Source organism: Peromyscus californicus, unplaced genomic scaffold (genome assembly GCF_007827085.1).
Source record: "Peromyscus californicus insignis strain IS unplaced genomic scaffold, ASM782708v3 Scaffold_8__1_contigs__length_139910024, whole genome shotgun sequence".
Taxonomy (NCBI): domain Eukaryota; kingdom Metazoa; phylum Chordata; class Mammalia; order Rodentia; family Cricetidae; genus Peromyscus; species Peromyscus californicus.
The window spans coordinates 86,894,382-86,957,172 of record NW_026294606.1 but is presented as its reverse complement, the minus strand read 5'-3'; the positions used below and the strand labels follow the sequence as shown (position 1 = coordinate 86,957,172).

The window sequence follows — 62,791 nt, the reverse complement described above, 5'->3', positions numbered from 1 at the left end:
GGCTTGTTGCCAAGAGATGGAAAAAATCCTTTCTCAAACCCTTGTTATTGACATGGTGCTTTTTTTTTTTTATGAAACTCTGAGGCCTCCAGCACATTTTCTATCAATAGTTGAGCAATTTCATCATTATCTTGTGCTAGAGGACCTGGCAGACCCATATGGGATCAGATGTGTATTATATATAAGGGATGATGCCTATTCCTGATTATTCTTGTAACTTTGTAATAAATAACAAAATTATTTGTGACTCATCAGGAATAAATTCAGCAGTTTTAATATATAAAATAACTTTTTCTGCACATTGAGAGTCAGTAACTATGTTAAGAGGTTCTGTAAAATCCACTAGTACCATCAGAATAGCATATAATTCTGATTTTTGGACAGAATCAGAAGGGCTTCGAGCCACTTTGCTTAAATTTCCTGATTTATAACCTACCTTTCCTGGTTTGTTTACATCAGTATAAAATGTCGGGGCTCCAGAAATTGGTGTTCCCCATGCAATATAGGAAAAAATCCAGTTAGTTCTCTTTATAAATTGAATTCTCTTGCTTTTAGGTTATTTGTTGTTAAACTCTCCAGAAAATTACTGCAAGCTCATTGTCAAGGTTCACTTTCTGCTCATAGTTTGTCTCTTTCATCACTAGTAAAAGGTACTACAAATTCTGCTGTGCCTATTCCTCCTAATTGATGAAGTCTCAGTTTAAAATCAAATCGGAAATCTTTCCCACATATGTCTTTAATTTCTTACTCTATGTGGTAGAAATATCCATTTAATATAATATCTTCTCTCTGCATTAAAATCACTGTAGGGGAATGCATAGAGGATAATATAATCAGAATGCAGTTAAGCTCTGGATCCACATGATCCACATGTGCATCCTGTAATTTCTTTTCCATCAAAGTCAATACTCTCTCAGTTTCAGCTGATAATTCTCTTGGTCACCATTTAAGGTTCGAAACAAATTACTCAGTTCATGATTTTCTACCCCAATACTGGGCTGTAGATTGGAGGAAAGTCACAGTCTTTAAGAGTCCACAATTGATCTTTCCTAATTTGCACTTTTTGGGATCTAATTTTTTGTAGACCTATTTTGTATCCTAAATAATTAATAGAATCTCCTCTTTGTATTTTTTCAGGAGCAATATATGATCCCCAACAAGGCAAAATTTTCTTTACTTCTTCAAACATTCTTCTAAAGTATCTACATTTGAATTAGCTAGTAAGATGTCATCTATGTAATGGTAAACTATAGATTGAGAAAATTGTTTATGAATCATTTCCAATGGCTGACTTACAAAATATTGACACAGAGTGGAGCTATTTAACATTCCCTGTGAGAGAACCTTCCTTAATATCTCTCTTAACAGGCCAAGAATTATTATAAGTAGAAACCATGAAGGCAAATTTTTCTCTGTGTTTTCCTTGGAAAGGTATAGTGAAGAAATAGTCTTTTAAATCAATAGCTGTTAAGAGTCCACGCTTTAGATAACAGAAAAGGCAAAGGAATTCCAGACTGTAGAGACCCCATTGGCTGAATTCTTTGTTAACAACTCTTAGATCTGTTATTATTCTCCATTTTCCAAATTTCTTTTTAATAACAAATATAGGAGAATTTTGAAGGCTGGTTGATTCTTCAGTATGCTGAGAATTTAGCTGGTCCTGGCCCAGCTGTTCTGAGACCTGCAGTTTCTCTGATGTTAAAGGCCATTGCTGAACCCATACCAGCTTGTCTGTTAACCATTTTAAAGGCAGGGCTGTTGGTGCCTTTGAAACGTCAGCAGCTGTTGTGCCCTGTTCTTGTACAACCTGAATGGTCGGTGACTGTTCTTTATAAGAACTTCTAATATTTTTTAGAAACATACATTAGTTTATTGGAGGATTGTTAATCTGAGTATTTTGTTGCTGTAACAAATTATGTCTCCATAAATTCATTGCAATGTTAGCCACATATGGCTTTAATTTATCTCTCTGTCCTTCTTGCCCTATACATTCAACCCATCTCATGCTCTGTTTTATCTGAGATAATGTTCCAATTCCTTAAAACTTAACATTTACTTCCTGAAGAGGCCAATTTGGATGCCAAGATTCTGGTGCAATTATTGTTACACTGCACTTATGTCTACAAGACCTACAATGACAACATCATTTATTCATATTTTTAATTTTGGTCTTTGTTTCTTTATAGAAGTCTGTCAAAATATTGCTTTATGGTTTCTTCTGAATTTTTTGTTCTCTGTTCTATGGCTATCACATCTACTCTATAAAAGAGTTTCCTAGTGCTGTAGTGTGCGATATTCCAAGCTTGAAACTTACATACTTTTGGGTCACATTGTTGAACAAGTTTAGAAATATGGAAGGTCCTTATCATCTACCTAATATATATCATAGTTATGATTGTACTTGCATACGTGTGGTTACTTATGGATGGGACACTAGGATTTGGATGTATTAATCTGTTTTTTTTTGTGTGTGTGTGTCATAGAAAAATTTTACCATCAGTCATTTTTAATTTAATGCTTATGATTAGAAGTTAATGTTGGGGGTGGGGTGGGGATATAGCTCAGTAAATAAAGTGCTTCCCTAATCTACAAAAAGTTCAGGGTTTAATATCCAATTTCATATAAACCTGATTAGATCATGCATACTTGCAGTCCCAGTAACTCAGAATGTAGAGACAGTAGATCAGTTCTCAGTTATATAACAAGCTTGAGGCAAGCCTAGGATACTTGATATTTTGTCTCAAAATCAAAAACAAACTGTCAACCAAAATGAATTCAGTATTATGTCATCACTAAAATTATTTGTACCAAAATAATTTATTACAGAGAACAGTTGGTCAAGGAAGTGAGTTAAGAGATCACTATTATATTATTTTTAGAACACTATGAACAATCTACATAATTCTTGAAGAAAACATATATCTAACTTTCTCTGTATTTATATATGTTTATAAAATTTTATTTTATTTTATTTTTGGCTTTTTGAGACAGGGCTTCTCTGCGTAGCTTTGGTGCCTGTCCTGGATCTCACTCTGTAGCCCAGGCTGGCCTCGAACTCACAGAGATCCGCCTGGCTCTGCCTCCAGAGTTCTGAGATTAAAGGGTGCACCACTGCTGGGCGGTGGTGGCACACGCCTTTAATCCCAGCACTCGGGAGGCAGAAGCAGGCGGATCTCTGCGAGTTCAAGGCCAGCCTGGGCTACAGAGTGAGTTCCAGGAAAGGCGCAAAGCTACACAGAGAAACCCTGTCTCAAAAAACCTAAAAAAAAAAGGGTGCACCACTACCACCTGACTGTTTATAAAATTTTATGTATCATAAATTTCTTGATGATGTATGTAAAACTATTTTTCTTATTAAAAAAAAGAAAAAAAAACCAGTCACAGGGTGAGAAATCAGTAAAGCACTTGCCTTATAATCTTGGGCTCCTGGGATTGATTGCTGATTCCCTGACAAACCTGGGCATGGTGATGTGCACTGGTAACACCAGCACCAGGGGCATGGAGAACAGAGGATTGCTTTTGGCTCACTAACCAGCCAGCCTAGCTTGATTGATGAGGCCACTGGCAAATGTGAGGCATAGCACATGTCCTTCGGTACCACCCACTAAGATCCTGAAGGAATGATACTTTATTTTTCTGGCCAGAGACCAGTATGGAAGAAGCTTACCATAGTATTTTTAGTGATTTGCATTAGCTCTCCTGTTCTCTGTGCAAGGAGGAAAAGCCAATTGTGTGAATGTGATTGAAATCTAGACCATGGCACAGATAAGAGTGGAAACTATACATCACAATGAAAATGAATTGTCTAATAATTTAGTAAAATACAATTGAAGAACATATTTTTAAAATTGGGAAATTATATAGTTTGTTCCAGCAAATAAAGACTTCATTTGTAAATAGGGTACATTGAAGCTACGAGATGAAATGTTTGGAGACTTGTGAAGTATGAATCATTTTGACACCAATACTCTTGTTAAAGTTGGAAAAGGGATAAATTTATGAGATGCATTGATTGTTTTGTTTGCAATGTAACTGTTGTATTCTTTTTTAAATTTTTTATTATTTTATTTTATTTATTTTGGTCTTTTGAAACAGGGCAGCTAGTGCTGTCCTGGAACTCACTTTGTAGACCAAACTGTCCTTGAACTCACAGAGATCCACCTGCTTCTACCTCCCATCATATTCTTTTGAAAGATATTTTTCTTTTATAGAAGCCTGTGTAATAGTTACAAATAAAGCAAAATAAGTGCTGAGACGATAAATACTGCAGGGAGCATCAAAAGACAGTGATGAATCAAAGGCGTTGATAGGAAAAACGTTTTTTGAAAATATCTCTATCCATAAGACTGGCCTTTTAGGTTCACAAATAGATATGTTCTGATTTATTTTGCCTCTGCCTCTTGAGTGCTGGGATTAAAGGTGTGATGTAATTATATTTTAGTTAAAAATTCATTTGATGAAGATGCTGTCTTTTCTCCAGTATATATTTTTGGCATCTTTGTCAAATATCAAGTGGCTTGCTGCAGGCCACAGAAATATGAAGTAGGAATTCAGCTGACTATGACAAAGCTAATACCTGGAAGAAGCCAAGGGCCCTTTCCACTTGGTGATATTGGCATTTGAATATTAGCTGTTTCCTGCTATGAATTTCATGTGTGATATTATAGCTTTCCCATTTGCTTCTAAGAACTTCTAGCTGTGTGGTTGATCATTCATCAGGCACAGTTTTTCCCTATACAGTTAAGGTATTTGGATAACTTGCCCCAACTGTGTTGACAACAGTCACACAGGCAAGACTTCTTTTTTCTAGGCTTTTGTTTCCCCTTTTTAGTATTAGACTCAGATGCCTGCCTTCTGTAATCATCTTGCTTAGCAAGTATCCAGGGCCAGGGCCATCTCCAGACAAAAGCATTTTTTCCGAGATAGCTCTCAAACATCCAAGGACAAACTGCAGATAGGTAAGCATCCAGACCCGCTGCTAGTCTCCTTAAAATAAGGTAAATATCCATAAGGAGACAACTGCCAAGGCCAGGTGGATGTTAGGTACAAAGCCTTGTTTCTTGTGCAAATTAAGCTTAAACCTTCCTTTCTCCTATAGCCCAAGTGGTATCTCTAGACGTCCCCTTTAACAGTGATCTCAGAACAAAAGGGCTTTTACATACCAGGTACATCAAGCTGTGACACAGGCTGCCTAGTTATTGCCCACCCCCAACACCAGGAAATGGTACAACTGAGATTAGGCTGAGACAGATATGGCTCCAAAGGAAAAAAAAAGCAGTTTTATTTTACCCATGACTTAGTGACATAAAACTCCTAACATTTTACCTAACCACTTCTAAGAATATAGTTTGAGCACATACATTTCCCTTTTTGATCTATTAACTGATTTTAGCCCTTAGTTGACCCCACCTCCTTTAATCACTCCCCTTTTGGGGTTACAAATGATAGTTGACAATTACTGCTTTTTGTGTAGACCTTATCACCTCCTTTTTGACCCTGTAAGAATTCAAGCCTGTGTCACCTTGTCTTGGGCAGAGAATTGCTGCTTGTATGGGTATATAACTGGAAACCTCAGAGGCTTGAGGAGGGACTAGATTAAGAACTAGAAGAATGAGATGGAAGATGAGGAAGAGCTTGATGGAAAAGAATGAGATGGGAAAGAACTAGATGGGAGGATTAAGGCAGAACTTAGATCAGCAGAAAAGAGGAGAGAGAAATCAGACAAAGGCGCTAAGCATGAAGAACAGAGAAGAAGCAATGTAGAGAGAGAACTGACTCAGAAGAATAGAGTGAATAGACTAAAGAGTTTCGTATACATAGATTTATTTGAGTATCCCTCAGATTAATTTGCTGCTGATAGCTTTTCTTTTGGAACTCTGGGAAAAGACTATATATAGAGGGGCTGGACCCCAGTAGTCTTTCTTAGTGGCTGAAGTACAACTACTCATGTTTGGCTTTCTATTTTATTCCATTAGTCTCCATGTCTGTTTTTGTGCCACTACCTCATAACAGAGCATTTCATGGGTGTCCCAGCTGTATCCCTCCTTGGACTTCTGGTTTTTGCACTCTGTTGCTCAGGCCTGCCTCCTACTTCTGTATATATGATAATTACAGTTCATGTGCAAAGGTGGTAGACTCCTGAGATAGCCTTTGAAGTTGCCCAGAAGTGGCTGTCATATGTCCTGAGAGAAAAACCTCATCATGGTGACTTTCCCCTTTTCATTACTTGTATCTGTTTTTGAAGGTGGAAGTTTGTCAAAGATCTGTTTCCAGAAGTGTTTCTAAAGAGGCACAGAAGACAGATAAGATTTCCTCAAAGGGATGTGAGTATATCAGACCTGGGGTTATTAAACTCTGGACTAAAGAAATGCTGGACAGATTGCTACTCCTTACTTACACTCTGTATACCTGGCATACCTGGCAGCTACGGTGCTTCTCTGGTCTAAACATTAAAGAGTGTATCTTGATCTACAAGGAAGAGCATAGCATAAGGTTGACATTCAACCTAGGGTTGTGATTTCAGTTCTGTTGCTCTGTAACTCAACATTATAATGGCCACAAAATCCATAGAAAAATACATTCCAATCATGAAGTGAGCTTGTTTTATTTAAAAGATTAGCACTTGATATAGCAAGACACTATCTGGAGCTGTTTGTTGACAGGGTTACATGTTGTGGGAGTCAACGGGTGTGTGTTTGTCTTTACAAAACTGTGATGGGAAAACACAGGGTTGGGTTCAAGGGGAAGCAGAATCTCCTGCTCTGGGATGAATATGCTGATGTTGAACATGCAACGAATTACTTTCACATCTCTCTGAGTGGTGCCAACACCTGTGTCACAGAGTGGCATCTCAGCATCATAAATATATTAAGTTCCCAGGCACAGCAACTTAGTGGGGGAAGAACTGATTTTAGTTCACAGGCCCAGGTTATAGTCCATTTTGCAGAAGTCAAGTAGGAACTCAGCTAGTCACACTGCAAACACAGTTAAGGGCAGAGAGAAACAAATGTACCCATGCTGCCTACTTGCCTCTTCCTATACTCTATTCTTCACTTACACAGTTAAGGCCCCAATGAAATGATTCTGCCCATTTTAGGATGAGTCTTTGCATCTCAATTAACAGACTATAAAATCCTACTCAGACATATTCAAAGTCAATCTGACCTAAGTAATTCCTCATTGAGGGCCCTTCTTTCCAGGTGACTCTAGTTTGTGTCAGTCTGATAACAAAAACTAACAAGCACACTTCCTCAGCATCATTGCCAGGCTTTGAACATATTTGTGTCTTGCATCTACAGCCTTGGTTCTCAGCCTGTGGTTCACCACTCTTTTTTATTGGGGGGGGGGTGTTGCACATCAGATATCCTACATATCATATATTTACATTATGATTCATAACAGTAGCAAAATTACAGTCATGAAATAGCAACAAAACAACATTATGGTTAGGGGGTCACCACAACACGAGGAACTGTATTAAAGTGTAGTAATAGCATTAGGAAGGTTCTGAACCACTGATCCAGGATCTCTAGTGGGGTCCTAGGCTGAACGCTCCTAAACATGAAAGGACTTGCAAAGGAATTTCCTGAATGTCTTTGTCAATAAGGAAACTCATTTTGTGTGTGGCAGAAATCCAGCTTTCTGTCCATCTTTACTACCCAGTAAGAACAGACAACTCTGAAGTACTCAGTACAACAGACTTCACACAGGCTGATAACAGAGATTTTAGTCACACTGTGAACTCCTCTGACCACATCACTCCCCTATGGGTACTTGTTTCTAGGCTGTGCAGTCTTCTTCCTCTGGCACAAACACTTCCTGGATGATTGCTCTTTCCTTTCTAACCCCAACAGAATCCATGTATTAATTTTTAAGAGCAGTAATGAGGAGTCTTTTCTTTATTGTATCATATCCTCCTCTTTTCTTCATCTTCTAGGGCGCATGCAGATGGGGCCAGGCTCTGAGAGGACTTGAGTGCACTTGTGCAAAGAAATTTGGTGAGCCGGACAATGAAGACTTCCCAGTTTTCATTCGAGACTCCATGAGAAAACTCTGGGTACAAGAGGCAGAAGTAAAGTCCAAAGGGAAAATTTAGAGCAAAAAGCCTGGTGAATAGTAATAAGAGATTCCCTTGAAAAAAATTCCTGGAGGAAAAACTCAGGAACAAAAGGCTGGCATAAACACCAGGAGAAAAGTCCTTGTGAAATATCCACAAAGTGTGAAAAGCTGAGTGCAATGGTTAAAGGACAGGATAATGATTTACCCAGAGGAAATTGTCAGAATAGTAAAATCTCTTTCTCCACATAATCAACCCACATGTAAAATGAATCAGATTTAAAAAGAAATTAAAAGACATTGAGCATGAAGATAAGTAGCAATAATGGGGAAATGGCCTCAGTGCCTTCACAGGGCTGGAACTTAAGGCAAGAATGTCTCCCATGCTTTCCTGGATGGTGCATGAATGAGGATGCCCTGGTTTACAGAACAATTCCCAACACACCAATAGTTACACTGGGGAACCTTGGCAAGAAACCTTAAGGAAGAAAAGCATTTCCAATGGGGTTTTTGATCTGGTTCAGCTGTTCCCATACATCGTTGGAGGTGCTGTCCTTGGAGGCAGATTGAGTGTGGCTGTTGAGCTTCCATGGCTTCTGTACACACCAGTACAAGGCTGTCACCAAGCAATAGACCCAAGCCACTGTTACAACAGAGCTCAGCAGTGGAACCAGGAAATCTGTAAGATAGGCAAAAGACCAATGAACTAAAAAAGAAGAGCTATCACCATGGGAACAGAAGAATGCCAACAGTGGTTCACCTATATTCAGTGCCTAAGAGGGGCACTGTGGGGACAAGTCCCTTTTCACAACTGCAGCTACATTTTGTCATTTTACAGCTTGGTAAGCTATGGCTGAGATGCTGGACTTTTACGACAGTTGTCTCCCGAGGCACCAGGCAGACATGGTCTCTCCCAACTCCACATGATAGGGGTTGTTTCTGGTCCCAGAGAGTCTGGCTCAGGATCAGGGGCAATTTCAGAGTCTCTATCTTAAGCAAAGTTAAAGAACACAGCTATACAAGTTTAAAGTTATACTACCCAATATAGTAGCCATAGGCCAATGTACTTTTTTTTTTAAATGAACTACACACACACACACACACATACACACACACACACACACACATGTCAAGCACTAGTGACATGCTAAATGCTAGTGGTCAACACCCAGCTGTGGCTACCATAACTCATGCAAACCCCAAACTTCCCCACTGCTACAGAGTGCCACTGACAGTGCCCCTCAGAGCAATTCTTTTTGTCACAAACTTGGCCACCTCTGAAATAGAATGACAAATGAACTTTACATTCTCTCCCTTGGGCTACTCATACATGTGGGTCTCCCAACTGGAAGCCTGACAGGTTAGTGCTGTGAGCCACAAAAATATGAAGAAGGAATTCAGCTGATGATGGCAAAGCTAATACCTGGAAGAGCCAAGGGCCCCTCCAGAGGATAAAGCCAAAACTCAAGGAGCATTGGTGATACTGGCTTTTGAATATATTAGCTGTTTCCTGCAGTGAATCTCTTTTGCGCTATTGTAGCTTTCCCATTTGATTCTTTTCTAAGAACTTCTAACGGTGTGGTTGATCATTCACTGGGCAAACTTCCCCTATACAATTGGACCATTTGGATAACTTCCCCCAACTGTGTTGACAATAGTCACATAGTCAAGACCCCTTTTTTCAGGCTTTTGTTCTCTTTTTTAGACTTAGACTCAGAAGCTTGCTTTTCTGTAATTATCTTCATTAGCAAGTATCTGGCCAGGGTTATCTCTGGACAAAAGTATTTTATCTGAGATACTTCTCAAACATCCAAGGACAGACTGAAGATATATAAGCATTCAAACCACTTGCTAGTCTCCTGAAATAAGGTAAATATCTTTACTGAGACAACTACCAAGGCCAGGTGGATGTTAGATACATAGCTTTTTATCTTGTGCAAATTAAACTTAAACTTTCTTTCTCCCATAGCCCAAGTAGTATTCCTAAGTTCTAAAGGTTATCCCTTTAGAACTCATGAAATTTAGATCAATAGATGTGGAGCCTGCATGGGACTGGACTAGACCCTCTGCATAGTGAGACAGTTGTGTTCCTTGATGTGCTTAAAGGGCCCCTGGCAGTAGGATCAGAATCCATCTCTGGTGCATGAGCTGGCTTTTTGGAGCCCATTACCTATGATGGGACAACTTGCATAGCCTTGAGGCAGGGGGAGGGGCTTGGACCTGCCTCTACTAAATGTACCTCCCCAATGGAGGCCTTACCATCTTATAGGAGGGAATTAGGGGTAGGTTGGGAGGGGGAGGCTGGAGGGGTAGGAGGAAGGAAGAGGGGGATCTTTGGTATGTAAAATGAATAAAAAATTTTTTCTTAATAAAAAAATTGTATTAAACTCTTAAAAAAAAGATTCCCCCTTTAACTATTAACTCAGAACAAAAGGGATTTTTATATACCAGGTATATCAAGCTGTGTGAAGGCTATCTAGCTACTGAGTACACTTTCCCCAACCTGCTAGCACAGCAGAGATAAGCTGAGACAGATACAGCTCCACAGGAAAAAAAGGCAGTTTTACTTTACTCATGACTTATAGTAACAGGAAACTCCTAACATTTTGCCTAACCACTTCTAAGAATATTGTTTGAACACATAAATTCCCTTTTTTGATCTCTTAACTGATTTTACTCTTTAGCTGACTTCACCTCCTTTAATTACTCCCCTTTTGGGTTGTAAATGAAGCTGACAATCACTGCTCTTTGTGTGGCTCTTATCACCTCTCTTTATGACACTGAAAGTCTTGCATTGCATTGTCAAAGTATTACTGCTTGTAAGTGTGTACATGCCGGTACCCCCACAGCACTGGTACAATTTGACTTAGAAGAATAAAGTGAGAGCCGGGCAGTGGTGGCGCACGCCTTTAATCCCAGCACTCGGGAGGCAGAGCCAGGCGGATCTCTGTGAGTTCGAGGCCAGCCTGGTCTCCAAAGCGAGTTCCAGGAAAGGCGCAAAGCTACACAGAGAAACCCTGTCTCGAAAAACAAACAAAAAAAAAAAAAAAAAAAAGAATAAAGTGAATGGACTAAAGAGCTCAGTTTACTTAGATTCATTCGACATCCCTCAGATTAATTCTTCACCACTGGTAGCATCTCTTCTGGAACTCTGGGAAAAGGCTATAAGGGGCTGGATCTCTATAGTCTTCATTATGTTCCATATGTTCTTGCTTTCCTAAGTGATCAGATAAAGCAAGTCTTCCTCCTCCCCATAACCACTATTCAAGGGGAGGTGGCGGGGGATGGTCTAGAGACAGACAGGTCCAGGGGAAGGGAGATACCTTCACGGGGTCGTGCGAGAATGGTCTTTCAGGTGTGAGCAGTTCTTGCCCTCATAGTCCTCAGGGCACTTGCAGAAGTAGTCACTGGCATGATTATAGCATTGGGCACCATTCTGGCAAGGGTTGGGCTCGTAGTAATCAATGTCCAGCTGTTGAGGGACAGGAGTACAAAGGAGAGGGTCAAAGGAAAGCAAGGGTGTCATCATCACGTCTCTGGGCAGTAAACAACTGACCCCTCCAACCACTTCTACTCTGAGACACCCTACATACAACAGATAACACTTAGGGCCCACCATCTCCCAGGAAATCATTAAATCACAGGGCAGAGGGACAGAGCAGAAATGGGGCTATGTAATGCACCTCAAAGCCAAGCAAACAGGCCACAGTCATCAAGAAGAACCTCATTCATCAACGCCCCCTTCTACCAGCAGAAATTCCCTAGTCAGCAGGGTGCTAGAGGATGTCAGAGGCCTAAACACTAGAGTGGGGAGGAGGCAAGGAACAATGGGGAGGGGGCAAGGGAGGGTGGTGGAGAAAAGATTTCAACATTAAAGCTTGGTGATCTGAAGTTTTTGCCTCCACTTACCTGACAGAGGTTTCCAGAGGAACCAGCGGCACACAGACACTGGAATCTGTTGATATCATTCTGACAGAGAACCCATTTCAAGCAGGGGTTGCCAGCACATTCATCGGTGTCTCTTTCACAGTGATCACCTGCATAGCCAGGTGGTAAGACAGTGATAGCCATTAATCAAATCCTGGAAAAGGAGAAGGGGCGAGAAACATGGGTATTTTTCTATGTATTTACAAATACAGAACATCAGTGGTTTATCATGGCTGCTGTGGCTCTGGCAATTCGCTGACATGGCCACATGCCTAGCTCTGTCATGGACTAGCAGTTCTGAATTCATGCCTTTAAATGGCTCACAGGAGGCTAGGGTTGGTGAGGGACTCGGCTTTTCACTTGCATTTTTAATCCTACAGGGACAAGGCTAGTGTGAAACCTCAGTAAACCCCCCCACTCTATCCCCTACAGACAAAAAGAAGATTAAACCAGGATTCCTAAGTGTAGATCAGCTACAGGGACTTTAAAAAACACAGAGTCAGGATATTCGACCAAAAGACTAAAAAAGGGAGGCGGGTTGTGGAGAATAAATTATATGGTCTGTTCCTTTAAGAACTAGCCTCACAAAGAAAGGGGAGTGCTCCTTCCAACCTCCCTGCTGCGTGTGAGAGATTTGGAACAAGTCTCCCTGCCGAGGCTTGTAAACTTAGAATACACCTTGCTTTTGCATTCTGTACCTAAAGTCTCTGGTGGCTTCTTTGGGGACGCGATCTGAGCATAACACAGGCCAGTTTGGGCTATAGAGATCCTGTCTCAAAACCAAATAGGATGGGAATATGGTGGCACATGCCTTTAATCTCAGCACTGGAGATAAAAGACCCATAGTTTCCCCAGAAACCCAAAAGAGCTGAGGAAAGAGATATCTTAAAAATGAGTCTGTTACCTTTTCCTGGAGAGGGTAAAGACAGGTGTTTTCAAAAGAACAAAGTCAGGATGTCTGGTGGTAATCGATTAACTATGAGATGCCCCTCTCCGGAGATAACATGACCAGACGCTAGAGATGAGTTGTAAAACTCCTGACAGGGCAAACAGATAAGGTAAAATAAGACAAAGTCCAGGCCTGGGAAAAACTGGACCAATCAAGGATGGACCTGTACTAACCCCCTCCCCTCTAAGAAATTTTATGGGTTTTGCCTATAAAAACTAACTTTCCCAAAAAGAGTAACTCCTCCCTGCCTCACTGCCAGTGAGTTGAGTTCCCTGTCATGACTTGTAGCAGAAATAAACCTTGCTTTTGCATTCTGGTACGCTCATCCTTGGTGGTCTCTCTGGGGGTCATGATCTGGGCACAACACTAGTATCACATAAATCTTAAGATTGTTTCCATTTAAGCAATGATTTATGTACCCAACAAGAGATGTTGCTCTGACACTGGTCATGACCGTCATTGACATCTAAAAAAATAAACAAGCCATCACATTAAAGAGGCACATGACATTCAATCAGGCTTCCCTGTGCTTCCAGTGAGATAAAGTTATTACATTGGGTGGGGACCCTCCCACATCCTCCCTGACAAGGGAGTGGAACTTCACATCATTGTTTTAATCACTTTACCAGATATGCCCAATTTTAACAGCTAATGAAAGGGAAAAATCAGTAGCCATCTTGAGAGATGCTTCCCCCTCCCCCCCTCCAAAGGTATTTGCTGACCAGCAGTTTTAGAAGTGATCAGAAGTTGAACTTAAGGCTGGGACAATAAATCTATGTATCCTGGACTTGGCAAAACAAGATATGGGGAGTAATGAACTCAACTGACCAGAAGTTGAACTCAGAGAAGAGTAGGACTGGAACAATAAATCTGAATGTATATATCCTGGGTTCAACAAAAGTAGGACATAGGACCTGCTGTGTCGGATGTTGGATGGCAGACCAAGTTTGCTTGTTTTGTTATTAAAAACCTCTGTGTGCTTGCATCGGATATCAGCTCTGTGGTGGTCTTGCTTGGGGGACTTGCGACCTGGGCACAACACTAACAAGCCAGATAAATTGCATGTTTTCCTTGCTGTGCTAACCTGGCCACTCCTTCTCCAAAAACAATCCCTTCCCACTATAATATAAGGTTTTCCTTCTATTCAGCCAGAAAGTGCCTAAACAGCTCACACAAAACAGTGGATTCCATCCCCAGCACCACAAAGCGAGAGAAACAGAAGTCTCAGAAATGGAGCAGTGGGGTGAGCAGAGAAGAGCCACCATCATCCAAGTTTCACAAAAATCAAAACAGACACAAAGTCACTCATTTATGTCGCAATTCTGACCCAGCCAGCCAGGAAGGCCATCACAGTAGTAGCTGGCAATCAGATTCTTACAGGATCTGGCATTTACACAAGGTTTGGTCTCGCATTCATTTGCATCTGAAAAGAAGCAAGGGTGAACACTGACAAAGGAGTTTGCCCCCTTTCCCCTCTAGTCCCCTTAAAAAGAAACACCATAGAGTTGGTCTGAAATATGAGACATTTTAACAAGCTAGCTAAATGAGAAAGAGTAGGTGTCCTCAAGCTACCACTTCCCAGCTCCAAATTTTATTTTTTAAGTTTTTTGAGAATTTCCTACCTTATATTTTTGATCATAATCACCTCTACCCCCAAATCCTCCAAAATCCAACCCCGCTTCCCTACCCACCCAATTTTGTATCTTAAAAAAAAAGAATGAAACAAACAAAAACCAATTTGATTTTCAAAGGAAGTGTACAGAAAACAAAGGCAAAGGGGTCCCACCCAGCTTGGGCCACTTAGGGTCCTGAGTCACCCTCAGGGCAGGAACACTGGTATGTGTCAGGACCAGTGTTGCTACAAGTTCCCCGGTTGAGACAAGGCTGATGAGTCTGCAGTAACTCAGATCTGCCCAAAGACTCCACAATTATGAAAAAAGAAAAAACTGCTAACTGGTCCCAGTTCTAGGCCATGCCTGTTTTAAAAATATGGCTTATCCCCAAATAAACCAATCAACCCACAACACTGAGGGTAAATTCCAACAGTCCTCATAAGAGCCCCTGCAAAACATTAACTAGGGCCAGGGGTGAAGCTGGAGCAGAGCACTAGCATTCACAAGACCCTGGGTTTAGCTCCAGCAACACCAAAGAAATAGAAGTGGTCTTAGTGTTGTTCTACTGAATAACCTGTCCCCCCAACCCCTGCCAAGTCCTCACACCACCCCAAGGCTCCTCAGTGGTCGTACCTTTGTCACAGAGCTGTCTACCCCAGTTGGTCTCACAGAGGCATTGCCAGGGTTCATTGCACGTGCCGTGGACACATCCTGGGTATGGGATCACTTATCATAGCACAGGCCCTGCCAACCATATTGGCACCTGCAGACAGACAGCATAACCCATCCTTAGCCTTCTGAGCAGCCAGGGATGCGCATGGTTAAATACACAGCTGTTTCTGTTTTGATAGGAAGGACAGGATGGCAGACTTCTCCGACTTGCAGGGAGTTCTGTATGAACACTTTCACAGTTGGGACAAAGTTTGTCCTCTCAGCCTCCACTGACAAGAGGAGAGTTGTCTGGGGAGGGGCCAGCAAGAGGGGCCCTCCACAAAGCCATTCTCTTCTCAGGCTCCCACGAATGAACTAAGGGGTAAGGACTGGCGTAAATCAATCCCAGTCCTAGTCAGGACAGACCATACAAGGGGAAGGAGCTTCTGGCGACCACAGCCATACAGCTCTGCAATGCTGCACGTGAATCCCTACTCCACCCTCCGTACAACCTCAGTGCACAGAACTCAATGAGACAAGAGGGTGGCAGGGAAGCCCCTCACTGGTTCTGTACAGTCACTCAGGAAAGAAGGAGAGCGACCACGTTACAAAGACCTCGGTCTCTACACCCATCTCTGTGGGAAGGAGAGCGGAGCAAGAGTGCTGGGAATCAATTCCTTAGATAATTCATGACCCACTTCCCCGGCCAAGCATGCTGATTATGGTTATTTCTCACTTTAGAAAATAAAAGGGGGGGGGAGAGAAAGGGGCCAGCTGAATTTATCTAGTTCTGGGTGAGTTGAGTTTCCCTTCTAAGTACTTTGTTTCACAGACTCCTTTGAGGTCAGATGGAACTTTTGATGCCCAAACAAAAAACATAAACATAATCCTTCACAAGAGGGCAAGGTCTCACACCACTCTGCCCTCAAGTTTCAAGCCCTCTGCAACTTGAACCACCCTCTCAGAATCAATCTGACAAAAGGGCTGGGGAAAGGCAGGGGCCAGCAAGCAGCCTGATAACAGCAGGAAGATGGAACAAATGTAGGTCCTGCAGGATCAGCCTAGTGCAGAGCCTGAGGAAATGCAGGGTCAGATCCAACTTCCTATAAGCTTCAGCTGTGACTCTGGAGAAGAAAAACAAACAACAAAACAAAACAAAACAAAACAAAAACACCCCCTGGTGGTCCTCCCTCCTCAACCAGAAGGAGTGGCTTTCAATTCCAGAGAGCTTCGGGCAAAGAGCAAATCCTGGCCATGGGAAAATGATAGAAATCTAGCTGTTAGCTAATCACCCAGGCTGAGAAGCCACTGAACCCTTGAGAAACACCAACAGCCACTAGAATGTGGGGCTTAAAGTTAATCAGACACAGGCTTCTGGTGTCTGTAAACTAGACCATCAGTTGAATGGCAAATGACTGCTTAAAAGACTGACATAAGAACAGAGTATGTGATTTGGTGGGGAAAATTTCCTTCAGAAGCAGATACCCAAGTTAATGGGAGGCAGGAGGGTGGGGAGCCATTCTGGCAGATTACTATTCTTGGCTTAGAAGATATAAGGAAACTGATGGGGCCAGAGCAATACTGTCTTCTCTCAATGTCCCAAGTGAAGGATGGTTATGTTACTTCAGTTTGCCTAATAAAACCAAGCAGTTCAGGGCTGGAGAGATGGCTCAGAGGTTAAGAGCACAGGCTACTCTTCCAGAGGTCTTGAGTTCAATTCCCCATAACCTCATAGTGGCTCACAACCATCTCTAATAAGATCTGGTGCCCTCTTCTGGCATGCAGGGATACATGGAGGCAGAATGTTGTATACATAGTAAATAAATCTTAAAAAACAAACAAACAAAAAAACCCAAGCAGAACAGCTGAAGACCCAATCTAACCTTCTAATTAATGAGGTTCAAATACTAAGCATAAAAAAAAAGCAACCACAGGAGTCCATGACTTCAAATGAAAACAAATAAAAATCCTGACCCTAATGGAGACATCTACCAAGCTATCCCAGTGTAATGATAGATGATTAGCATTCTCATGAGAAAATGACTTTCCTGAGATGAAGATTCATAATTAAGTTTGATATTATTAGCAGGCTGGTACTAACCCAGCCTGTACACCCAGGAAGGGGCAACCCAAGTCTACTTGGGCTCAACAAAACCAGTGAGGTTTTCAGACCCAATCTGAACTTCCTTAGCTGGAAGGTCCTGTTTTGATATTCTTTCAAGGCAGAGAGAAGGAACTGGGCTACAAGACTATGCAATTGGGCATGTGGGAAAGTTGTACCTTAAGTAGATAAGGGCACTGGTGCATGTCTGGGCAGGAAGTGAGAGGTGAGGCTTTGAAAGAGAAAGGGCTCAATTCTGGAAACGAAGCCTGTTGTTCTGACTCGGAGGGACCTCCCCTGGCCAGCAGTGTGTTTATTCTGATGACCGTTGACCTCTCTGATACTCACCTGAGCTGGGAGCAGGCTCCAAGGCCCTAGTGTAACTGGCACTCTTACTTTCTCCAGAACAACCTTCATTAGCAGAGTCACTGTAGATGACTTTTTGTTTGGTCTTGGACAGAGACGCGGTTAGATGCCACAGTCAACTGCAACCAGGCACGTCTGTAGTGGGCAAATCCTGTTTAGGCTTCCTGCAAACCAGCTTTCAGAAAGCAGGAAGAAACAACTCCAGGACAGCATGCTCTTAGTTTACTAGCTGCCTTGAATCTTTCTTCAGCCTCAAGTCAGCCCTCCCATGGCTCGGTAAAAGAACACAGGCTGCCGTTAAGAGTCATCGAGGTCAAGCCTACAGGAGACCAGCCAGTTAAAGCAGCAGCCCTAGTGTTCACTGAGGGAGAAATCAATCAGTATGGTTGTTAAATGCACACTCCTAGGCCCAACTAAGTGCTGGGAAGTCAGTGACAGTTGAGTGGCACCAGCAACCTACACTCCCAACAGTTCCCTGTTAATTCTATAGTTTAGGACAATACAACTCACTAGGGTCCACCACAGACCCTCAAAAATAAAAAATTTCAGTAAGAGCACCAGTAAAAGCACTCATGTGCCTTTTGACTATTTAAAAACTGTCCTTGGCTCAAGTCAGAGCAGCCTTTCAGAAGGGTCCACTTAGTGTCTCTTTGGATTTGCTAATTCTTAAAGGCTTGGGGAGAAAAAAGCATGAGGCCAGTCAAAATGCTACAAACACCAAAGATATTTCCTGAAACAAGGCCTTTCCAAATTGGCATAATGTACATTTCAAAAGGCCCCCCAAACCAGCATCAGAAGGGGAAACAGGCATGCTACGTTTCTGTTTGGCTCTAATATTGTCCCAGAGCATAAAGAATGGACTTCAAAGGCCAGCAGCAAAGTCTACATTCATCAGACTCAACTGAGCAGATTCCAGCAAAGTCATGAACCTCTCAGCACGGGCCCAGCTCCCACCTGCAAAGGGGCCAGGAGATTGTGCTAATCCCATTCTAAAGAATGCTGGACTTTCACCTACTGGTGGGAAAAGTGGGGGAGGGTGACAGAGGAAAAGCCAGGGTAGAGACACAAGGAAACAAAGCTACATCCCTGTCCAGTCTATTAGCACTTAAGGAAGATCACAAACGTATCTTATCAATTACAGAACAGTTAATACATGAAGATGCCAGTTATGCCTGTTAAGTTTTTTTGTTTTTTTTTTTCTTCACTAAAGGGAAAGTGTTCATTCCATCAGATAGCTGGTATGATTTAATAACCTTTGGATATGCCTATTTTGTTTTTTCCCCCAATTATTCATCCTCCAAAGAAAAAGAGACACATTAACAATGAAGTCAATCTCTATGTTGCATCAAAGAAGAAAAAAAGAAAAAAGGAAGAAATTGCTTTAGATCCATTGGTCATTTACCTGCAGTCACCTGGGAGCTTGCAAGAATCATGCTTGGGATTTTACAGCTACAAGCAGCCCTGTTGGCATACAGCTGTAAAAAACATAAAGTTTCATTAGTACACAACACTGCATATACCTTGCAGGCCACTGTCATGAGAATGGCCTAGTACATAAGATTGGGGACCCAAATAACAAATCCAGGTTTAAACTTCAAGGCCATGTTAGCAGATCTTCAAAATACAGAACTGTTTCCGAACAAAATGAAGATACATAATGGGGGAATCCCGTATCATGTCTATTCTTTGAGCCTTGCCTGGACCATGTTCCCCTCACCAAGAAACAGATGAGGACATCCTTCCTTCCCTACTCAAACACCATCCCACCACAGTATCTTCAGGTGAGCCTCCTATCCAATGCCTGGTTTCAACAATCTCATGGGGCTAAAGAACAAGGCAGGCTAATCTTGTAGCCAAGTAGCCTCACAAAGCAATCTATACTTGCTCATAAGAAAGAAAGAAAGAAAGAAAGAAAGAGAGAGAGAGAGAGAGAGAGAGAGAGAGAGAGAGAGAGAGAGAGAGAGAGAGAAAGAAAGAAAGAAAGAAAGAAAGAAAGAAAGAAAGAAAGAAAGAAAGAAAGAAAGAAATCAAGTAGATATTTAGGAAAAAACAAAACAAAACACTGACATTAGAGAACTTACATAATTGCTTTTCAATTTTTTTTTTTTTTGGTTTTTTGAGACAGGGTCTCTCTGTGTAGCTTTGCGCCTCTCCTGGAACTCACTTGGTAGCCCAGGCTGGCCTCGAACTCACAGAGATCCGCCTGGCTCTGCCTCCCGAGTGCTGGGATTAAAGGCGTGCGCCACCACCGCCCGGCTGCTTTTCAATTTTAAAATACAATTATTTAAAATAGCCAGAGAAATTCCTGCTGTCATCAATCCCATCCTTTAAAAAAACTACTGTCATATGAGCTACTGAAGAAAGGAATACTGCTTAAGAGACCACATGCCCTCTCATGCCCCATCCCTTACAATTCAAAGATAAATAAAGGAGTTTATCTAATTATTGTGCAAATCAGCAAGGCATATTATATGTCCATGAGGGGAACCAGAATTATTAATTTTAGTAGTATAAGGAACAAAAGACAGTAGGGACTCAAAAAGACTCCTTTGATGGGTTCAGTTATAAGGAATATGAAAGTACAAGGTAACCACCTCCCCCCTTTTAATGCCACAGCCTCAAAGATGCCCAGTGAAACTTGCTGAAGTGACACATGAGCTCAGGGTAGTTACTCCTCATGGCACTGTCTGTTCCTGTTTGGCATCAGGTTCCTCAGAAGCAGAGTCTGAGGAGATGTGGTAACAGGAGAAAGGAATGGGGAGGCAGATGAGACTGGAGGAGCAGATGAGCAAGGATGTGGTCTCAGCTGGGATCTGACTTCAGCGAGATCCCAGGGGAACCTCTGGAGTGTGAATCTTATTCCACAGTGTTAAAGCAAGGGGCTGGCCTTTGTAACACCCTATCCCTGTGTCAGTCACTTAGTAACTGTTCGCTGCTGGGATGGGGAAGAGTAGCTCCTGCTTGGCCAAAGACAACTCCCTGGAGAAGGAGCAGCTGTGAGCTGTTAGGAGCCAACAGTCACAGCAGCTGGGGATGGGAACACCAGCTGGTAAAAGGGATCTGGACAGGGCACCAACAGACTCTTCTACACACAGCATCTTCATGCTTTGGTCCAAAATAACAGTAACATCCCACCCTGCCACCTGACTGCTGTCAGGTGAGAACCTGGCACCAAAAGTGACAGCCAATAGCATTTGTCAATCCCCCCAGCTGCATGAACACATACCTTTGTTACACTCAGGACCCATCCAGTCTTCCTGGCAGGTTTTTGTTGCCATTCTGGTCACAGGCATAGTGTCCAAAGAGTCATCTCTAGGCCGACGGAACTTATTGCAATGGAAATCATAGCAGTGGTTATCACAGGTCACTTGGATCTGATACTCAAAATGGGCAATCTGAGTATTTTGTTTCAGTGTCTGCCATTGTGAGCTGGGGTTTATCATGCTTGAGTGAGAGGCCTTTTCAATTATACTATTAGGTTCTAGAGGCAAAAAAAAAAAAAAAAAAAGGAAAAGAAACTCATTAACATTTCCATTAGTATTTTCTGCTCTGAGCATTCAGACTAGAAACAAACACACACAGTACAAAAATCAGACAGTTAAGGAAAAAAGCTGTACCCTCTTCCTTGTATGCCAATTCATTGCTTAAACTCATTGCCAGGTTCTTCATATATTTTCTTGTCTGGAAATACCATTAAATCAATGCACCTCATCCCTGATCTATAGGCACTCAAGTCACTAAGAGTTAGCTTGTTGCTACTCAAAGCTGCAACAAGCATGTTGAATACATCCACCCATGAATGTGGGGCCAGCAGCAAGAAATATTCTAAGAACGCTAGTGCAGATTCAGAGTACGCATACAAACAGCACACTCCATCCACAGATGATTCCCCAACTAACTGCCAGCAAATCCTTGCAGGTCTGTCTTCCAGCAGCATAAAGAGCTACACCAGCCACAGTACCATAGTCTTATCTCTGTCCACTAGATAAAATGGTGTCTGTTTTAACTAGTCTTCAGCAACAGTGACCGTTTGTATTTGTTCCCGTGTTCTGTGTTATTTGCCAATGTTCCTAACATATTGCTGGCCACACTAATTTGCAAAAACTCCTAAATGTTATAGAAGGCTGCTCCTTGTGAAATGTTACTTTTAAATAAATTTTACTGTTCCAGATGAGGTTAGTGATCTTTATTTTCATTTTACTTTCAAGTTTTGCTTGGAAAAGCCCTATTCTCTTCACTGAAAGCCAAGGGGTAGATTGCAATACATGAAAAACAAACAAAAACATTCATAAGCTCTTTCAAGCTGGCATTCCATTAGCAGCACCAAAAACCTTTCACTTTTCTCATAAGCCTGAGCTGGTAGATGTGAGAGTAATTCAGCCTACAGACAGGTAGGTAGAGGCATCATCCTATTTGTGTCTGTTTTAAGTCAGGCTCCTTAAAAATGCCTGCTAGGCATAGAAAATGTCTAGAGTCCAAGCAGTTCACAGAAGAAATAAGACCAGGCCTCTACACTGAGGTACCTGCAATCTGCTCTAAGCAAAAGACAGGTACTAAAATAGCTCCAGACCCCAGGAGCAAGAAGTGCAGAAGGATGTGAGCAGACAACAAGGCTCTAAGTCAGCATTCAGCTTGGTGCTATGTTTGTTTTCTTAAACCTGCCAGTCATCACCTTGTCAAAATCAAGGCCACCTTGGAGAGGCAACTTAGGACCTACTTGCAATGCCTTTGTGATTCTTGCATAACCACACCACTGTTTTTCTAGGCCTTAGGCCTGTGCTCCTTGACAAAGCTAGACAAGCCCTACAGGTGACCAGGGGAAGAACTCTTGGGTTGCTCCATATACAACCAACACAGTCCCAGCCAGTCTGGATTGTAATGTGGGCAGAAAAGACCATAAACAAGCCCATGTACCTTCAGGCTTACATGCAGCAACACACAGAACCACGTGCAAGTAACACTGTACTTGAGTGTTTGCAAATATACACAGCCAAAGAATGGCAAAAATGCCTCTCCATTAACTGCCTGTTTGTTTTGCAAGTTCAGTTAAGAAATGTAGTGGGCTATGGTACCGCATGGTTATAAGAGGTTAATAAAGAAATTGTTAAACACAGTAGCTATGTCACAAAGGTGTCTTAGCTTCTCTCAGGCTGAGATTAACAATCATTCAGACCAGAGGTCAGGACCATCCTGAGGGTGCTGAATGGTGCAGAACTCTGTGTAGTTCAGAGCACTTTGTACCTTGTTTCAGGAAATTCTGTGAAGATCACAACTTCAGCATCCTCAGCAGGGCTAACAAAGCTATGGAAACAACTTCACACCCACTGAGGCAAGAGGCTGTAGTATATGTGGCATGCTCTATGCTGTCTGAGTTATGCAGCTTGGGTTTACTGCATGATGATTTTACATGCCACCTGACTCAGCTCTCCTCTCCCATTAGCTTGGGCCACTAAGTATCAGTACCAGGGCAGCTCACCTGGGCTAGTTCTAGCCTCAGGGCCTCAGGACTGGAAAGGAATGGTAGCACACATCTTGGTACATTTCAATGGCATAAAGATGCATCATGAAGCACACACACACACACACACACACACACACACACACACACACACACATCCTTGTACACCAAAAAGAAAGGAAGGAACATAAAAAACACAACTCAAGGACCATCCAGAAAACCTAGACAGTGGCCTTAGCTGAGAAGAATAAGCTATATGGAAAATCTGGTCTCGAGGATTTCTGGTTATGCTTACCTATCCATCAATCAATTAAAAATCACCATATACTGAAATCATTTGCTCATGTAGAAAAAGAGGAACTTGGAACTTTATATGCTACAGTCCTGATTCATATCAGAAATGGAAGACTGAGAGTGGGAGCCAGTCTTGGAACTTCAGAAGCACCTGAGGTTAATCTGGTCTAGACTCTGTAACTTACATCCAAAGCCAGATGTTTGCAATTTGATGAACTACCAAAAAAACACCAAACAAACAAAAAAACAAAAAAAACCCAATCCATACCATTGGGCTCCCTGGCATCCTCTAATGCTTTGGAGGAGCAGGGGGTAAAGAAAACAAGGAGCCAAACATCCCAGGAAGAACAAACAGCACACATAAAGATCCTGAGACAAGAAGTGATAGATTCAAAGATAAAAATGGATAAAGAATGCCTAAGATACAGACACAGTAGACATGGTTTGTTAAGACAAGCTATGAGGAAAAGGAAGAAAAGGCACACCAAGATATGACCCAAAGCTATAGGAAGCCATTAAACAGCTGACCATAAAATGGTATACTCAAGAAAAATAAAGGTGGAAAACGAATGGAGAAGATATTGGAAGTTGACCAGAGCCAAGAAGGACAGACTTGAAGCTGTGAAGGATAGGTATACTGGGAACCTACAGCTCTGAAGAGAAAAGTACCCTGATTGTTGGAAGCCAGGCTATATGTGCAGCTGTGAAGGGAAGGTACCCTGGATTCCAAAAGCTGTGAGAGAAAGGAATACTGACTACTGGGAAGTCAGGCCATACCTGCATTCCAGTGTGGGATGGTCCCCCTTCAGGATGTGGCAACCCTGCTCCACTCTGTTATGAGAGCTTCCCAGCAGAGATATCCATTTCTTCTCAACTCCAGACTAAGTTGGTAATTCTCTACTTCACTCTATTAAGGGGGAAACCCTTGCAGAAATCAGGCAGTCTGCTACCGCTCCAGTGACAAGTTGCTTCTTCTGCCCCATTCCCATAATGGAGTTTCCCAGCAGAAATGTCCATTGCTTCTCTGCTCCACTCCAATAAGGAGTTCCCAGAAGAGATTCTGCTCAGCTCTGGTAAAAGGTCTTCACCCAAAATTCATTTAAGAGATTTATCTGGGAGTGAAAAATCCAGGAGAGTGGATGCCTGTCAGAGAGGAAAAGAGCAGCTCCAAACTGAACAGGCAGAGGGCTTTACATGGGACTTCCTAGGGGCTTAGTTTTTCCTAGGATAAGGTTTTCGGGGTGGGAATTGGTCAATTTTCAACCCCCGAGCTTGAATTAGCCCAGAGATTGGCCAGATTTCATGCTTAGTGATTGGTTGGTTTGTGCTCAAGAATTGGTTGGTTTTCCTGATCAGGAATTCGTTGGTTTCATGCTCAGTTGTTTAGGGCTAGAGTGTGTTCTTTTGGCTCTGATTTCAGGGCCAGAGTGTGTTCTTTTGGCTCTGATTTCAGGGCCAAAGTGTGTGTCTTTCACTGGCTCTGGTTTCAGGATCAGGGTGCATTTCTTTGGCTGGCCTTTTACCATACATGTAGGGCTTCATAAAGTGATAAATTTATTTTTTCCAAGAGTTTGCAGGGGGAAACAACGTAAAAATAGACAAAATAAAAATTGAACAGATTGTTGATACTGCCAATTTTTTTCTACAGAATAAATACCTTGTGTAACTGAATGCAAGTGTGTTGGATAAAGACATTAGCAAATACTTTATAATAATAATCCCACAGTATTTTTTTTACAGGTACTCAAAGACTATTTTAATATGTAAAGGCTTTAACAGATAGATTGTACACAAAAAGTTTTATTCCTGTATAAAGTACAAAACTTTATCACAATGATTATTTTTAGGGTTTCTCTGCAGTATGAATTTTCCCATGATTTCGAAGACTACGGCTGCGTTTAAAGGCTTTCCCACACTGATTACATTCATAGGGTTTCTCTCCAGTATGTATTCTTTTATGCATTTGAAGATTACCATGTTGTGTAAAAGTTTTACCACATTGATCACATTCATAGGGTTTCTCTCCAGTATGTGTTCTTTCATGCATTTGAAGAGCACTGTGAAGTGCAAAAGCTTTACCACATTGTTTACAATCATAGGGTTTCTCTCCTGTATGTGTTCTTTTATGTATTTGAAGATTACCATGATGTAAAAAGGCTTTACCACAATGATGACATTCATAGGGTTTCTCTCCAGTATGTGTTCTTTTATGCAAGTGAAGATGACTCTGACGTGCAAAGGCTTTACCACATTGATTACATTCATAAGGTTTCTCTCCAGTATGTATTCTTGTATGCATTTGAAGAGCACTATGATGAGCAAAGGCTTTACCACATTGATTACATTCATAGGGTTTCTCTCCAGTATGTATTCTTTCATGTCTTTGAAAAGCACTTTGAAAAGCAAAGGCTTTACCACAATGATTACATACATAAGGTTTCTCTCCAGTATGTGTTCTTTTATGCATTTGAAGACTGCCATATTGGGCATAGGCTTTACCACATTGACTACATTCATAGGGTTTCTCTCCAGTATGTGTTCTTTTATGTATTCGGAGAATACTGCGATGTGCAAAAGCTTTATCACATTGGTCACATACATAGGGTTTCTCTCCAGTATGAGTTGTTTTATGAGTTTGGAGATTACTGTGATGTACAAAGGCTTTACCACATTGATTACACTCATAGGGTTTCTCTCCAGTATGTGTTCTTTTATGCATTTGAAGATTACTGTAACTTGCAAAGGCTTTATCACATTGGTCACATTCATAAGGTTTCTCTCCAGTATGTGTTCTTGTATGCATTTGAAGAGCATTGTGATGAGCAAAGGCTTTACCACATTGATTACATTCATAGGGTTTCTCTCCAGTATGTATTCTTTTATGTATTTGGAGAATACTTTGATGAGCAAAGGTTTTACCACATTGGTCACATTCATAAGGTTTCTCTCCAGTATGTGTTCTTTTATGCATTTGGAGATTGCTATGATGTACAAAGGCTTTGCCACAATGATTACATTCATACGGTTTCTCTCCAGTATGTGTTCTTTTATGCATTTGAAGATTACTGTGATGTACAAAGGCTTTGCCACATTGATTACACTCATAGGGTTTCTCTCCAGTATGTGTTCTTTTATGAATTTGAAGATGACTGTCATATGCAAAGGCTTTACCACACTGATTACATTCATAGGGTTTCTCTCCAGTATGTGTTCTTGTATGCATTTGAAGATTACTGTGACTTGCGTAGGCTTTACCACATTGATTACATTCATAGGGTTTCTCTCCAGTATGTGTTCTTTTATGCCTTTGAAGAACACTGTCATAAGCAAATGCTTTACCACATTGATTACATTCGTAGGGTTTCTCTCCAGTACATGTTCTTTCATGTCTTTGAAGATGACTGTCATATGCAAAGGCTTTAACACACTGAGTATATATAGAAGGTTTCTCTGTGTTATGGCTTCTTTCATTTCTGCAATGATAATTGGGACATGTAAAAGCTTTACCACATTCAATACAATGTTGAATCGTTGCATCTAAATTAATTTTACAATTTGGTCCAATTGTAAAGAGGAATCAGATCTTAAGGTTTTATCACTGTGTTAACACTCATGTTGTTCCCCTTCATTAAGATTTTTTTTTAATGTTTGAAGATACCTGTGATTGTAAGATCTTTTATTATGGGGTTCACATTTACAGAATCTTTTTCTATATGAGATTTTTCATATATATGAAGAGAACTGAAAAAACTCAGAGCTTTACAACCCTACTGCATTTATAAATTTTACTATACTGTGGGTCATACTATATTTACTAAGTTAACTAGGACAAACATAAGTCTTTACACAGTCCTAGTACCCATAGTGCTTTCTGCAGTGTGAGTTTGTTGATGTACTAACAATGAAGCTGGAAAACGAATTACTTGTATACTTGAATCAAATTCAACAAGTATACTCAACATGGGGACTGCACCGTATCTTCTAATTGTGCTGAGAGAGAGGTATGTTACATCTGTCTATATCCCTATGCTCATAAAGCTTGTATCCAGAGTGACATATGATATACCAAGTAAAGAAAGAATAAAAACTAAAAGGCTTCCACATTGAATTCACAGTTTGACTTTCTGTTTTTCATAGACATGTGGTATAATGACTAAGGTTCCTCCACAACAACTACCCCTTGACTCTTCACTGTAACTGCCCTTCTCACAGTCACTTCTCACAGTCACAATAAGGATGAGTAACACTAGCTTTACTATGGACCATTTGTTTATTAGAAGGTTTTGGAGGATATACTTATCACCTCTTCAATGTGCATACCTTTTGTATTATGAGTGCTATGAAACTAAATAGATTGACAGTTCTGCAGCATAGCTCTCATGCAGCTATGATTCAAATGGTGATATCTATTAAGGCACTGTTTCCTTGTCTTCTTTCCTAAAAGAATGCCTTGCAAATGCAATTCACCTACCTGAAATTGAGGTATATGGTTTTGTGAGAATTTAATAATCATCAATGCACATTAAGCTGTGCTTATTTACACTGTTGCTTTTGTTTAAAACTTCCAGGACACATTACAATTTCTTCAGAGGCACATTTCTCTTAGCTTGCAGATGATAATTACCTTTCATGTCTTCTAGAACTTTGACAATGTTCTTCAATATTGTGGTCTTCCCAACTGTATCCTAAAATATAGAACCAGGAAATGTATGGTATATTATTGAAAACTGTGCAAAATTTAAGTTACTATCATCAGTGAACCTTAGAACCATGCCTGATTTATTCACCTCACTTTTCTTTCTCAATCAAATTTGTCTCCTTACTTGAAAACTTGAAGAAAATTCACTCTTACCTATGGTAGTGAGGTTCCTGTAGGTCTCCAGCATCACATCTTTGTAGAGATTCTTCTGGGAACGATCCAGCAAAGTCCATTCTTCCCAAGTGAAGCCAACATGCACATCATCATAGGTCACTGCATTCTAAAATATACGATACATGTGTACAACAGAAAGCATGACACTGACAACAATGTAAATATATACTTCTTTGACAGTATGGTCATATAACTCTGTTGCTCCCCACACTGATTCCATGACATAGATACTATAATGTAATCAGCAATTCACTTTAAAAGGAAACTGAATAGGAGGTTCACCTCTGTCATTTTTGTACCCTGGAAATGGGATATCATCTTGCAAGAGAAATTCCATTAAAAACATACAGAAACAAGTAAAGAGATCAACAGTACAGAGTACGTATGAAAAAAATTGTATGAATAATTACTAAATAAAAAAATAAGGTGGACAAGCTGGGTGTATTGGTTCATACCCTTAAACCTTGCACTTAGAAGTCAAAGGCAGGTATATCTGCCTTGGAGTTGAATGCCAGCCTAGTCTATGCAGTCAGTTCCAGAATAGCCAGAAGTACATATTAAGACCTTGTGTCTCATGCAAAAAATCAAACAAACAAAAAAGATAGAAAGAACTCAGAGGTTTTTAGTGACATTTCTGCAAAAAGTTACGTATTCACTCCAGTTCTATATTCATCTTCCAGAAAACTGAAATGTCCCAATTTAAAGTGTAACATCAATAATATTTTACTAAAAGGAACTGCATGTTGAACAGTTACAAATGGACAGATAAAAACATTAGCAATATAAATGTTGATCAAATCAATATAGGGCAGAAGAGTTGGCTCAATAGTAAAGAGCTCTTGCTGGCTGGTCTTGCATCTAGGTGGGGTCAATTGCCAGTACTTACTCAGGGGATCACAACTATCCATATTCCAAGTTCCAGGTTTCTGAGACCATCTTTTGATCACTGTGAGGACCAGGTCCCCATGTGGTTCATATTCATGCATACGGGTAAAATACTCAATTTCATTAAACACACACACACACACACACACCAGGCAGGAAGAAGATGATATACCTGCAACCCAATAACTCAGAAGGCTCAGGCAGTATTAATGTCATAAATACATGACATCCTGGAAAACAGAATGACACTATCTGCCAAATTTTAAAATTCAAGATATGAGTGAAGCTCAGTACAACAACATATGCTTGCCATGGGAAAAAATTTACATTCCAGGCCCATCACAGAATAATACAAAAACAAAAAAGCAGGACTGTTGGTCCACCTTTAATCCCAGTATTTGGGAGTCAGAGTCAAGGGGATCTCTGAGTTTGAGGCCAGTTTGGTGTACAGAGCTACTTTCAGGATAGCCCAGGCTACAGAGACAATCCTTGTCTTCAAAAACAAACAAACAAATTAAAAAAAATCAGACTAGCAAACTGGTTTAGCACTGAATAGCAATTGCCATAGCAATTCTAAATTATGTGATTTAGGGAAGGAGTCTATAATGGTGGTGAAGGCAGAAGAAGGAAGTTGGGTGATTAGTTTCAACCACTACACAGCAGACACAAAGAACAGGAAATGGGCTGAAGGCATGGAGACTCATATCACATCCACAATGATGAATGTAATTCAGAAAGTGTTCTCCTACTAAAGGTTTCACCAGCAATCAAAAGAAAGTCACCAAAGAGAGACACATGTTCAAATACATCATATTATCTGGGAGGTTTTACATTCAATCAACTACATTCAGATCCAGGTCACTATAGGATAATGGTTATCCATGAAGAAAAAGCATTTAGTCATGTCAATAATCCTTACAGTCTGCAACAACCCCTTACTTGGTGATATTTCATTTGTGCTCTAACAAATAAACCTTGCCTCGAGATCATAGGGCAAAGCTAGCCACTAGTTAACCATAGACTCCAGGCAGTGGTGGCACACACCTTTAATCCCAATAATTGGGAGGAGGAAGCAGGAAAATCAGTCTAAAAGAGAAACAGACCCAGGTAGTGGAGGCTCACACCTTTGATCTCAGCACTTAGGATCTCTTACCTTTGATCCCAGTACTTGAGAGGCACAGGCCTTTAATCCCAACACTAGGGAGGTGAAGACCAGAAGAGATATGGCTGAGCAGAAAGAGGAATATAAGGTGGGAAGAGATAGGAGCTCAGCTCGCTTTCAGACTGAAGAGTTGCTGAGATAAGAAGTGGCTGTGACTTGCTCCTTTTTCCCTCTGATCTTTCAGCATTTACCCCTATATCTGACTCTGGGTTTTTATTATTAAGACCAATTAGAATTTGAGCTACATGTGACACCCAATGTGGGGCACAAATGCAGGAAAAAGCTGCTTGCTTGTGGCTTTGCAGCCACTGGCACAGGCTGGAGCTATGTCACTAGCTCCCAGGCTAAGGTTTTTCTTTCTTTTCCACAAGCTTGTGAGTTGGAATTTTTCTGTTGTAGCCTATTTGCAGCAAACTCCATAGGCTTTTGGGCTCCAAAAACTGTAGGAGTTAGCCACATTTGCACATTCCCCCATGCAGACAGCTGGATCTTTGGCTTCCCTCTCCCAGTAGATTGTGGGGTTTCCCTGGACACCCTCATCAAGCTGCTGCCACACTAGGTAGCTGCCTTGAAAACTGCTTGGGCTTCTATTGTATTACACAGAGCAGTCAGCCTCATATCTTCACTGTCATCATTGGCAGATTTGGTGAGACAATTGGGAATTCTTAAAGGAAGGAATTAGTTAAGAGTTTTTTCCCCACATTAAAAACTGGGAAACTCAGCCGGGCGGTGGTGGCGCACGCCTTTAATCCCAGCACTCGGGAGGCAGAGCCAGGCGGATCTCTGTGAGTTCGAGGCCAGTCTGGGCTACCAAGTGAGTTCCAGGAAAGGCACAAAGCTACACAGAGAAACCTGTCTCGAAAAAAACCAAAAAAAAAAAAAAAAAAAAAAAAAAAAAACTGGGAAACTCTATTACAATGGAGGGAGTTAGGTCTCTGTATAATACTTGACAGTTTCAAAATGGAGCAATTAAATGAGAGGATAATTAATTTAGATGGGATTTATGTAATGTCAATTATAAATATCTGTTTTATATTTTTGTTTTATCACTAAAAATGTTGGTTAATATGAGTGCCAAGATACAAGCTTTAGAAAAACTTATTAAAACAGATCACAGAGATATTCAGACCCAGAGAAGAGGAATGTAAATGAGAACCAAGCTCAGGATTGCCTTATAAGGTTAGAGAGGAACAGCCTGAGGTTTTCAAATAGCCAACCTTTATTTATCCAGTAATCTTACAGGGACTGCCAAATGATAGACATCCCCAAGGCTGTGTAAGAGCTGAATGGATTCCTGTACAAATGTTAGATTTAAGGAGATTCAAGGAAGTGATAGTCTCATACGGCATGCATTCATCTTTTGTGAAGCAGATGTTAAACTCATGGTCAACTAGTAATAGAATTATTCCTCAAGACGGGGGAGACTTGTTACAGTAGTCTTGAAGCCTGGTCCTCAATTACAATGGAGTACCTGGTGGAAAGATGAGGCTAAAACCATTGAACAATGAAGTAGGGCTAGAGGTATGGCAATCTCCCAAGGCCAATATCTTGGAGAGGGAGATTATGCTAATATAAAAAGGTAATCTCTATATAATGACCACACACTGCCTTTATGCCAAGCAGCAGCCTTGAATGCTTAGGACAGAATTGAAGAAGTAGGAAAGAAAACTGAGTCATTGATGAAAGTTATACAGGGCTTGAAAGAAACCTTGACTGATTTCTTACAAAGACTGACTTCAGTAGTAAATAGAATGATACCAAATTCAGAAGCTAGACAAATAATAATTGAATCTCTGGCTTTTGAAAATACTAATGTACAATGCAAAAGGGTAATTAGGCTGTTAAAGGTAAGATCAACACCCTTGGAGGAATGAATCTGAGATATAATTAACATTGTTTTTTGAGATAGGGTTTCTCTGTGTAGTTTTGGTGCCTGTCCTGGAATTCACTCTGTAGACCAGGCTGGCCTCAAACTCACAGATATCCGCCTGCCTCTGCCTCCCAAGTGCTGGGATGTGTGCGCCACCACTGCCCAATACAATCAATATTGAATCTCATAACCATGATGATGCTTGGATAGGAGAGATGATTTCAAGAGGTTTGAAGAAAAATCAAAATGTTTTGTGTTTCAACTGTGGTAAACAAGGTCACCTAAAAAAGGATTGTAAACAGGGCATTCCTAGAAACAATGTTTTTTTCTAAGAATGATCTGAACAGAACACCCCCTCCCTTCTGAAGTATGCAGAAGGTGTGGCAAAGCAAACATTGAACCAATGAATGTAGATCCACAAATGATAGAAAGGCAACCCTTTGCCCATGGCAAACATCTGCAAGAGGCCCCATGACAAATTTGGTTAAGTCATTTCCTGTCATCACAGAGGAAATTCCTTCCCAGAGCATTTAAAGAACCTAATGCCTATTGTAAAAAAAACATACAGTTCTGGAAAATAGAAGAGCTTTAGAAGATAAAGCAAAAAATTTCAAGAGAAACCATAAATCAAAACTGATAAAGATTAGATTTGAACAAGAAAGACCTTTTGATTAAAAGAGGTGGTAGTTCATCAATCAGCATGACCATTCAATCTAAACTAACTTATAAAACTAACAAATGCTTTCCATTTGATCAGATATAACTTGCCAAAAGGGAAACTCCCCAAAGTTAGAGTTGGGGAGGGTTTTATTTTTGTCTTTCCAGGAAAATAAAAACAACCATCTTGAGGAACTTAAAGACCTTTGGACAAATAAGCATCCAAAGAAGAAGTGTGAACTACTTGAAAAAAATTACCAAGGAAAGGAATAATCTGACCTAATATAATCTCTGGTCTCCAAAAAGATGATGAGGGCACACTACTATGATTCCACCAGGACTATGATAATTCTACTAAATTAACAAACACCACCCAAAGATTGACTTTGGACTACAAACTTCTCAGGACAATTTCAAGGTGACTAGCTGAGATGATCCAGTCTCACAGACTACTCTAGGCAGGACTTGAGATGAGTCCTACACTTTCCCATTACAAAGAGATTGGACAACAAATGATACAGCCACCTCTTCCAGAACTTGACAATTAATCCAAATTTTTCTTTTCAGGGTCCCCTAAAGATGCTATCACCCTCAGACAGGAGGAAGTAAATTTAAGAACATGACACCCATGTTCCCAGGAGGTAGGGTGAGTGATTTTTGGTTGTTCAATGGGTTATGGATATTTGTAATTGTTTAGGGTAGTTGGTTACAAGTTGTATTGGTAATGGTAAGGAAAGAAGCTGAACAAAGTAGATTAGATTCAGGGTTCTAGTTTGAAAAAAGAAAGAAAGAAAGGAAGAAAGAAATGGGGATACAGATATGATAGGGAAAAAGGGTAGATTATTGAATCTACTCTGAAAAAAAGATATAGATATGATAACTGAAACTACCTTTTCATTTTCACTTATTTCTGCACTACTTGTCTTTTTTTTCACTGTAGACCTGAATGAGTAATCACTAATGACCATCCAACAAATTCAATATTCCATTTAAGAAATTTTTAATTCTGCCTTACTAAATTTCCAGGGCATAGGCAGAATAAGAAAGATGTTGGAGCTAAAACATTACACAAATGACCTCTAGCTCAATTTTTTTATGGAGTCTATCTATTTTTGACTGAAATCCTATGATCCCAATGTCTACTTCCTATCATTACTCTCAACATCCCCATCTTCCTGGTCCTACAAGAATAGTCGATTAAGTTCTGTGTACAAGTTTCTATGGTTTTTGCCACCTAAAGTCTTGATATCTTCTACATTCTTCCAAAAGACAACATTCCCTGGTTTGAGCTAGCAACAAAATCACTTTTGGTATCCCATTTTTGTTCTAATTTACTTCTCTGTTGCTGTGATTAAATCCATTAACCAAGAGATTCTTAGGTAAAGAACAGGATTATTTGGCTGATTCTGTCAAGTTAAAGTCCACTATTTTGGAAGGTTGGGATAGATACTCAAGCTAGCAACTGAAGGCAAAATCCATGAGCAAAGATTGTTTCCTGGTGTTCTCTCTTGCCTAGTTACCGTCTCATGCTCAGATAGTTCCCTTTTCCATCCCAGGCCCACTTTCTTAGGGGTATTGCTACCCTCAGTGGAGGAGCCTTCCCACATCAATCATCAATCAACACAATATCTCATAGACATAGCAGTCTCGGGCTATTATGAATAAAGCCACTAAGAACATAGTTGAGCAAGTGTCCTTGTGCTAGGATGGAGGAGCGTCTTTTTTGGTATATGTTCAAGAATGGTATAGCTGGGTCTTGAGGTAGATTGATACCTAATTTTCTGACAATTCCATATTGATGTCCACATGGCTATACAAGTTTGCACTTGCAACAGCAATAATGAATCCCTTTGCTCTGTAGCTAGAGTTTTCCTGCCTGGCCCACAGTCAGGACAAATCTCTATCACCTGTCAGCCCCACAGTCGTTCAGACCCGACCAAGCAAACACAGAGACTTATATTGGTTACAAACTGTATGGCCGTGGCAGGCTTCTTGCTAACTGTTCTTACAGCTTAAATTAATCCATCTCCATTAATCTATACCTTGCCACATGGCTCGTGGCTTACCGGCATCTTCACATGCTGTTTCTCATCGTGGCGGCTGGCAGTGTCTCTCTGACTCAGCCTTCCACTTCCCAGCTTTATTCTCCTCCTTGTCCCGCCTACACTTCCTGCCTAGCCAATGGCCAATCAGTGTTTTAATTATTGACTAATCAGCAACACATTTGACATACAGAACATCCCACAGCACTTCCCCCTTTTTTTTTCCAAAAAGGAAGGTTTTAACCTTAACAAAGTAAAATTACATATAATTTGGGAATTTGGGCGTAGCTTCTCTTACTACTTCCTGCTGGAGGGGGGCGCTGTATCTTATGGGGATACAAAGAAAATTTTAGGATCATGGAAAAGTCCATGAGGGTGTATCGTCTGAGCCAGTTGCCTTCAAACCATTCTGGATGTTGGATCATCTGGGCCATGGTGTCATCAGAGACTTTTCAGGGGGTCTTGGCTGGTCAAACCTGATGTATCTTAATCTGGAACAAATCCATAGCCTCTGGCTTTCTGTGGGAACAAAAGCAGAGTCTCCTTTCCAAAGTAACATATCCTTATATTCAAATTTTGAAGTCAAGGTACCTTTAAAATATACATTTTGGCATAACTCAACAGCTTTTACAATCAAATGTTTTTCTGCAGTTAAAAGTCCCAAAGACAACACAATGCAGATTCTCTGTGTAATATCCATTTTTACATGGCTTATTTTTTATACTACCTTTACTGTCTCTTTAAAGACTTTATTTTTTAAAACTATGTATTTATTTCTATAACTCTATATATCATCTTTTTTGTCTCTTTCAAGCCTACGTATCTTTTACACACATTGTAAACTATTACATCTGAATCTGTCTTATTGTGAATCTATTGCCTTAAACTGCAGCAGCTGTGGCTGCTGGCTCCGCCCACCTCAGCTTCCCAACATGGCATTTTCCACCAGCTCTGGGAGCTATCGTGGGTCTCTATGCTTTTATCCAAGCAGCGTGTAGCCCAGAAACCTCTTTTTTTTGTTTTGTACCTGCAAAGGCTAAATCCACCATGCAGCTTAATGTGCCACTTGCAGAGGCCTTATTCCTGCCATACAGCATGTCGAGCATGCACACCAGGAACCCACAAGTAGCTCAAACCAGCAGCTGCTGCTCATTTGAGAGAGACAATTAGGAAGCTGTTTTTAGCTCCATTTTAGAATCTTTTTTCAGGTTTTTAGGTGGAAACTCTTGCCACCACGTTGGGCGCCATTTGTAGCTAGAGTTTTCCTGCCTGGCCCACAGTCAGGACAAATCTCTATCACCTGTCAGTCCCACAGTCGTTCAGACCCGACCAAGCAAACACAGAGACTTATATTGGTTACAAACTGTATGGCCGTGGCAGGCTTCTTGCTAACTGTTCTTACAGCTTAAATTAATCCATCTCCATTAATCTATACCTTGCCACATGGCTCGTGGCTTACCGGCATCTTCACATGCTGTTTCTCATCGTGGCGGCTGGCAGTGTCTCTCTGACTCAGCCTTCCACTTCCCAGCTTTATTCTCCTCCTTGTCCCGCCTACACTTCCTGCCTAGCCAATGGCCAATCAGTGTTTTAATTATTGACTAATCAGCAACACATTTGACATACAGAACATCCCACAGCATTGCTCCATGTCCTTGACAGCATTATCTGTCACTTGGTTATTGATCTTAACCATTCTGACAGGTGTAAGGTGATATCTCAAAATAGTTTTGATATGCATTTACCTGATGGCTAAGGATGTTCAACATTTCTTCAAGTGTTTCTCAGTCATTTTAGATTCCTCTACTGAGAATTCTGTTTAGAGGTATACCCCATTATAAATGGATTACTTGGTTTGTTGTTATCTAGTTTCTTGAGTTCTCATCATCCTGAGTGAGGCAACCCAGAAGCACACAGACAAACATGGTGTGTACTCACTTATAGGTAAGTGGATACTAGCAGTTAAGTAAAGTACAATCACAATAATCACAGCTAATCACAGTACAATCCATAGATGCAGAGAGGCTAAGTAACAAGAATGGCTCTAGGGGAGATGCATGGATCTTCCTGAGATGAGGAAGTAGAATTTGTGGCCACACTGGAGGCAGGTGGGGATGGGAACTGGAGGGATCAGGTGAGTGAAGAAGGGACAGAGGAGGTAAATACAGGGAGAAATGACTGGAATAGGGGACCTTTAAGTGTAGGGTATGGAAACAGTGAAGTGCAAACTTCCTGGAACCTATAAGGGTGACACTAGTGAGGACTCCTAGTAATCAAGAGTATGGAGGTTAAACCAGCCATCTTCTGTAAGGCTCCCCGTGATGGGACTAGGATACCAAGCCAGCCACAAAACATTAGACTCACACTTTTCCTGCCTGTAAGTTATGCTGGGGCAATGGTGGCTCAGAGCTTCTATATTGGACAACCAATGACTGATCTAACTTGAAGCCCAAGTTGTGAGAAGAAGCCCATGCCTGACACTGATTGGATGGCTAGGAACTGGAACTTGGATGGATCAGAGAACCAAGGTAGAACCAAATACTACTCACCAAGAAAAAAAATCAATAAAATGATACATAACTAATACTCTGATATAGTCATATGTAGTGGGTAGCCATTCCAGCTTTGATCTGGAAGTTCCAACCCTCATTGAGACTTCGGCAACTGTCACGCCTACAAGGCGGGGCCAAGGGAGGCGCCTGGAGACCTGAGATCTGGATGGGCTGCGCTCTCACTTAGTTCCAGGACCTTGGACGGTGAAGGTGGGCCAAGCAGAGCTCCAGAGAACACCACTGGACTGCGATACACCTTCCCCAGACCCCGCGACCTACTTATCCCTTAACTTGTAAGTTATGCCATTAAATAAATCTCCTTTTAACTACGTGGAGTGGCCTTAATAATTTCACCAATAGTCATATATTGGTACCTAGCCCAATTGTCATCAGAGAGGCTTCTTCCAGCAGTTGACGGGAGCACATGCAGAGATCCCTATACAAACAATAGCTTGAGCTCCAGGAATCCTGTAGAAGGACGGGGTGAGGATTGTAGAAGCTGGAAGGGTTGAGCAAACCAGGAGAATATGGCCCACAGAATCAACTAAGCAGGTCTCATAGAGGCTCAGAGAAACGAAAGTGGAAATCATGGAGCCTGCATGGCTTTGTGCCAGGTTCTCTGCACATATGCTATGATTGTTTAGCTTGGGGTATTTGTGAGACTCCTAACTATAGGAGTTGAGGTGTCTCTGACTTTTGCCTGCTCTAGAGACCCTTTTCTTCCTATTGGGCTACCTTGTCCAGCCTTGATATGAGAGTTTGTGCCTAGTCTTATTGCACCTTGTTATGATGTATTTGATATCCCTGGAATGCCTTCTCTTTTCTGAAGGGAAAGAGAGTAGCAGTGGATCTGGGGAAATGTGGATTAGAGGGGGCTGGAAGGAGTAGAGGAAGGGGAAGCGGCAATCAGGATGTATTTTATGAGAGAAGAATAAATATAAGGAAAAAAGAAAAAAATGAAAATGCAGTTAGTCTAACTTCAATAATCCTCATAATCTGTAACAGTCCGAACAGTGCAAATGCCCAAAGTCTCTTCTGACAATCTCTTGACTGTCACATCTTGTAAAATCAAGAAACAAATGAAGGATGTCCACCATACAATGGCACAGGATATATTCCTATTCAGAAAAAGAGAAATATGGCTGTGTTTCAGCTCCAAACTCAGGCAGACATCCCCTGCTCAGGTGCATGTCACACCAGCCCATGAATAGTTAGGCAGGCCACCAGTCCATGAAATTTCCACTCTCCCTACATTCCCACAGACACAATCCCCATGAACCCTACAGCTGTCACCTCCAAAGCCTTATCTTCTCCCCCTAATCAGATGGCTATTGTCTACTCAAGTTCAGGCCACACCAGCTAGAAGAATAGGTAAGCAAACTGAGGCAAAGACTCCCTGCTGGACCAGAGGTCATGCCAGTCATCAGAAATCCATGTATGCTACTCACCTGTCAAACTCTTCCATTCTTTTAATAATCCCCCAACATGATTCCTAATCCTACTTCCCTCCTCATCTCTGTGTTGCAGCCTCCAACTTGGGTAGAGACCTTTTACTCAAACAAAGGATACCCATCTGCCAGAAGTCCATGTAGGCTACCTGCCCACAGATCTTCATCACTCTCTCAGTGCGTCCTCAACACTATCCACAAGCTCTCTCCCCACTTCCCTTTTTTTCAGCCCCAAACTTGGGCAGATATTCCCTGCTGGGAAAGGCCACACCTACTGCAAGATTTCCAGCCCTCAACTAGCAGTGAGAAGCCATATTCAACCATAGGCCACACAGAGCAGAAGACCAGAGAGCAAATAGAAATCAGGGAACAAAACACTCATCCAAGAAAGACAAACTGAGAAATTGGCACCTAGACCCACAATCACTTCAAAACAAGATATGTGGACACCAGGATAAGAACACAATCAACAACAGCCAGACCAATGTCCCTATCAGATTCCAGCTATCCTACTACAGCAAGCCAGAATTTTCCAACATAGTTGAATCACAATTAAGAGACCTTAAGACCAACTTTATAAAGATAATAGAAGTCCTTAAAAAGGAAGTGAATGAATCACTTAAAGAAATCAGGGAAAGGAAAAATGAAATATTGGAGAAAATGAATAAATCCCTTAAAGAAAGCCCCCACCCCCCAAAAAAACATGTGAGGGAAATGAATAAATCTGTTCAAGACCTGAAAATGTAAAGAGAAACAATTAAAGAATGCAAACTGAAGGAAATATGGAAAAGAAAATCTACATAATCAAGCAAGACCTACAGAGGTAACCTTTACCAAAAGAATACCAGACATGGAACAGAGAATTTTAGGCTTTGAAGATATGATAAAAGAAATGGATATATTGACCAAAGAAAATGTTAAATCTAAAAATTTCCTGAAACTTAAACATCCAGGCAATCTGGGACACTGTGAAAAGATCAAACCTAAGAATAATAGGAATAGAAGGAGAAGAATCTCAGCTCAAAGGCCCAGAAAATATTTGAAAAAAAAAGATATTTGAAAATTATAGTTAATTTAAATAAAATTTAACTTAAAGAAAGACACAGGACAACACAGTCCACAGAATCAACTAAGAAGGGCTCATAGGAGCTCATAGAGACTGAAACAGTAATCACAGAGCCTGCAGGGGTCTGCACCAGACTCTCTGCATATAGGTTATGGTGTTGCAGCTTGGTGTATTTGTGGGTCTTCTAACAGTAGGATGGGGGTGTCTCTGACTCTTTTGCCTGTCCTTGGAACCCTTTTTCTCCTACTAGGTAGCTTTGTCCAGCCTTGATATGAGGGTTTGTGCCTAGTCTTATTGTAACTTGTTATGCAAGGTTTTGTTGATATCCCTGGGATATCTGCTCTAGTCTGAAGGGAAATAGAGAAGGAGTGGATCTGGTGATGATGGGAACAGTGGAGAGAACTGGGAGGAGTGTAAGAAGAGGAAACTGCAGTCACAATATATTGAATGAGAGAAGATTAAATTTTGAAAAAAGAAAAAAAGGAATGTAGACACAGTGAAGGAAGACTGGACCAAGGCAAGAAAAAACTTAGCAGGGCAAAACAACAAATCCTGTAGCTCTGTCTCAAACAGGTGGGGCTTCATTCTCAAAGGGCACAGATAACTCTATCCCTGAAAATTTCCATACATGTCTCTCCTTTCCTACTTCCATCCCCTGTATGCAGCTCTCCATGGTAGATGTCTCATAGCACCTTTTAAAAATTTAATTCACCAGGAGATACTAAGAGCAGTCTTTACAAAGTGAGTTTATCCCTTTTTTGAGTCTGGTAGCAAGGTGAACTGTGTCTAGACTTAGTACCAGCTCTAAGAGAGCGAGGCCCGTGAATTTTACAGAGAACTGAGAAGGCAGCTGAAGCCTTGGTTGCTGCTGAACTGTCAAGTGACATCAGAGACCTGAGAAGGAGAAATTTTACCTGAGTTAGTGATTGAACGTGACAGAGACTTACTTGCTGACTATGTAGACAGCACCTCAGGGTCCTCCATGGTCATTGAGGGCAGAGGTCTCAGGGCAACAACCTCAGTCTTCAGTTGCCAGACCTAGATCTGCCAGGCCTCAGAAGATCTGACAGTCATGGTATAGGAGCTTGTGGGGAGGACCAGTCTACCTTGTCAAGGCAAAAGTGAGGCAATGGATTCCCCAGAGTCCTGTTGTCCATGATCTGAAGAAGGCCCTGTCAGCAGTCGAGGCGAAAGGCAGTAGTTGAGGTAATAGGCAGGTTTTTTTGTTTTGTTTTTGTTTTTTGTTTTTCAAGACAGGGTTTCCCTGTGTAGCTTTGGAGGCTGTCCTTGAACTCACTTTGTAGACCAGGTAGGCCTTGAACTCACAGAGATCCACCTGACTTTGCCTCCCCCGAGTGCTGGGATTAAAGGAATGCACCACCACCACCCAGCTAATAGGCAGTTTTTTTTTCAGTGGCTGGTGCTTCCACTCTGGAGCAAGTTCTGGGTGGAAGTTCTTCTGTGCCCATCCATCTTCTTTGGAGGAAATAAAGGTGCTGCCAGGAGCCAGCATGTCTCTCTATCATAAAAAGCTTTCTAATTAAACATTTTAAATGCCATATTCTGCAGATCTCTGAGCATTTAAGGACTGTCTATTAGGTATGAAAGACTATCAGCTTATGTTTCCTAACAATCTTCAATATGTTAGCAGCTTTCATAAGACCAAGAAAAGGGGTTTGTGAGTTGGGGTCTGGCCCAACACTGGGAAAGGAACCCTCTCATCTCAGGGAACCAGAAACGCCATTATAAAATATGTATCTTACTTATCAAATATGTTATTTAACAAACCTAGGCCATCATTTATTTAAATTCTCCAGAAGCTTGGTGTTGAATACTTGGCAAAGACATAGGTGTAAATCTCTGAGTTAGCTTTTGTTAATCTGAATAGATCTTTATAATATTTAAATTCTATTATCTTATAGAGTATATTATAAACCAGAGTTAAATCAAATATAGTTTATATTTCTATCAACATACAAAAAGTTCATACCAATCCAAAATATTTGAGGCTTGCTGTTATTTCATAGTTGCAGTTTTGTCATTATTGTGAATCTTAATGCAAACATCTGAGATGCAGGTGGTCCTAGGCTACCCCTATAAAAAGGTTCAAAAGAAGCAAGATTATTACGGGGCTGGTAAGGCAGGTAACAAGGTGGTTTCCTTGTTGCCACTGCTTTTCTCTGCCATGGAGTTTCTAATGACCCCTGAGCAGTACATAAAAATAGAAGTGCTCACCTTGCATAGGCCTTGCATAGGCCCCTTGTTGAAGAAATGATAACCAGAGGAACCAATTGAACAAATCTTAGGTCAAGGCCCCTTCTATCCTGGAAAACTATTTAACCTAGAGAGAGAATAACAATTCCTCTAAATGTGTAACAGATTGTTCTAGGGCAGTGACATCTGCATCTACTGTCATTTTTAAGGTCCTGTAGTTCTGATCTTTGAGTACAGCCAGATCATAATCCTGAATGATTTGTGTAGAAATAATAATTTCTTAAGGCCATATAATACGTCTTTGGGTCTGCATAAAGAAGATCAAGTGTCTTATCTTATTGCAGAACCATTTTAGTTAACAAATCTATCAATTGACAGCTGCAGGTCCAGTTTCCTAGTATGTCAATGGGCAATATAGGTAGACATTTTGTCCCCTATACCAGGGAGTTTCTCTTTGACTTACCCCTTTTAGCCTGTTTTGGGGGAAGGGACAATGTACTCACGCCTATAGACACTTTAAGCTGAAATGGGGCATAAATGGTCAGGACCCAACAAGACCGAAAGGCTAGTCAAAGGTAAGGAGGGAATTTAGGCAATGGGGCATCTGTCAGAAGCATGTGGTTATATGACCCAGCTGTGTCAACATTGGCTAGGCTAGTCTACATCAGCCTTTAGCAAGTCCAGAGCTCCTGGTTGTTTGGAGCAGATTGCAGTTAACAACTGATCCTTGGATATGTCTGTTAGCAAACAGAATGGTGGACTAGTCTCATTTGAAACTGATAAAATAACCTGACTCTTAAACCCAGAAAACAGCTTTCCCTACAAGGAACACAACCTGTACTTAGGGGCCTAAAAGAACACAGACTGGGACTGCAGGAAACTTTATTTCTTATTTGTATTTGACTGGACCTTCCTGGTATATTGTTACTGTTACAGAAAAGTAGTAATAGCTTCCCTTAACATAAACACACATGTCTCCATACTTCCATAGGACTGAAAATGTATCCTGCATTTAAGTAATCTGCAATCAAAAATCCTAACTTTCAACTGAAGAAGGGGAAATGTCCATCCCAATGAGCTACATTTGCTAGCAGATTTCACATTTGCTGCAATACACAATCATTAATTTAGACATATATTAGGGGAGAAAATAACTGCAAGATAAATGATATTTTACTGGGCACACACCTGTAATCCCAGCTCTTGGAATGCAGCAGGATTATCCCAAGTGTGAGACCAGCCTGGTTTACATGGATGAATTCCAGAAAAGCTACCCAGCAAATTAGCTCAAATATATCAATTAATTCAATAATTAAAAATTTAAAAACAGGGTAAAGGTAATTTAGCCAACATATTTTTTAGGCTTTGTGACATTCAAACTCAATACTTTCCACAAGAAAAGACTAAGTCTTTATTCAATGATAGGATACATGAAACAAAAAAACCTTAAAAATAAAGAAATGAAGTCATCTACCAGCACAATTATCCTACTGCAAGAAAACCCATAGAAGTAAAAATTAATTAAAAAAAAAAGTTAAGCAATGGGATTGATCTATTTACTGAAATCACACCAAAGAAAAAATATTTTCAAACCTCAGACAAGTGTTTCTAAGGAAGCAGCTCAGTGGTAGAACTTCTGCCTGGCATGATGCCTGCCTGGGTTTTACACAAAACATGAAAATTATCTAGAATAATGGAGAATCTAAGATATGCAAAAAAAAATCATAATTGTAAAAGCAAATAAACTTTTCAGAAGGAAAGCTGAGTGATAATCATGATTTAGAACTAATTTGTATAGACTTGGGCCAAAAATGGGCAAAAAGTAAACAGAAATCACACAGGTCTGCATGACAAACAAGATTATTCTTCCACTCTGAAACAAACCCTGCAGGATGAACAAAGGAGCAACATTTTCACATTTTACTTGTTTAATCATAGGCTGGACAGTGGCTTGTGTGGGGGTAAGAGCAACAATACAAGGCCATCCTCAGATGAATATAGAATTCAAGGCCACCCTGGACTACTAATGACCAGTTTGCAAAGCAAGTTAAGTCGGGCCTGAAATTTTTGGCCACATATGTTATTCTACTTCTGCAAAGCACAACCAACACTGGCATTTAGTGGTCATATAAGAAAGATCTTAGCCATATGTGGTGGCATACACTTTATTCCCAGGGCTCCAGAGTCAAAGGCAAGCAGATCTCTGAGCTTATAGCCAGCCTGCTCTACTCAGCAACTCCAGGCCCACCAAGAATACATATTAAGACTGTTTCAAAGAACCCAAAGCCAAGGTCAGGCATGCTGGTGTAAACCTTCATTCCCAGCACTTGGAGGATGCCTGTGAGTTCAAAGCCAGCCTGGTCTACATAGCAAGTTCCAGGACAGCCAGGGCTACATAGAAAGAATGTGTCAAACAAACAAACAAACAAACAAACAAACAAAAAACGAAGTCTTATATCATTACATCAAAACTTTAAAGTTCTTTATTACTTAACCGTCAAGGGTCTTTAAAATTTGAGTGTCTCCAACAGGCACAGCCTTTTATGTTGATGAAGATTCAAAATGATTCTTCTAAACCACTAATAAATGCAAAAATATTTTATGCATCCTCTCCTCATAGTAGCCAAAGTATTCCAAGTATCATACTTTGCAAATATTTCTATTATGGCTACCAGAACAGACTAGTTCTATGAGGTCAGAACTTTTCAGAACATGATGTTATGTCATACAAATAAAGAATAACAAATTGAACAAAAAATTCAGTCCTGTGTAAATTTATTCACCACATATATCCTAAGTGTTCTTTAAATACTAATACTGTTTTTGAACATTCCTTTGTGGATGTATGTGTTTGTGTGTGTATTTGTGTGTGTGTGGTGTGTGTGTCTGGGTATGTGTTATGTGTATGTGTTTGTGTGATGTGTGCCTTTATGTTTGCATTTGTGTTTGTATGTTAGTGTTTGTGTGTGTGTTTGAGTGTGTGTGTATTTGTGTATGTGGTGTGTGAGTTTATGTGTGAGAAATGTGTGCATTTGTGTGTATGTTGTGTATTTGTGCATGTGTGTATGTGAGAGAGAGAGATGTGTGTGTGTGTGCGCGCGCGTGCGTGCGTGCGTGCGTGCGTGCGTGCGTGCGTGCGTGCGTGCGTGTGTGTGTGTGTGTGTGTGTGTCTGTTTGATGTGTGAGTGCAGGTATATGCTATATGTCATGTGTACTGGCCAATGAAAACTTACAGGACTTGGCTCTTCCTACCATGGGTTCCCAGGAACAAGCTTATTGTGCTTATACAGCAACATGTTTTGACCTGATGAGTCATCTCAAGATCTCACAAATATATGTAAATAAACTTTATAAAATGATTGCTGACACCTAAAGTCAGTGTAAATATACTGTCTTGTGTGATTGTTTTTCAAACATACAAGAACTAACTCAAGTTTACTATTGAACCATCCTAGGTCAACTTCATTAATTGGGGAGATTTTAGTGCTTAAAATAATTTTATCTAAAGCAACAGTGGCTACAGTTACCCAAATTCACTATATCCACTTGTCTATGCAGTTGCTAACACCAGCTTGAAACTTAAGTGCTAAACATTAGCTAGATGCCTTCGCCACAGGACAAAGTTGGCAATTTAAGATGCATACAAATTATAACACCATACATTGGTATAGGAAAGTGACAGGGAAGTCCTTAAAATTAAAATACAGAATACCTATAGGAGCAAATAATCCCTCTAGTGTGAAGATTCCACATGATGCCAAGTTGAGAGTTCTTCCTTCAGTGAAACTCTCTAGAGCTGCAGATTACAAATACCTACATTAAACAAGTTTTACTTAAAATCCCATTTTCTAGATTCCATCTCCTAATTGCTATGCTTCAGAGTAACTCAGATGGCATTGAGTAAGCTGTAGTGAGCTCTTCTTGGAATCCTGACAAGCAGCCAAGTTTAGTTGCCATTAGTCCACACATGTTGAGTTTTTGTTTTTAAATCTTCCATATCAACCCCCACAAATGGGTGACTGGCTCAATGGATGTGATCAAATGCCCTCAGTCTCTGCAGCCTCAGTTATATAGCTCTCATTGGTGGAACCACTTTCCTTTCTAACTCTAAAAGAGGCAGTACACCTAGCTCTTTGGATACAACTTGGATGCTATGAAAATGACCCTATAGAGGACTCCTAGGAATGGGGGATGAGGAGCCTGAACAGCTTTCTCTAACCGGGCAAGGCTTTCAGTATTGGGACTAGGACACCAACCCAGCCAGAAACCTTCAACCTACAATTAGTCCTACTTGCAAGATGCTGCATTATTGGTGACTCAAAACTTGTAGGAGTGGACAACCAATGACTGGTTTAACTTTGGACCCATTCCATGTGAAAGAGCCCAAGTCAAACACTGATTGGATGTCCAAGAACCTGAAGCTCAATAGTCCAGAGATCTAGATAGAACCAAACAAGACTAAAAAAAAAAAAAAAAATCAATGGAAGGATTCCTAATGATATTCTGCTATACTCATAGAATGGTACTTAGCCCAATTGTGTTCAGACAAGCTTAATCCAGAAACTGATGGGAGCAGATGCAGAGACCCACAGCCAAACATCAGGAAACCCTGCAGATAAGAGTGAGGAAGAATTGTGGCATCCAGAGGGATGTAGGGAGAACACAGACCACAGAATCAAATAACCAGGTGTCCTAGGTACTCACACAGACTGAAGCAGCAATCATGGATCCTGTAGGGGTCTGTGCTTGGTCCTTTGCATATATGTTGTGAGTACATACCTTGGTGTTTTTGTAGAACTCCAAAACTAATGGATCATACAGAGAAACACAAAGCAGCCTGAATGCTTCACCGACTGGGTGGGTGCATCAGTCTCTCAGGAACTGGAAGGTGCATTGTGCCCCAGGAGCCATGGACTCTCACCTGAAAAACCTATGACACATGTCTTTCAAGGCAGGTAGGCCAGGCCAACTCTATGGTTCCCTGTGTTGCTCACTAAAATCCTATGACCTTCAGCTCCACTGTCTGCCATTATCTCAACATTCCAATCCTCCAGGTCCTACCAGAACAGCTGATTAAGTTCTGTGCACAGCTTTCTATGGCTTTTGCCATCTAAAGTCTTAATATTTTCAATATTCCTCCAAAGTCAGCATTCCCAGGTCCTTAGCAGCAACAAAATCTTATTTGAGGTACCATTTTTTGTTCCAACTTCCTTCTCTGCTGTTGTCATTAGATTCTCTAACCAAAACTCACCCAGGTAATGAACAGGTTTATTTGGTTGATACACCTAGGTCAGTCCCTCCTTGTGCAAGCTAAGGATAGAAACTCAAGCTAAGAACTGAAGGCAAAACATGGGGAAACATTGTTTCCTGGCTTTCTCTCTTGCCTAGTTACTTTCTCATGTTCAGCTAGCTATCTTTTTTGTTTGTTTGTTTGTTTGTTTTTCAAGACGGGGGTTTCTCTGTGTAGCTTTGGAGCCTGTCCTGGAACTCACTCTGTAGCCCAAGCTGGCCTCCAACTCACAGAGATCCGTCTGCCTCTGTCTCCCAGTGCTGGGATTAAAGGCGTGAGCCACCGCTGCCCGGCTCAGCTAGTTATCTTATCCAGCCCAGGCCCACTTGCTTAGAGTCACTGCCAACTCAGGGCAAAAGTCTTCCCACGTCAATCATAATCAACACAATCTCTCTCAGATACCGAAACCTGATATTCTGACTTGGCATGCTCTCAATTGATGCTCCCTCAGATGACCCTAGGCTATGTCATATTGAGGGCTAAGACTAATTAGGAAAAGGAGACAATAATATACAAGACAGTTTTAAAGATCTAAAGCCCATGTATTAATCATATCAATCACTTAAGCAGCAAAAACCAAAACATAAAGATAGCAACAACTGAAAAACATAGATATGCCAGGAAATGGGAAGGGGCAAGTCTCTGAGATCAAGAAGAGAAAACGAAAACTGTCTCTCCACAGAAAATTCCCAAACCAACAAAAACTCAAGGAACTCATAACAAGAAATTTCATAAATACAAAATTGGTGAAGGTCTATCATTTTCCAGAAAATAAACAATACAATTTGATTACAATGAATAAAATCAACACCACAGATGGCACTACTAAGAAAACAAGATACAAAGAAAGACCTACAAATATATATTATGGTCTATATAGAACTACAAGATTCTAATCAAAATCAAACTCCAAGAAATCACTAGCCACCATTATCCTATGCACTCAGTTCTCTCCTTTGCCAATCATAGAAAATTGGTTGGGCAAGGAAGGTGTTCCACCAAAATTGGAGAGATTCGCTTGAAGCATTCTGATGTTTTAATTTTATAGAAAATAGTTTTGACTACTAAAAGGATCTCATTCTCTTATGATAAAGAAAAAGATGTCTGTTTGCATCACTTGCACATCATTTTGTTTTCTGTGGTATGTGATTGCCTGTAAGCCTGCACCAGAATGAGGAAATCAAAACTTTTTAATATAAAATGCAAGATAACCAATTTTTTAAAGAATCAGTATGCGCCTAAAGCAACTTATTTTGCTTTAATTGCTTTATAAGTCATGAGCACTTTTGAAAACAAGTTTATTACTATTTTGTGTGTATGTTTGTGCATGAAAGAGGATATCTTCTATATGTATATAAGTGTCAAATAAAAAGAAAGGGGGTCAGATCAACTGGATCTTGAATAGTAGATAGTTTATGAGCCTCCCAACTTGAGTGTTGGTATCTGAACTCAGGTCATCCCCAAGAATATGTGCTGAGCCACCTGCCCAGACTCATAATACTCTTTATCCCATAAACTAAAAGTCCATCACAGATTAACAAGAAGAACATCAAAACCTAAATAAATAAAGAAGTAAATAAATGATCCTTGGGAACATGATGCATCAATATAGGGTGCTGTGTATGGTATATTTGCACCATAAAGTGAATACGCTCCAATGACAATGCCAAACAATTTATAACAGAAAAGCTGATTACAAAGCTACATTCACAGTAGAAACACTCAGAATGCCCAATGGGATTATGAAAAAATAGTACACAGATAGACACAATATGACTTCTATACTTACCACAAAGCTACAACAATCAAGAATGTGTACAATGTTTGTCAAAGAACAGAGGGGATGGAGAGAAAAAGCCAAGAACAAAGGCAGGAAAATTGTCAACTTTTAATCAAAAAAACAAAGGAAACTCATCCAGGAAACGTGTAATCTTGACAAATGTTACCCATCTCCCTATGAGTCTAAGTGTATAGAATTAAATAAACACAGACTTCACAACTTCCACAATATTAACTCAAAGTAACCCTCAAGTTGTTGTGTTTCTGATCTCCAGCTACCGGTATTTATTCCAAAGACAGAAGCCCCATGCTCTAATGCTTTCTGTAAATGGAGGTGATCTCCTGCTATGGCTCCTTGTGGTTTCAGGTAAACACAGCCCTACTGATGCCCAATCCCAAAACAACACAGAAAAATAATTTAAAATCTGCTTCCTGACACATGGATCATGGCACAAGATGTGGAATCTGCCCTATCCACCTGCCCAACACCATGGAGACACATGAGAAATCTCTGCAGATCAGAAACTCCCTTTGTCCCCTGGAACTGAACTTCACTGAATCACACCATGGTGGCTGGTGGTAGCAGAACATTAAAAGCACTCTAATCATGTATTGCTGAAGGATGATTCTTTCAACCACTTCCTAAACTATTTGTAACATTTAGAAGATAAATCTGAATGTGGAATGAAATATTCAGAACTTCTAGGAACCAGACCTTCACTTTTTCCAATTTCTTTTCCTACCAAACAACACAAGCAATGTTTGTGTGTGCACACTGGATAGTGATATCACAAGTATCACATCCTCCAATGCCAAAGTTAAACAGCCACTCCATCCCCAGGAAATCCCACACAGGGAGGCTCAGAAGACAAGGACTACTGCCCAGGTCATCACATGGACCAACAGAACCACAGACTGACTCATGGTCCATTCAAGTCCCAGCAGAAATGACAGCACAGCAGACCTGCTCTGAACACCCCACACTCACCATGACATTGCTTGTGATCTTCCTTACAATTCCCTACAGCAGAAGCAGAGAAGAATCCTGGAAAGAACCTGCAAACTAGTACTGCTATTGTGAAGCCTTGCCAGAGTCCCTCATTAGCTATGGCCACCAAGCTGGACCTCAGAATGGATGAGCAGAGATCAACTGACTCAGGCAGCACAAGCGTTCCCAGCTCTACACTTCCAGCCCAGTAAACACAGCCCTAGACTGGGAAGTTTGTATTTTAGTAGACATTCCTCCACTCTCCCAGAGCACTTTCTGTTCCTCCTCCAAGGCGCAGGGTCCTTTATGTGCACATTCCATTACACACTCAATGTCCAGTGCAGCCAACCCTTTGCTACTTAGTTAGAAAGTCCTGCAGCCAAACAGGTCACATTCAAACAGTGACCATTGATAAAGCAAAAAAGAGACCATGAATAAGAAAACAATGAAGGGTCAATGTATGGCTTGGAGGCAACAAGGAGACTCTGGGTGTGATGTAGTTTTTCTCTTAAATAGTTAGTTTGAAAAGTTCAAACAGGCTTCTGGGCCATATGCTCCAGAGGCTAGGGATTTATATGAGAGCACTCCAAGGATGACACGCATCTTTCCCTTTAGCCTGTACATCTTACTACAGGAAAATAACAGTCCTGTTAGGCAGGGCCACAACATTTTACAAAGATCCTCTATTTTGGTTCAACTAGTGTAACTGCAGGAATTTAGTTACATAAGGTCAGTCCTGTGCCCAGATTCTTGATTGTTATGGTCTGTGGACCTCAAGAAATGGCCAATCAGGACATTTATTGATGCCTAAAATTGATTACCTGACTCCATATTGCTAAAATCAACTACTGCCAAAGCAGGAAAGCTCTCACCCTCCTTCCTGCATTCCTTCTCTGTGCTGTGACTACATCAGCCTCAGCGTTGGTCAGGGAACTCAACTCTTGCACAGGTCCTTCTTCATTTGTAACTCCCCAGTAAGTCAGAGAGATTGGAGGACACTCATTCCCTGGTCTCTTATCCTTCTCACTGACCAGTCAAGGCCCAGCCTGGAAGAAGTTGCAGGACTGCCTTCCCAGCACGGGGCAGCAGAGGCAGGATTAGGTATTCAGAGTAATTCTCAACTCAGCTCCAGCAAGCCTGGGCTACAGGACATATTGTTCTAAACAGAAGTAAATAAATCAATAGCACTTGAGAAAAAAGGAATGACATTCTTAATGATCAAGAAACATTGGAGAACAGAAATAGAGATAAGAGGAATAATGCACATAAAAAACATTAAAAATGATACCAATAAGTGGCGTTTTAAAATGATAAAAATAATATATTTTCAAGATTAAATGACATAGCTCTATTGACTTTGAAAAAGGGTAGGTCCTTCCCTAGTAGGGGGAAGACCATTAATAAGAGACTGATTGATCTTCCCTGTAAGTACATGTTAGCTGCTGAGATCTGTAACCTGACACACACAGTTACAGACAATGGCCTATTTCTCAAGTCTCTAAGCTGACTTATTTGTGTGAATCAGGACTGAACATATCTGCACAGGAGAGTCTCCTAATGCAAATTCAATATTCACTACCTCAAGGCAACTATCTCAATTTGTACACCCACCAATCTGGTCTGTCTTCATTCACTTCACATGAATTAATACATGCTGCTGGGAAATTATGAATTAACTCCTCCTGCCACAATCAGGACCTTTTCATAATGGTGACTCCAGCAGCTGACTGCCTAGCCTGTTTCCCCCTGCAGTGTACACAATAAACTATTCCTCCTAATCTGGTCTGAAGGCAGAAGCCACGCTCCACATGCAAATCCTTTTCCTGTAACTGCAATAGACAGTCGACTCTACATGACTCAAATGGAGAACTTTAAATTCTGAGGTGGTAGACATTTAATTTAAGAATTTTGGAGGTGTAATATAGGACAACAAGATCATTGCCCTGGAGTGCAACAGTCTGAAATCAAGGCCCCCTGAGTCAATAGAAGGGAGCTTGTCTCAGAAACATTTTGCTAAAGGCTGGAAATGCAGCTGCTCTAGAAATACTATGTCTTCCCAGGGAGAAATCACTCCACACACTTAGGAGTTTAATAAAGAAAAGTCTCTTTAATGACAGCATGCTTCTATCTCTGTCTAATGCTCACAGAGGAGCCAGCCTGGACAGACTCTGCATTCCACTTATGCTGTCATCCTTAAGGTTCTTTTAGGGTCATGCTCCAGGCTACACTTTGAACAACATATATAGGGATGGGAGACTGCAAGTCTGAACACTTAGGCAGATGGGAGACTTACACAGCAAAGATATTATCAGAATTACTTCTGAAGTACACCAGTGACCTGATACAGCAGGTCATTCTTCAGTGACAGGGTCCTGAGGGGAAAGTGCCAGGGAATGAGAAAGACAGGAGAAGTGGAAGGTAGAAAAGATAAAAGCTGGGGTGGGGAGGTTTGCACAAGCTGTGTCTCATGCCAAGTAAGCTTCATAAGAATAGAATCTTGTATACACTTCTGGGGGAAATGGAAGGAAATGGGGAACTTCTATGAAGTCAGCAGAAACTGTCATACAAGGGGACAAATTCAGGAGGAGTCTAATCAAATAATACTGCACAAGGGGACACAGTATCTTAAGGACATTACTGACTCAGCCTACAGTGGCCCTGGGACTGACAACCACAGCTCCATGTGGTGGGAAGAGTTGGGTTCTCAGGATCTGGAGTAACCCCTCCACAAAGGCCCTGGCCCGAGACCACTACCAGCTCTATATTCCTGGTTTTAGAGAAAGAGCTCTGTTTTATTCTCAATACATCAAGGCCTTAGGCCAAGCTCCCAAGGCCTAGACTCCAGGCTGTTATTCCCTCTCCCAAGAATGTTCTTCCTCCCTGCCTGAGGGCCTAAATGAAACACAACAGTGTTTTACTTTTCCAGTAGTTGTCACCTGGTGTCATACTGCTCATCTCTCAGAACTATGCTTTTCTTGAGAAAACTGGAACTTGAAGGCACACCAGGCCTTAAGGGAGGTTGTGACCCTGTAATGCGTCCTTGAGCAGCTTGTTAGAGGCCTGTTCTTTGAAGTAGGGATGGGCCTCGTGCCTGGTAGTCAGTCAGGGGTGTGACTGTTTGGAAGCAAATGTGTGAACAATCCTGGTGAAAAAAATATGTAGCCTAACATCCTTATCGCTACCAGGCCTGGTTAGCGCAGACTCATCTTTGGAGTATTGTGGAGGCGGTCCTCCCTCAGCTACATTGTACACTGTGAAACTATCTACCAAGATTTGTAAAACATTTATATCACCAATTCTACTCTTCTACATCACAGCTCACTAGTAGAGTGCTACCCAACACAAGAGATGCCTTTTACAACCTCCACAAAATTAACTGTAAATGATCTTACAGGTAAAGGTTAAATGCAAAGTGCTGAACGTCTAGAAGATACTGGAGAAAGTAGGCCTCTCTAAGTTTGGAAACCTGCCTGCCATGGATACACCAAAAGCATGGTGTTATTGACTACAAATATGTTTCTACACACAGCTCCCTGCTCCCAATGCTCTGAAAAGACGCAGCCCACAGATCAAAGTTATTCTGAGGCCTGTGCATGCAGGGAGTTGCAGGAACCATGCGGGAATGCAAAGGACAGGGAATCTGGCTGCAGATTCCTACACAGCCCCAAGGAGGACCCGCCAAACTGCCTCCTGCACCTTCCCATCTGCTCATCCTCATCTGGGGACAGCAGCTCCTCACTCACCATGTCGTGGCTTCCCAGTTCGCCCATTGCACTCTCACAGTTTCCCGCAGCAGCACTCACAGCACAGCACACAAAGGCACTGGCATCAGCTCCTCTGCTAAGCCAAGCCCTCCGACTCCAGGAAGGGCCCTGCTCCACTCTGACTGGCAGTTTGGCTTGGAGGCCCTGATTGGCTAGTGAGGCCTGAGTGACAAGAGCACCTCCCTTAGGGTTACAGTGAGCTTAAAGACACAGAACAATGGTTGCTGTGTCTGCCTTCCACCTCAGACCCAGACCTTCTCCAGATCTGCAGAGATATGCATTTCAATAGCACTTGCTCTGGCTCCTACAGCTGACCCACCATCTTCCTGCACTCCATAGGCACTTTCCCTTCTTCCTTCAGAACACAACGTGACTAATTTGCACAGCCATTTCCTCAATGTGGAGTGGAGTGATTCCCCCCCACAGGTGAAGGGTGCCCAGAATACTCACAATTTTAAAGAGAGATTTAAGGACACAGAAGGAGATGTTTGTTCTGTGGTTTCATGCTGAGGTGAGGTGAACTGAAGGTCCTTTTACCTGTTAGTCACAGGCAATTCAGAGAACAAGGGGAGAAATGCAGGGACCAGATAAAAACACGTGATGATAGATTTGTCTCCCACCAGAAGGCTGAATGGTGGTTCCATTGCTGTCGAAGTTTTCTTCCGGAATTCAGGACAAAGTCTTGACAAATGAATAATAATAAAAAGAGTAGTCTTCAGGGTAAGTTGAATAGTTAGAGGATAATGGAGCTAGGAAGAATGTCTTTATGAGAACTATTGTTAGCCAGCACATCTTCTTCAGTGGGCAAGTGAAAAAAAAAAGGTTGCATAATTTAAGGTTGTCATCATGAGCAGAACTGGTATAACTCAATCTCTCCATGTGTGTAGAAAGTGGATTTATTAGACTGTCTCCCAAGCTGTGGTCCAGCCAGTCCAACAATGGCTGTCTACCAGTGGAAAGTTAAAGACTCCTGTGGTTATTCAGCCCATGAGGCTGGATGTCTCAGCTGGTCTTCAGTATACACCAAAATTCCAAAGTGTAGGCTCCAATGCTGATAAAGGAATGAACTTGGTAGCCAGGGATAGGGCAAGCAGGCAAAGAGAGAGAGCTTCATTCTTCAATACCCTTTATATATGGAGGTGGCTACTAGAAGGTGTGATTCAGATTAAAGGTGGATCTTATTCTTGGTTTGAAGGATTTTTGCTGTTTTTGAGACAGGGATAATCTGTGTAGCCCTGAAACAGATTCTGTAGACCAGGCTGACTTCAAACTTAGAAAAGTTGGCTGCCTCTGTCTCCTTCTGAGTGCTGGGGTTAAAGCTGTGCACTGCCACCAAGATGCTGAAGGTGGATCTCATCATCTCAAATGATCCAGATTTAAGATGGGTCTTTAAGTTCAAAATTTAAGAAAATTCCCTGACAGGTGTACTCAACACTTTGGGTTTTAGTCATCCCAGAGGTAATCAGTTTGACTACCAAGAATAGCCATTACAACATCTAGACAGAGAACTGAGAAAGATTTCTTACCTGCAGGAGGGAAGGAGAGCACGGGAGTCATTTCCAAAGCAGTGCTTTTCCTAAACAAAGGCAGCATGGGGACTTACTTAGGGAGTCTGCACACGTTCATGGAGAGTTCTGCCTATTCCTAAGCATGCTCAGTTAGTAAATCCACTTCTGAACATGATCACAATGGAAAAGCAGGGACATTTGGGGACATTCTTAGCTCAAAGTCATGGAGGTACATAAAATTTATAAAAATAATGGAAAGAAATGCCTCTGGTATGTTTATCTTGTACCGAAAGGTCCTAGCTGAAAATTTTGTAAATGACACTATGAAAGTAGATTGCTTTGGAGCCTATGCTACATGTCTGTGGGGCATTTACCCACCAACCCCACAGCTCCCCAGAGTTTTCTTGAGTGTGAGCAGCAGGAAATATTAGATAGAAGGATTTATATTTCAAAGAGAAAGAGATAGAAATTAAAGGATAGCCTTGAGAGGGCCTGGAATCTTTTCCTATGGGCCCTGACTGTCTCTGCCCCAGGGTATTTATAGAGATGCCAAGGGGTGGAGCAAAAGACCTCCTCTCCCAGCACAGTCAAGTGCAGACCATTTCAGGTCCGTGACCCTAATCATCCTCTATGCGGACTTGCTGGGTAAAGCCACGAGGAACCTGAAAACGGGCTCCCACAGGTCCCCCTTTCTTAATATATAAAAAATAACTCATTAATAGCTTACAGCAATCTCCATAGCTGTTATACCTCCAAGTATGGGAGTAGAGGATGATAAAAATGGCATTTCTCTTTTGGATTAGGTCCAAGGTGACTACAGCAGTCTTTAGCTGCATCCAGCCCTTTCTAAATCAAAAACTCTTAATGTAATTGCAAACTTAAAGAATCCCTTATTTCATAATTTCCAGTAACAAATTAACATAAATATTGCTATCCACAGTTACAATTCTCTCAATCTTACAACTCAAAGCAAACTCTTAACAGAACCATTTGAATTAACATATATGGTGCTATGTATAATTAACAATTTTCTCAGTCTTACAACTTTAACTCTTAGTAGAATCATTTGAATTTTCTTGCTAACAACATAGGAAAAACTTCAATGTATTCACATCAAACATATATTTTCTTAACTCCACAAAACCAGGGTGCATTAATATTAATAGGTTAAACATAATTTCTGCAAACATACATTCAACCTTAATTCATTAATAACTCCTCCTTTTCTTTATAATTTTTTTTTAAAGATTTATTTCTTTATTATGTATACAATGTTCTGCCTGCATGTATCCCTGCACACCAGAAGAGGGCACCAGATCTCATTATAGATGGTTGTGAGCCACCATGTGGTTGCTGGGAATTGAACTCAGGACCTCTGGAAGAGCAATCAGTGTTCTTAACCTCTGAGCCATCTTGCCAGCCCTTCTTTATAATTTTTAAAAGCAGTCTCAAACCTAGTTAGAGGAAAACCCAAACTCATACAATTCCTACAAACCCATATTGAAAAGCAATATTTTCAGTCTAACCATTAACACTTTGAAAACTTTTAGCAAAACATCCAAAAGCAGTTTCTTAATAAAACTCTTTACACTTTAAAAGTAGTCTCTTAGTATACCCCATTTGCATTTCTTTTTTTTTTTCTTTAAAGATTTATTTATTATGTATACAGCATGTATGACCAGAAGAGGGCACCAGACCTTATTATAGATGGTTGTGAGCCACCATGTGGTTGCTGGGAATTGAACTCAGGACCTCTGGAAGAGCAGTCAGTGCTCTTAACTTATAAGCCATTTCTCCAGCCCCCCATTTGCATTTCTTACTAACAAAACATGACATTAATTCACTCAAACAAGAAGAAAATATTTTTTGAATTAGACAAAGAAATATTTGTAGATGAATGGTCTTGTTAAATAAGAAACACAGAGTCAATGCAGAGATGAAAGCCCAAGAGGTCAGAGCTAAAAACCTTACCCTTCACTGCCACTGCTGTCTTCCTCAGCAAGAGAGCTACTTCCAGTGTGTTTGTGCTTTTTATTGACTTTCTATTCTGCCTTCTCATTGGTTGTAAACCCAACCACATGACCTCCTTGTCACTGCCCATCTATACAGACCTCCAGGTCTTCTATGGTTGGTATTGAGATTAAAGGCATGTGTCTCCATGCTGGCTGTATCCTTGAACACACAGAGATCTGCCTAGCTCTGCCTCCCAATTGCTTGGATTAAAGGTATGCACCACCACCGCCCAGCTTCTGCTATGGCTTTCTATTAGCTCTGACCCCCAGGCAACTTTATTTATTAACATACAAATAAAAATCACATTTCAGTACAAATAAAATATCACCATAAATATTAACTCTCCCTTTTCTTTATAATTTTTTTAAGCAAAATCTCAAGCCTAATTAGAAAACTCAAACTTTTCCGTTTAAACAGTTCCATTTGTAACACAAAACCAGTTCCAAAAGTAATTCCATTTTTACATAAACAGTTCCATAAAACAATTCATGAATCACTAGTTAATAAAGCATATATGCATACACAAAACTGCATCTTGAGTTAAGGTAGAAACAATAAACATATTGCTGTTTTCTTAATTAGACAGGAAGTACGTACATCATTTCTAAAGTTTAGAGCTTATAGTCAGCTTTGCTCTACAACACTGGGATTTAGTGAGTGTTGTCATTATAGAGTTGTGATACTTGTTGCTAGGAGACTAACATTCTAAGGACGAAGCCACACCCCAAAGTTCCTGAGTTCTCTCAGCCATTCCGGAATAGGAAGAGATGCACTGTCATCGGTAAACGGTTTTTAACTAGAGGCTGTCCCTTCACCCAAGTTCATAATAGCTGCCCTAAGTACTTCTATTCAGACAAACGTTTCTATTACAGCAGTACTTTTGGTTTGTTCTACCGAAAAACTTCACTTCACGCTGAGGATGAAATTACTGTATTTAGCTGCTGTAAAGCTCTTCGCCAAATACCGCACAGCTATTAGGTGATATAAAGTATTTTTCTTTTTTTTTTTTGTTTTGTTTTTTTGTTTTTTCAAGACAGGGTTTCTCTGTGTACCTGTGCGCCTTTCCTGGAACTCACTTAGTAGCCCAGGCTGGCCTCAAACTCACAGAAATTCACCTGTCTCTGCCTCCCGAGTGCTGGGATTAAAGGCATGCGCCACCACTGCCTGGCGGTTATAAAGTATTTTTCTAAAGGAGTTAGTAAAGCCAAAAGTGGCACTGCTCCGAACTCTATTTCCTCATTGTTTGTATTAACCAGTGACAAAACCTCAGAAACACTAATTGAGCCACTTTCATTCTGGTTCCTTTATAGGAGCGTCATTGGAGCTGACCTTTCTTAGTTCCACACTCCTTACCAGATGCTTCTGTAACCACCGAGCTTCATTCTCCTCTTGTGAAAAAACACAAACATGTCCTCTACCCCATATTAACACAGGATCAGGACCCTTCCATAATCCTGAGCAGGGATCTTTCCATTTCACTTGAGCAAAAGTCGCTTGGGTGCCACTGTGCCAAAATCTATCTGCCGCAGACTGCTTACGGACATCCATATTCAAAAAGTTCAGAACAAAAAGAGCATGATTTAATGCATTATGTGGCAATTGAAGGTAAATTTATTCCCTTTTTATTTTTATTTTTTGAAGTTGTATTTTGTTTTGTTTTGTTTTGTTTTTTCGAGACAGGGTTTCTCTGTGTAGCTTTGCGCCTTTCCTGGGACTCACTTGGTAGCCCAGGCTGGCCTCGAACTCACAGAGATCCACCTGACTCTGCCTCCCGAGTGCTGGGATTAAAGGCGTGCCCCACCACCGCCCGGCTTGAAGTTGTATTTTAAGACTGCTATGAGCCCTTTCTACAATACCCTGTCCCTGAGGATTATAAGGAATACCTGTTTTATGTACGATTTCCCATTGGGTACAAAATTGTTGAAATGCCTTACTACTATATCCAGAACCATTATCAGTTTTAATAATTTTTGGTATACCCATATACAAAAAACACTTCAAGCAGTGCATAATGTTTTGTAGCTTCCCCAGGTTGTGCACTAGCCATTAAAAATCCTGAATAAGTGTCAATGGTCACATGTATATATCTTAATTTGCCAAATTCTGCAATATGAGTAATATCCATTTGCCATAGATGATTAGGAAGAAGACCACGAGGGTTTGCCCCTAAGTGAGGGACAGGAAAATATTTTGGACATATCCCACATTGTTTAACTATTTGATGAGCTGCTTCTTTGGTAAGATTGAATTGCTTTTTCTCTCTTTCTTTCTTTCTTTCTTTCTTTCTTTCTTTCTTTCTTTCTTTTTTTGTTGTTGTTTTTTCGAGACAGGGTTTCTCTGTGTAGCTTTGTGCCTTTCCTGGAACTCACTCTGGAGACCAGGCTGGCCTCAAACTCACGGAGATCCGCCTGCCTCTGCCTCCCGAGTGCTGGGATTAAAGGCGTGCGCCACCACCACCCGACTTGAATTGCTTTCTTAAGCTTTTGCTATTTTGATGAAGAACATGTGACTGTTGAGCCATTTCTACTTGGGATAATGCTACTATATCTTTGTTAACTAATCAGCTATTGCATTACCCTCAGCTAAAGGACCAGGAAGATTGGAGTTAGCTCTAATATGGCCCACAAAGCATGGCAGCTTTCTTTTGTGAATAGTGTCTTGAATTTGTTGAAACATTGACTTGATTGTTGTTAGTTCCAATATTTTCATCAAAACTTACTATTCTCAAAGGAGTCAAGAATATAGATGTTCTTTCATGAAACATATCCTTCATTAGCTTACTCTGAGAAAAAGCACTTTCAGGATTTAGTATTTTCATTTCATTAGCTTTAACTCCTGATGTTATTAGCAGCTGTGATATTTAACATTGATTTCTTATAGGAACTTTCTTGAGACAGCTTTTCTGAAGTTTGTTTCCAGTCTATAAAGCAGTCATTTCTTTTTGAATGCCTGTTTCCTTGTCTCCTTATTATATTTGCAAAGGAATCACCCATTGCAGGCTGTTTGTTCAAGAGGCAAATAATTTTTAATTTCACATAAGTTTTTTCATATCTAAGACAACGTTCACTGTATAAACTGCTCTCCCTTGTTTTAAGGATTTTAAAGCGGCTTGTTTGCTCTTATAGGTAGCTTTTATCTGATCTAAGGTAAGATTAAACTTTCTAGCATTGCTTTGAGAAGAAACTTCATTCTGAGCTGAAAAGTTTTTGGACTGTATCACCATCTTTAGCTGAAATACTACATTTCCCAGAATGCATTTCTCTTATATCAGTCCCTTATTGCAAGCTAGCTTTCAGACTTCATTTCCCATAGTTCTTTTCGGGTCTGAGCGTCAACTGGTTCTCTTTTACTGGACTTGCTTACAAATTCTTGCCCGGGAGGTTTGAACCAAGTTTTTTTGCTTTTGCAACGGGAGATTTGAACCAAGAGTTTCAATTTCAAACATTGAGAGATTTCTATTCTCTCCTCAGCTGGCTTTAACAGGTGTTTCCCTTTCATTTGACACAGGCCCCTCCATCAGAACTGCACCTGCCTCGGTTAGCTGGCACTGAGGCAGGCATTGCTTTTAGCAACTTTCCTCGGGGCTTGTGTTTGCCTTAGCCAGTCAGTGAAAAACAAAAACATTTGCAACAGCTTTTCCATAGCTCCTTCAGAGAGATTTTCTCCCACTGATTTTATTCTCATTTTGCTTGTTCCTTCCCCGCCAGATGCAGAGTTTCAGGTATCTGTCTGCGGCTCTGTACCTCTGCTAGCTGCCTTTGGAGGAGGGGCTTTTTTTCTCCCCCCGAATCTGCCTCAAATTCTATCAGCTTTTTCAGGTCATGCATTTTCTGGGGAGGATCATGTCCCTTCTCTGTTTCTTCAGAGTCTTTCTCCCAGACAGTTCCCAGTTTGGTCTCAGTTTATCCCCTCTACCCCAGAAACATTTCCCAATGCCACAGTGACAGCTTTTTTGCTTCTGAAGGTAGGGGCTTTAGTCTGTTTCTGTTTTCGGGGTCTGAAGTTTGTGTTCATAAATCAAGCTTAGCAAGGGAGGTTTTTTTTGCCATATCTAAGCTTGCATTAGGACAGGTGTTTTTCCCTCAGGCCTTTCACCTGACCCAGTCCCCCAATGGGTTGCATTTGCTTGTCTGGGTGCTCAAGGACAGAGCTTATGCCAGAGGCAATCAATCACCTCTTAGAGCTACACTCCCTCATCTCACTGGGAGTCAGTTGAAACTAAGCTTTTCTTAAAGAGATGCTTTCTCTGACAGAAAAGAAAGCTTTACTCCTGGATAGTTCTGTTCTGCCCTGGCTGGGCTCTTTCACCAGACAGCGTTCTGACTCAGCAGCACAGCTGCTTCAGACACAGTTGAGCTTTACAAACTTATTCTGATAGGAAAGCTTTTCTCAGATTTCTTTTTGCAGCTGTGGACCTATCAACCCGGGACTTGTAGGAAAGCAGACAACTTTCCTACTGGCTTTAGCTTTGGTTGTTCATTAGCAATCTTCCCCTGGGTCCTGCACCTTCCTGCCTCAGCTCTGTGCTCCAGGAAGTTTACAACTGCAGGAACCCTAGTATCCCCGAAATACACTCCAACTCAGAGACACTGGCCAGTTGCCTCTGGGTTTTTGCTCAGAAGAGAGGATACAATGCTAACAGTTTGCATTGCTTCAGGGGATCTTTGCATTAGGACGATTAGGAGCACCTTTTCATTCTGAAACACTCACTCAGAAACAAAACCCTTGATGCCTCAGCTTGGCTGTAACTGAAAAGCTTGGCTTTTTTGCTTTTCTCAGGTAAAGTTTCCTGCTCTATTGGGCGGGCTCTTTATGGCTCTTCACCCACACTCTCCTGAGTCCCTCAGGGGACTTTGACCCACTGTCTTTTACTAGCTTGAAGAGACAGAGAAGAGAAGGTTTTTAGGAACTTGTCCCTGCCTCCTGCATTGCAGGGAGGATTTTTAAAGCTTGAAAGATAACTTAGGTTTTGCTGTCTTAAGAGGCTTGTTGTTTTCCCTTAGAACAAATCACAGGTGGTCCCCATACTAATATCTTCAGGTGATTTTAGTTTTTGTCCTTTTGAGAAAGTTAAAGGCTTTAGTTTTTAAGTTTGTGAGCTTTTGAGAAAGATTAAAGCTTTTTAGAGAGATTTCCCCCCCAAATTTTCTAAGAAAAGCTTTTAGTTTAAGAGAAAGATTTTTTCCCAAGAGAGAAAGACCAACTTTTCCCAAAACTTTTGAACTTTAAACTTTTTGGCTTCTTACACCCCCATTTTTGCCTCAGG

At 41.0% G+C, this 62,791-nt stretch overlaps 1 pseudogene; it reads right to left on the bottom strand.

The window, feature by feature from the left end:
* Positions 1-6,588: 6,588 nt before the first annotated feature.
* LOC128103325 (zinc finger protein 431-like) lies at positions 6,589-54,116 on the bottom strand (annotated as a pseudogene).
* Positions 54,117-62,791: the final 8,675 nt, after the last annotated feature.